Source organism: Callospermophilus lateralis, chromosome 2 (genome assembly GCF_048772815.1).
Source record: "Callospermophilus lateralis isolate mCalLat2 chromosome 2, mCalLat2.hap1, whole genome shotgun sequence".
Taxonomy (NCBI): domain Eukaryota; kingdom Metazoa; phylum Chordata; class Mammalia; order Rodentia; family Sciuridae; genus Callospermophilus; species Callospermophilus lateralis.
Genome location: NC_135306.1, coordinates 194,286,795 through 194,358,883, shown reverse-complemented (window position 1 = coordinate 194,358,883; position 72,089 = coordinate 194,286,795). Strand labels below are relative to the sequence as shown.

The 72,089-nt window shown below is 35.0% G+C and overlaps 5 protein-coding genes and 1 non-coding gene across 7 annotated transcripts; all 6 read left to right on the top strand.

The window, feature by feature from the left end:
- Window positions 1-13,351: 13,351 nt before the first annotated feature.
- On the top strand, window positions 13,352-14,272 carry LOC143391680 (olfactory receptor 4C45-like). Its single transcript, XM_076844440.1, has one exon. The coding sequence runs from the start codon at window positions 13,352-13,354 to the stop codon at window positions 14,270-14,272; it is 921 nt and encodes a 306-aa protein (XP_076700555.1).
- Window positions 14,273-26,990: 12,718 nt separating this feature from the next.
- LOC143391679 (olfactory receptor 4C5-like) lies at window positions 26,991-27,929 on the top strand. Its single transcript, XM_076844439.1, has one exon. The coding sequence runs from the start codon at window positions 26,991-26,993 to the stop codon at window positions 27,927-27,929; it is 939 nt and encodes a 312-aa protein (XP_076700554.1).
- Window positions 27,930-39,641: 11,712 nt separating this feature from the next.
- LOC143391678 (olfactory receptor 4C45-like) lies at window positions 39,642-44,546 on the top strand. 2 transcript variants are annotated; one of them, XM_076844437.1, is made up of 2 exons: window positions 39,642-40,525; window positions 44,525-44,546. In XM_076844437.1, the coding sequence occupies exons 1-2, from the start codon at window positions 39,642-39,644 to the stop codon at window positions 44,544-44,546; spliced, it is 906 nt and encodes a 301-aa protein (XP_076700552.1). The 2 variants fall into 2 exon arrangements, with proteins under 2 accessions (XP_076700552.1, XP_076700551.1); XM_076844436.1 differs by lacking the exon at window positions 44,525-44,546 and having other exon boundaries at window positions 39,642-40,562.
- A 4,161-nt stretch (window positions 44,547-48,707) lies between these two features.
- LOC143391677 (olfactory receptor 4A47-like) lies at window positions 48,708-49,460 on the top strand. The gene has a single exon (XM_076844435.1). It carries the CDS (start codon window positions 48,708-48,710, stop codon window positions 49,458-49,460), a length of 753 nt encoding a protein of 250 aa, XP_076700550.1.
- Window positions 49,461-56,958: 7,498 nt separating this feature from the next.
- On the top strand, window positions 56,959-57,178 carry LOC143393283 (small nucleolar RNA U3). Its single transcript, XR_013090579.2, has one exon. It is a non-coding gene; the product is annotated as a small nucleolar RNA U3 (small nucleolar RNA).
- A 10,286-nt stretch (window positions 57,179-67,464) lies between these two features.
- Window positions 67,465-68,388, top strand: LOC143390341 (olfactory receptor 4A47-like). Its single transcript, XM_076842781.2, has one exon. It carries the CDS (start codon window positions 67,468-67,470, stop codon window positions 68,386-68,388), a length of 921 nt encoding a protein of 306 aa, XP_076698896.2. The 5' UTR covers window positions 67,465-67,467.
- The last annotated feature ends 3,701 nt before the right edge of the window (window positions 68,389-72,089 follow it).

The window sequence follows — 72,089 nt, the reverse complement described above, 5'->3', positions numbered from 1 at the left end:
ACACCAATGGTACAAAATTACAATTACCTTATATTAGACAAAGGTGCCAAAAACATGCATTGGAGAAAAGATAGCCTCTTAAATGGTGCTGGGAAAACTGGAAATCCATATACAATGAAACGAAATTCAACCCCTATATTTAACCATGCACAAAACTCAACTCAAAATGGATCAAGGACTTAAGAATATGACCAGAGACCCTTCACCTAATAGAAGAAAAAGTAGGCCCTAATCTCCATCATGTGGGAGTAGGCCCTGACTTCCTTAATAAGACTCCGAAAGCACAAGAATTAAAACCAAGAATGAATAAATGGGATGGATTCAAGCTAAAATGTTTCTTTTCAGCAAAAGAAACAATCTGTGAGGTGAATAGAGAGCCTACATCTTGGGAGCAAATCTTTATGCCTCACACATCAGATAGAGCACTAATCTCTAGGGTATATAAAAAACTCAAAAAGCTCAACACTGAAAAAAAAAAAACACAAATATCCAATCAACAAATGGGCCAAGAACATGGACAGACACATCTCAGAAGAGGATATTCAATCAAATAACAAATATATAAAAAATGTTTATCATCTCTGGCAATTAGAGAAATGCAAATCAAAACTACTCTAAGATACCATCTTACTCCAGTCAGAATGGCAGCTATTATGAAGACAAACAACAATATTGGTGCAAATTGCTGCTGACAATATGGAAAGCAGTATGGAGATTCCTTGGAAAACTTGAAATGGAACCACCATTTGACCCAGATATCTCTCTCCTAGGTCTATACCCAAAGGACTTAAAAACAGCATACTGCAGGGTCACAGCCACATCAATGTTTATAGCAGCACAATTCACAACAGCTAAACTGTGGAACCAATCTAAATGTCCTTCAGTAGATGAACAGATTAAAAAATGTGGAATATATACACAATGGAATATTTACTCAGCAATAAAAGAGAGTAAAATCATGGCATTTGCAGGTAAATCAAAGCAGTTGGAGAAGATAATGCTAAGTGACGTTAGCCAATCACCGTCCCCCCCCCCCAAAAAAAAAAATGGTGAATGTGTTCTGTGATATAAGGTGACTGACTCTTATTTGGGTAGGGAGAAGGAACATGGGAGGAATTGAAGAACTCTAGATATGGCTGAGGGGTGGGAGGGGGCAAGGGGTTAGCAATGATGAAGGAATGTGATGAACATCATTATCCAAAGTACATGTATGAAGACATGAATTGGTGTGAACATACTTTATGTACACAGAGATATGAAAAAAAATGTTCTATATGTGTAACAAGAATTGTGATGCATCCTGCAGTCATGTAATTAAAAAATAAAACCAACAAAAAAGTTTTAATAAATGATTCAGTCCAATTCTTCTGCATTGAGGTGGGTTTATTCAAATCTTCCTTTATTTTACTTTAGAAAGAAAAGACTGTGTTCCTATAATGCACAAAAGTTTAGTTTTAATAAGTGCTACAAATTCTGGAATATATTGAATCTTTTGAAATTATATACTTTATTCTTCAGATGAATCTCAGAGAAAATATTTTAGAGGACAATGTTGAAATATCATAATTCGGTGGTTTAAAATTCTTAATACAGCGATGAGTGCATGGCAAATACAAAATAATTAAGCTGTCTTAAAAGAAAAAAAGAATTTTTAGTCTGCACCTTGAGCCTCACTCTGTTGAATATTGTGATGGTTTCTAGGTTATATGGCAGACTGTGAACGTTGGCTTGAATCCTCAAGCCCATAAGTACTGGTGCAGAATGTAGGAGGTGAGTCAAAGCTACTCATGTCGAACAGATGTGAGGATAGGAGTCAGCTGAATATATAAATATCAGGATATATTTGTCTTTGATGGAAATGATTTTGCTTTCAACCTTGGGCCACTCAGAATATGTGAAAACAAATTTAAAGAAAAATACAGATTTTGTAAAACATTTGAAAAAGTTTAAGAGTGTAGTTATGGAATTTAGACTCATTGAGCTTTGTGCTAGATTAAAAACAGATTCAGGAAATAATTAATGGAATAGGAGATCAGATTATGGATATTGGATCAAAGGAAATCTAAAAGAGCAGTTGATGAAGGAAATCTGTGAGGATATGCAACAGTATGTTCTTATTAAGAAACATAAGCTGTGTGTGTTTTCTCGAATAAGAAGACAGTAGTCCTGCAGAAAACTAAAGCACATATAATGTCAGCTCATAAGGCATGCAACTTAAAGTGTTCCATGTGCAGTAATCTTCCCTTCATGGTTATTTATATTTTAGGTTTCAGAAAGGAGTTATATAATATAGTTCTGAGAATAATTGGATTAAATTCTAGAAAACTATAGTTGAAACCATTTGAAGAATCACAATACATATAAAAATAACATAATAATCCTTTTTTTCTCCATAACTGTTCTTGCTTCATATTAATTTAGCATGCTTAGATCCCATGGTCTTTTACCATACCTACTTATTTTGTAGGACTCAAGATGTATCTCAGAATGCTGTGTGTTTACTCTGTAGTCCTAATTTAATGGGCAATTTTAACTTCGTTACTAATATTACAAGGTTTTACACAAATACGTGTATAGTATGTACTACAGTTTAGAGTTTATTCACTTACACATCCATGTACCTATTTATTCAATAAATGCTATGGAGTATCTACTAAGTCCTAGTGTTCCACTTTGTTCTTGTTGATTTTATTTTACTGTGAAACAGACAATAACACAATGGTAAATGGTAAGAAAGTAATGATAGGGACAGTTTGAGTTCTTTTCATATTCATATCCATTTAATGTCTTTCTTTTGCCTAATCACTGTGGCTAGAGTTGCTAGGAATACATTGAATAGAAGTGGTGAAAGAGGGAATCCCTATCTTCTTCCAATTTTTAAGGTAAAACTTTCAAGGTTTTTTTTTTTTTTTTCCCCATTTTGAATGATGATGGCCTCCAGTCTAATATGTATAGCTTTTACAATGTTCAGGTATGTTCCTAATATCCATAGTTTTTCTAGTGTTTTGAATGTGAATATATACTGTATTTTGTCAAATGCTTTTTCTACATCTATTGAGATAATCACGTGATTCTTCTTTTTAAGTCTCTTGATGTGATATGTTACATTTATTGATTTCTGTATGTTGAATCATCCTTGCATCTCTGTAATGACCCCAACTTGATCATGCTACACTATCTTTTTAATATGTTTTTGTATGCCGTTAGCCAATATTTTATTAAGAATATTTGCACCTAAGTTCATAAGGGATATAGGTTTGAAATTTTCTTTCTTTGATGTGTCTTTGATTTTGGTATCAGGGTGATACTAGCTTCATAGAAGGAATTTGGAAGGTTACACTTTTTTCCTATTTCATGGAATTATTTGAGGAATAGAAGTGTAACTTCTTCTTTAAAGGTATGGCAGAACTTGGCTGAGAATTCATCTGGTCCTGGGCTTTGCTTGATTGGTAGGCTTTTGATGTCTTCTTCAGTTTCCTTGCTTGAAATCGTTCTGTTTAAATTTTTATGTTCTCCTGATTTAATTTGGGTAGGTCATTTGTCTCTAGAAATTTGTTGATGTCTTCAAGATTTTCTATTTTATTGGACTATAAATTTTCTAAATAGTTTCTGATTGTCATCTGTATTTCACTTGTGTTTGAGGTGATATTTCCTTTTTCATCATGGATTTTAGTAATTTGAGTTTTCTCTTTTTCTCTTGGTTAGCTTGGCTATGGGTTTATGAATTTTGTTTATTTTCTCAGAGAACAAACTTTTATTGATATTTTGAATTGTTTTATTGTTTTAATTTTATTGATATCACTTCCGATTTTAATTTTTTTCCATCTTCTACTGCTTTGGTGTGAATTTGTTATTCTTTTTGTAGGGCTTTGAGGTATAATATTAGGTTATTTATTTGGAGCCTTTCTAATGTTTTAAAGAATGTGATCAGTACAATGAACTTTTCTCTTAGAATTGCCTTCATAGTGTCCCAGAGATTTGATATGTTTTGTTATTATTCTCATTTACCTATAACTATTTTTTTAATCTCATTTATGATATCTTCTGCTATCCATCAGTTATTCATTCCCATGGTACTGGGATTGAACCCAGAGCAATCAACCATGGAGCCATATCTCCAGCACTTTTTATATTTTATTTAGAGACAGGGTCTCCCTAACTTGTTTAGGGCCTCACTAAGTTGCTGAGGCTGGCTTTATACTTGTGATCCTCCTGCCTCAATCTCCCAAGCTGCTAGGATTACAGTGTGTATCACCACACTTGGCTATCCATTGGTCATTCAGTGGTGCATTAATTAGTGCCAAGGTGTTAAAGTAGCTTCTATTTTTTATTGTATCATTGATTTCTAATTTCACCCCACTATGAACTGTTGGGATGTTAGATATTATCTCTATTTTTCTGTATGTGCTAAAAAAATTGCATTGTGGCATAAGATATGGTTTATTTTAGAGAAGGACCCATGTGTTGCTGAGGAGAAAATGTTTGGTAATTGATGGGTGAAATAGTCTAAAAATGTCTGTTAAGTCTAAATTATTAGTTATATTTTTTAGTTCTATAACTTCTTTATTTAGTTTTGTTTGGAGGATCTATCCTATGGTGAGAGAGGTGTGTTAAAGTTACCAGGTATTATTGTGTTGTAGCCAATTTGTTGAAATTAAGAAGGGTTTGTTTGATGTATGTAGATTATCCATTGTTTGCGGCATAAATATTTATTATTGTTATATCTTGTTGGTATAAAATTCCATTAAACACTATGAAATGACCCTTCTGATTAACTATGGCTTGAAATCCACTTTAGAACGCCTTCTTGTTTACGAGATCCATGTGAAGGATATGTTTTTTCCCGTCCTTTTACCTCACATCTGTGAAGGTCTTTGACTATATGGTGACTCTTGTAGACAGCATATTACTGGGTTCTATTTTTCAATCCCATCTGCCTGTCTGTGTTTTTTGAAGGATGAGTTTAGGCCGTTTACATTCAATGTTATGATGGAGATATGATTTTTATTCCCTGTCATTTTGAGTTGTTTCTTTTTTTAAAATTTGAATTAGTTTTTCCTTTGATGGACACTTTTTCCAGTGTATATCCTCTCATTTCTGGCCTTCAATTTTATTTTTCATTTCTTCTTCATGAAATATTTTCTTAAGTATGTTTTGTCGTACAGTCTTCTTAATTGTGAATTCTTTTAACTTTTGTTTATCATAGAAGGTTTTATTTCATCACCAATTCTGAGCTTAACTTTGCTGGGTATAATATTTTTGATTGGCATCCTTTTTCTTTCAGAGCTTAGTATGTATTATTCCAAGATCTTACAGCATCCACTTAAATTCATTTAAATTTTCTTCTTACTGTAGATATTCGAAATTTTCTTACATTTTCATTATCATAAAAATAGATTGTGATGTGAAATATATATGCATATTTTTTGTTATATGTTTATATAGAGTACATTTGTATGAATAAGAAGTAAAGGACCACCAGTTTTGAAGCCCTGATTTTACAGAATTAAGTTTCAGAACATTTTATATCAACCCACATTCATCAGTATAGAATGCTATAACTGTCTTCAATGTTTGCCAATTTGCCTATTAAAAACACTTCATTGTCTTTAAATTGCATTTGTCTTGTGAATTATGAAATGGAAGATTACCCTTTCTGTAATGGTAAATGAATATTTGAATTTGTTAAGAAACAATTGCTATAACAACCCTTGCCCCATTGTTATAAGCATTTTCAATGTGTTCCATATTTTTCTGTGGCAAAATGCATCATTTTTTTTCCTATGACTTATACCATTGTTTTCACTTAAATGCTCTTTCTAATCAGATATTAGATATATGTTGATCTCTTTCTTTTTTCTGTTCTCTACAGATCTTTGGTTTACCTGAAATTTTACTATATGCTATTTTTTTTCACTTTTTGGTGGCAGCATTGAGAAAAATTTGGTTGTGAAAAATGCCTATCTAGTTATTGAAAACCTTTTATGAACTATGCATTATAATCTTATAAATACTCTTGAAAGGTAAGGTTCTTTTGTGATTTAACCCTACTTTCTTTTTATTGAGTTTATGTATGTCCCTACCTTTAGCTTATATTCTAAAAATACCAAAAAACTTTTAAATTCATCAAATCTTCTTGTTTTCTTAGTGTACTTATTTCTGTAGTGAACATTTGTGTGTGTGTGTGTGAATATAGTTTGTGATTTTTCATTTTTTGGTTATATAATTTATTGTCTCTCAAATTTGTAATAAATATTTCCAGAATAAGAAGAATGCTATGTGTTTTCAAATTTGCATTCTTCTATCAAGAATCATACTTGTCATATTATACCAAGTATATAAAGTATTTTTTAAAAGTCTCTTTTTTTCTTCCTTTTTCTAATTTTTTTTTAATTTTATTTATTTATTTACAGCCTAAATGATATTTGACTTACTTGCTGCAAAGGAAACTATTTCCTTTAGTGGGTGCATGACTCAATTCTTTGCAGAACATTTCTTTGGGGGAGATGAGATCATCCTGTTCACAGTGATGGCCTAAGACTGCTATGTGGCCATCTGCAAGCCCCTGCACTATATGATCACAATGAACAGGCATGTATATGTCCTCCTGGTGTCTGTGGCCTGGGCTGGAAGATTCACATGGTCTGCTTCAAACTCTTTTCATGGTCTGTTTGCCCTTCTGTGACCCAAATGTCATTGATCATTTCATCTGTGACCTTTTTTCCCCTCCTGAAACTCTCCTGCACAGACTCTCACATATTTGGCTCTTGGTGGCTGCCAACAGTGGGCTGATGTGCATGCTCATTTTTGTCTTCTCATCATCTCCCCCATTTTCATCCTTTGTTCCCTAAAGACTTACAGCCCCGAAGAATGGAGGAAAGCTCTCTCTACCTGTATCTCCCACATTGCTGTAGTCATCTTCTTCCTTGTATCCTGTGTCTGTGTGCTTTCAGCTCATGGTCACCTTTCCCATTGACAAAGTGGTGGTTGTGTTTTATACTATGGTGACACTCTGGATGGTTCCATTTACCTTTAATCTATACCCTCAGAAACACAGAGGTGAAAAATGCCATGAGGATGCTCTGAGCCCAAAGAATCATCTTTGACAATGATTCAAATGAATAGGGAATATAAAAACAAAATCTACTCACATTTAACATGAAAGATGAGTATTTGATTAAATGATTAATGTTTCCTATTAGAAACACCCTGAAATTTACAAATTAGTCACCAAAAGAAAGTACATTGCTAATTAGCATAAAAATGTTTTCACATAAATTCTATTAGTTTATGTATCTAATATGACAATTTTGAGCAAAGTTTTGAGTACCCTATACAAACCAATAGGCCAAGTAGTTGAAATATTTTAAAAAATGAACCTAACTTTAAAAATTTTGTTGAAAAAAATATATGATTTTAATTATAACTACTGAAATCCAGGTTATCACTGTGAAAGACAGAGGATAACCAGAAATGAATTGGTTTTGAGGAATATGAGTCACTGAGGCAGGATTCACCCAGGAATTACAACTGCTGTGCTGCACAACTTCAGGTGGTTTCATTTACCTTAAAATATTGATCTTTCCAGAATAAACTGTTGTCTCTGCTGAAAGTCATGGAGGGGTATAAAATTCTCCCAAGTGTAATCATAAAGAAATTTTGGACATCATTTCCCAAATAGAAGATATTTCATGAGGAGCTTTCCTACACACCATGTCACCTCCTAAAAACTTCTAAGGGTTGTACTTGTACCTTGGCTAAGAAGGACAAAGTCAGGTGACACACAAGAAAATGATGATATCTGAGTAATCAAGGAAGACACTCAGCACATTCAAATTTGAGTAGAGAATTACAGACAAACAGTATGAAAGTAATTTCAGTTGTACACAAAATATAATTTTAAGAAAGGAGCCTAGATTTATATAAAGAAAGAAGAAAAATATTTAGGTCTAGTCCAGAACACACGTCTTGCAAATCTTCTCAATACCACTCCTATTGTTATAAAAATAAAGCCTAAAGAATCCTTGGCCATCTTACATTTTTTTGCTAAATATATATCATCCTTCTCTCTCTCTCTCTCTCTCTCTCTCTCTCTCTATATATATATATATATATATATATATATATATATATATATACACACACACACACACACACACACACACACACACACACAAGATTATGCTTGCTACTTGACAGGAAAGTAGAAAACAGAACAACATCATTCTTTTAATCATAAGTTTCTTCATGAAGAATTGTATCCAGTTTCTAACAGAAGACAGAAGAATAAGATTTTCTACTCCCTTTGTCATCTCATAAACATCACTTCAATAATGATCCAACATATTATAGCTCTTCAAAGGAGCTTGAGAAACTAGGTGAGAACTTGTAGTTTCTGGCTTAGCACAAAGACAAGAAAAGGCATGTGGAAGGGAATGAAAAACAAACTTTTGCAATACCTGCTTCTCCCTCTCTCCCAACACCAGGCAGCACAGCAGGGAAAGAAATCTGTTTTTCCTGGGGGAAGCAGAGGAAGGTGAGAGCTGGACTTTGCCCTGGAAACAACACCAAGCCTGCCTCACTCAAAACCAGTGCTGACTGCACAGCTGGCCTGCTCTCCAAGCCCTCAGCACCAGCAAGCTGACCCCAGCAGCTTCAGACCTTCAGCTTGTCCCACTTCCAGACCAGTCCACTTAGATTTAGCCTCAGGCCTGTTCCCAGCATCTGTGGACACTGCTGGTGTAGTGGCACTACCTCCTCTACAGAAAATCTTAACTAAGCTTCTCCAGAAATCTTCACCATAATTGACTTTAGGACTATCATCAAAAGAGTATCTACAAAAGAGTTCAATGTAGGTAAACTTCATATCTTCCTGTTGCTCTATTTTACTTGGCCACTGGCTGGAAGACATCAGTACTCCAGGTGTTGAATGCTGCTGTACTAGATTTCCACAAACATTTATCCAGTATAGTGGCTTGTAAAAGTATGTTTGCAAATGCAAAATGTGATTTAAAAAAAAAAAAAAAGACAGATCCTTTAGCAAGGCCTCTGGCTTTTGGCTAGAGCTTCAGAGAGATGTCTACATTTCTAAGATAAGAGCTGGCAGGGGAAGGAAAGAAAGGGGAGAAGAAGCTCTCCCCTTCTCAGGTGTTGTCCTTGAAGAGTTAACTTGCCCAGAACAGTGAAATAAAAAAAGCTACTTTTATGTGTGAACTTCTGCAGAATGTGAACTTCTGAGCTTCTCCCCATACTTGCTGGGTATAAAGTTCTGAAACTACCTGAACTCGGAGTTCAAGGGATTAATTTATTTTAGCAAAAGCTGTACCCTCTGAACCTGGCTGCAGCCAAATAACACTGTTTCCTGTTCTCTTCAGTGCCTTGCCTCGTCTGTCCCTACAACACTGGTGGAAATGGGTCAGCTGCCATGGAAAACAGAAAAAATGATCCTTTAATTGCTTTAAAACTCAAACTACTATTTGATGCACAAACTTCATTTCTGAGCATTTATACAAAAAAATAAAATCAGATTGCAACTTTCTTAAAGTCTAAAATGATTTCAAAATTAAAGACAAGCAAGACATGGTGGTGCACATCTGTGATCTCAACAACTGGGGAGGCTGAGGCAGAAGATCACAGGTTCAAGGCCAGCCTCAGCAACTTAGCCTGGCCCCATGCAATGTAGTGAGAACCTGTCTCAAAATGAAAAGTGAAAAAGGGCTGGGACTGTTGCTCATTGATTAAGTATCCCACAGTTCCTTCTGCAGTGCCCTAAAAGGGCACATGGCAGAGAACCTCCATAAAACAAAATAATCAGCATAAAAATAACATAAGAAATATCTGTAGAATATATGTAGTCAGTGTGTTCATGATTGTAGCATGATTAAAGAGGTTGAAATTTTTTAACATTCTTGTATAAATGAATGGATAAATAAGTTGTGGGCTATACATTCAATGGAATGTTATTAAGTCTTATAAAATATTGAAGCCCTGTCATATGAAACTAGGCAGATGAATCTTGAATACCCCATACAAGATGAAAAAAAAAAAGTTACAGGGGATCAAATACCCCATTATTCCATTAATATAAAGTATCTCAAATATTCAAACTCCAGAAATACAGAGTAGAGCCCTGGTTAACTTAACTAAAACTTCTGAAAAGAACAGTTCAGAGGGTTTCTTGAACAGATATCAAGTTTTAATTATGAAAATTGTTTTTTTTCTATAAAATCGATAATATATTAAAATTTGTACTATAATTTTAGTTTTCTTGGACTTTTGTTACATTTTAAATATTTTTTCATCATTCTTCATAACCTCAGAAGCTGCAAGGGATAAGATAGTGGTGTGGTCTCCATTCCAGAGTTCTCTGTGTGTCTTTATCCACAGTGTTCAAGGGACTGTGACATTCTCAATAGCTACTGTTGGAAACACAGAGCCTGTAAGTCTAAGATTCAGTATTCTCTATTTCAAATAACCATAAAAATGTGTCATCAATGAGATTTTCTTGAAATAAGTTGATATCCCCATAACTATTTTTAAATTATGAATCTTTGGTAGCTGGGAATGCTGCCATCTAAAGTTCATCAGTCAATCACTAATAAAAATGCACAATATCCAGCACACTCAGACACAGTCTTGATCACTGGCAGATCCAACCTTCAGAGCAACCATACATTTGACACCATTCATGTATCAGAGAAAAGTACATTCTCTGGTCTCTGATCTAAGCCTACAACAAACCCATATCCTAGCCCATGCTTTCAAGATCACAATTATAAAAACAAAAACAAAGAAACAAAAAACCTATAAAGAAGTTTGTCAAATTGTATTGCTCAAGTTTCATCCTAAACTATAGCCTGGACATAGTTTTACCCCCACCTTAAGTGACTTTCTAAAACTAGCCACTAATTATGTTTGTGGGCACCAAGTGGGAGTCAGCAGAGGACTTTTGTTGTTGCCTTGGAAAATATTTTGGCAGAGCCAATTATGGATCCTCTGGGTACTTGAGAGGTCAAAGTATTACCAAACCCTGCAATCTGTGGAAGTCAATTTAAACATCTCTCTAGAGTCCACAAGGAGAGAATTATAATGATGGGTCTGTGAGCCAATGACAGCAGCAGAGCCATGACCAATGAGATGGAGAATTACTTGCTTGTGAGATCCCACTCCTGAGCTGAGTGGGTTTCTAGGGCAATAGAAAGGAAAGGAGAACTTGATTTAAGATGCAAGGAATCCCCTCTCCACATTGCTCCTAGGCTGTTACGAAGCCAATGTTTGGTCAAATTGAGAAAACAGTGTCTAATCGCAGGATTCACTTATGTTTTATTGTTGAATATAATGACTTTTCCTGATTTGGATAATTAGGATGTATTCCTTTTGTTTTTACTTTGGATTGAATATAGTTCAAAACACCTGACATTATTTTTTTTTTCTGAAAACTATATATAGAAGATTAATGTATACTTTCATAGGCAATCAAGGAAATGAGCAGAAATTAAATTCTAGAGCTAACAAAGCTTCCTAACTGAAATGGTTTGTTTTCCTGACAAAATACAGACTGACAATGGCACCAAATGAACTAAAATGTCCACATTGGGAAATGGTCTGGAGCAACAATAATTCCAGCCTCAGCTCATACAGTCCATGGAAGGCTGTGTTGCAAACTCCCAGAGGAGAAGAAAACATTGACAGAGAATTCCAAGATCACCAGACCCAGGTCAGTGGAAACTACATCTTTTTCTCTAAAATTTTAAGCAAGTAACTTCATTCAGCCAACTTATTTTCTCTAAAGTTGTTTTGTGAATACATATTTGATTAGAAGTTTGCTATTTGGCTCTGAAAATGAAGCTGGACACAAATTTTCACTGAAAATATCAGTTGAAAACATGATCTGTAATTTTGCTGAAGCCTCTGGTAAAAATGACTAGAGTCACTTTTAAGACAGTGTGATTAACATTTATGTCTAAACAATTACAATAAGTCTGTGGAGTTCTGTTTGTAAGGGCTTAAATTTTCCCCTATTCATAAATTTCACGTTGCCTATTTGAAGTTAGACTTTGTGAATTAAATCTATTAAGAAAAATTAATAATAATTGTATTTAGCATCCACAAGAGCCAAATCAGGGATACAGTTTTGCTGAAAACCAAAAACATTTGTTCACACTTTCATGGAATCTGAGAGGTCTTGAGGTTGACTTCTGTGTCCAGAAAAACTAAAAACTTTTTTTTTTTTTGAAAATTATGTGATTAGAATAGTTTGGGGGAAGAGATTGGAAAAAGAAGTAGAAAAAGGCTAAGAAAAATTAAATATCTTATGTTCTTTTGTAACAACATGGACTTAATTATGAAAACCTACATCTAGTTTATTCAAAATAAGGATTATTTTAAATTTTGGTATATATTCAGTATTTCTACCAATTAGCCATGAAAATTACAAATTCATCTTATCTGACTGAATTTATGCTATGATAATTGTATCTTCTTATTTAATCCAAATATTTATATCTTGTCAATAGCAAACTCATGTCATTTTATCCCATTTGTAAAAAGTGAGGAAATATATCTAATCCAGAGTATAACACTTTAACTGTTAAAAAACCAAAGCAAGGAAAATTTATTTGTAAAATACTGTGAACTTTCAGGGAAACATTGTACCATTTATATTCATACCCAAAGATGTGGGAAGCAGAGAATGAAATGGTGGCATAGAGACAGTCACAACAATGGATAATTCTTGTTGAGCTGTAGTAAAGAAAATTCCTTGGCATTTAGGAGAAGAAAAAAAAAACTTCATATCTAGCTCTATTTTATGTCCAAGTGCATTCATATGATGGAGAAAAAACAGGTCAGAAAACACAGCTGGTTTAGATTCAGAGACCTTTTGCACCTTAGTATAGGATACAGTTGATTTTAATAGAATATTATGTTCATGTATCGATAGATGTCCATGAAGATAAAGAAATGTAATTTCAAAATAATCATTACTGATGATATTTGAATCCTCCCAGGAATGAAAGAAAGCCATCATTGAGATTTTTTAGAGAAAGAAAGAATGTTCAGAAATTAAACACAAGTCAACATTCATAATAATGCCTTGCTTTCTTGTGGTACCTATAATGTATTGTACTATTTGAAATCTAACCTCCTTCTCTTCTGTACAACTACCTGTAAAAGAGGTGAGATACATAAAGACTAACTGCATCCATTGCAGAGGGCTGGTCCAATAAAGCAATGAAGTACTTTAACATGGAATTTGAGCTTTCATCCCTCAGATATATCATGTTTCTTTTCTTTTTTTTTTTTTTTTTCAGACAAACCACATGCCCCAAAACAAGCTACATTGACAGGAAAGATGAGCAATGTAACAGAATTCATCCTGCTGGGCCTGACCCAAAATCCACAACTGCAGAAACTCTTATTCACTGTGCTTCTACTGACCTATTTGATCACACTGGCAGGTAATATGCTCATCTCCATCACCATCTTCATCAGCCCAGCCCTGGGCTCTCCCATGTACTTCTTTCTGTCCTGTTTGTCCATTATAGATGGTTTCTACTCTTCTTCCATAGCACCCAAAATGATCTTTGACTTGATCTCTGAAAAGAACACCATATCCTTTGGTGGCTGCATGACTCAGCTCTTTACTGAACACTTTTTTGCTGCAGCTGAGATCATCCTGTTAATGGCCATGGCCTATGACCGCTACGTGGCCATCTGTAAGCCCTTGCACTACATGACCATCATGAACCGGCAGGTGTGTGGTTTCCTGGTGGGGGCTGCTGGCTTCTTGGGGTTTATTCATGGAGGGATACAGATTTTGTTTATGGCTCAGTTACCATTCTGTGGACCCAATGTCATGGATCACTTTATGTGTGATTTAATTCCTCTCCTGGAGCTGGCCTGCACAGACACCCGCACTTTGGGGCCCCTGATTGCTGCCAACAGTGGGTCACTCTGTTTGATCATCTTCTCCATGCTGGTGGCTTCCTATGTCCTCATCCTGCACTCCCTGAGGTCTCATAGCTCTGAAGGGCGCCGCAAAGCCCTGTCTACCTGTGCCTCTCATGTCACAGTTGTCATCTTATTCTTTGTACCTTGTTCATACCTGTACCTCAGACCTGTGGCCTCCTTCCCTGCTGACAAAGCTGTGACTGTGTTTTGTACCCTAGTGACACCTATGCTAAACCCTTTGATCTACACCTTCAGAAATGAGGAAGTGAAAAAGGTTCTGAAGAAGCTCTGGAATCAAATGATGAGAGCTGATGAAAAATAAGCCCTGGGGGTAGTGCACTAGGCAAGAATATTGAGAGATATTTTATAAAGCTCTATTCCCCTGACTCATCAAAATTGTGATGGTCAATTGTCCTGTGTGCATCAAAATTTTAATTGGCACATAATTGTATATATTCATGGGATATAGTGTGATAGTTCAATACATGTAGCAAATCAAGGTACTTAGAATTTCCACCATTTTAAACATTATTTTTTTTCTAGTGGGAATCTTTAAATTCTTATTTTCTAATTATCAGGAAATATGTAATAAATTGTGAACTACATTCACCCTCTTGTGCTGTAGAACATTAGAAATGATTCTTCTTATGTAACTTGTTACTCATGATCCAAACTTCCACTATTATTCTCTCCACATTCTTCCTCAAGTCTAGTAACCATTATTCTGCTCTCAACTTCTATGAGATCTTATGTTTAAGATTCCACATGAGTGACAACTTATGGATGGTATTTGTCTGTCTTTTTTCCTTTAAATTGTCTCTTCAGTTACACCCATGTTGCCACCATTGCAGGATAATATTTTTTATGACTGAATATTGTTTCATTTTATATACATGTTATAAACTTACATATACATAATTTAATTGGGTATTCATGAATCCAACTTAAATTATATTGATCTTTGTACCTGTGCATTCATAAAATGTGGTTTTCAATAGCTTTGCTATTAATGAACAGATATGGGCAAGTGTTCAGTGTTAAATTGTCAGCCTCATTGTGGTATGACATATACCAACAGCAAAATTTGTGACAAATTTCATGTTCTTCTCTACAGACATAATGAATTTTATTTTAAAAGAGAAACATTGAAAAATCTGTGGAACAGTAGGAAATATCTTCAAAAGTGTATTCATCAAAATCTGTTTTAATCTTCATAAACCTGAAAGGTTCCATTATAGCGATAGAAAACTTTTTGCTTAACACAACCATAAAGTGAGCATGTTCAAAAAGAACTTATTTTGACAATTTCATCTCTACCATTCCTTCTAGTATACAATGATCTATAAATGGATGTGGGGAGAGAATTGGTTGAAGCAAAAGAAATAAAACTAATAAATCTTAGAGGGTTAAAACTGAAAATATATGAACACTGAATTTGAGTTTTAGACATGACCAAAAAAAAATAAAAATAAAAGGAAATCTCTGAAAACAGTTGTTATAGGAAATCACAAGTGTTGTTAAGAACGACTTGTGTCATGGAACTGAATGGTAATGTTCTCAAATCTGGATTGCTGAAAAGAATGCTAATCATGAATGCAATGTAATACTAAAAGCTTCACAAACCATCAGATGCTTCAAAAGTTCTAAAGTTAGAGCTTTAGAGAAAGACGTGTTTTTTTTTGTTTTGTTTTGTTTTGTTTTGTTTTGTTTTGGTGTTACCAGCATTAATTGCCATTATAACTGTAAACCAGTTGCTTCACCTCTCTCCCTCATTCTGAATCAGTAAAAGGGACATTATGTCTTTTCTTAAATAGTGAGAATCACATTACTTACACTGAAACTATATCTCCATTGAAAAATACTAAAACTCGCTCAAATACCGAACAAGCTTCACCAATGTCACCAGGGGACCAGGGATGTTGGGGGGATCAAAGTTCATGATAGGAGTCAAAGGACACCACTAGCATCCGTGACTAGGTATGGTTCAAGGAGGACTAGACTCTTGTCCCAGCCTCACTTCACCTCAACACCTAAACATGTATCTGAATGTCACTCAGTAATGAGTATGGACAGCACAAAAGCGGACTGTCATGCTAACATTTGTGCTTAATGGAGCTGTGTGCAGTTTTCCTGAAAGGAAGGAAGAGTCCATACCCAGCTTCCTATTGTGGGATGACATGTCTGCCTAGTTACAAAAGAGGGAGCTTGTGGGAGTCATTTTGAGATATTTGGATCAATACTGACCTAAGAACTCAATTATGTTTTGAAAGTAGTAAACTAATTTCTCTTTAAAGCATTTTATTTTACTGGATTGAAAACTAAATCATGTTGATTTGTTGTGTACAGCATGATGTCTTCATAATATGGATACATTGTGCAAAGGCTTAATTGAGATAATCAACACATGCATTACCTCACATCAGTATCCTTTTTGAGGTAATAACTCTTAAAATCTAATTAGCTAGATTAGCTTAGATTTTATGTAGCTAAAATCTGTCTTAGGTAGAATTTCAGTATCAATCAGTTTGACTCAAAGCTTTTGTACTTCATTCAACCTCATAGAGATTTCCCTGGATAAAAATACACAGGCCAATCTCCTATGTTTGTTTAAAACTTCTTCCATTTTCTTTGGAATTGTCTTATTGAAATCCTTTAACCTTCACTTGTTCTGACTCACTTATGGGTAGATTGCTTTCACACAGAAATGGCTGAAAATGCTGAGTCTCATTTTGGGATAGGAAGAATATTAGAATAAATTGGACACTATAACTCTATGTGCATATATGATTATATGACTGATGTAACTCTAAATCATGTACAACCATAAGAATGAGAAGTTATACTTCATTTATGTATTTGTCAAAATTCATTCTACTGTCATTTATAGCTAATATGAACACATAAAAAGCATAGCATATCTATTTTCATGTTTATTTTTCTATTTTTGTTATACATCCATGTATAAATATGTTGTGTTTTAAAAAAATAGTATATAAAAATAAAAAGTAAGGGTGGAGACGAAGATGGTGGTGTGGAGGAAGTGTAAAATTTTTGTTTGTTGCTAGCTCAGGATTCAAGCAGCAGAAATACTGCTAACCAGTGGGGGGGGGGTTGAGAGAAAGATGCACCAAAATTTAATATCAGAATCATAGAGACACAGAGATTCAAGCATTTTGAACATAGGAGAGGAAAGGATACCCCAAGAATGCAACCTGTAATTTCACTGTTCCAGTTCACTGCAAAGCAGAGGGGCCACCCAGGCAGAACAAGAGCCAGATTCTGCTAAGAACATTTGGCAAGGGGAACCCATAGCCACAGGGGTGGTCTGAAATTGTTTGACCTAGAGGCACTGCAGCCAGCTGGTGCATGACGGGTGTTCCATGCTTCTCAGCTAGAGAGCTGATGTGGGATGCCATTTTGAAAAGGCTACCCAGTGGCTTTCTGCTTTGGGAGCCTGGGGGTCCTTAACAAGCTTTGATGAAGTGTTGCACTAAGATATCTAGAGTGCTCCACTCAGTGCTCTTCTGAGGTGGGCACAGAAGGCATCGTGCATAGGTTGGACTCAGGCCAGAGGTAGAGAGTGCAGTGAAGCTCTCTTTCCCTTTGGGTTTGACATCTTGTGGCTAATCTCTTGGGGTTAGTCACAGAGAATCTTAAAACTGGAAAATCAGGCACATATGCTCTTAGAATTTGATCTGGGGAAGTTCATAGTTGTGGACAGTGGGTGTGTAATATCAGTGGAGAGTTAATCACTTTGCCCTCAACACAGAGTCCACACAGAGTCCACAGGAATCCTCCCACCATCCAGAGACCCAGTAAGGATTGCATGTTCCAGGGAACCAAGGTGAGAGCAAGCATTCACTCTAGAGAAATACCTCATGACAAATCCAAAACACTGGTCAAAAGTAAGCCCCAGCTGTCTGATCTTCAGCATCGGCCCTGTCCTAGGAGTGAAACTTCCTAGCATGCACAGATAAAGTATGATTTTCACTACATCCCATTGTGTAGTAACTTAATTAACATATTAACTTTGTTATTAACTTTGGTGACAAGGGGATCTGAGGACTGTCACATATAGTTTCAGTTGAAGGCCACTCCAGCTGCAGCTGAGGGAGCAACTCAAAGAAGACAGGGTTAAAAACCTCCAGCCCTTGCTGTCCCGCAGGAGCACACTGTTCCAGAAGAAAGGGAAAGGAAGACAGTAGGGCACAGGCAGTGAGCAGGCATTTCTGCCAATAGTTGGGACCACCTCCGCGGAGACATCTCCTCCCTTTTTCAATTAGAGTATTTTTCTTCTTTTTCTATCTGGTGTGTGTGTGTGTGTGTGTGTGTGTGTGTGTGTGTGTGTTTTCATGTTCTACCTCTCCTGATTGATTCATGAATATACACAAATTCTTTTTTCTTTTTCTCTTTGTCACTTTTCCCCTTCTTTTTCTTTTCTCAACCATGTGTTACTTTGCTTGGCTTTGATGTTTTAGGGGTAGCGTTTCTTGTCTTTTGTTTAGCGGAACTTTTTGTTTTAGCTCTTATTTTTCTATTATTCTTTCACTCTTCCCTTCTCCCTTCAGGAGCCAAGTTCATTTGGTCTGACTCTCTTTAGTTATGTTCTTCCTTTTTGAAATGTTTTAGTGCTCCATCCTTATAGCTACCTCTCTTTTGCTTTATATCTGTTCACCTTTTGAATATTTAAAACTTTTGCCATCCACCCTTTTCCTTTTCTCTTAATGAACTGAAATTCTACTGTCTTTAAGAACATTTTAGTTTATATTACTACAGCTCTTGCTCTTGCTGCTGTTGTGGTTCTTGATGCTGCAGAGGGCATAATCAACATCTGCTATGGATCAAATGCCTGATCTAGTTCTTGGCTCTTTATTGTAGTTGCTGTTGTTAAATGATGATCCCAGCATTCCACTTGTTGAAGTGGTTACTGATGTGTGTGTTTGTGTGTGTGTGAGAAATAGAAACTCCAGTGGTCCATTTTCAGAATATAGCCTAATACCTTCCAATTGCAGCTATTTAAATTAAAGCCCTTCATTTTCCCTACCCCAATGTTGAAATTAGCTGGACACAGATTATAATCCCAAACTCCTCTACTCAGATTGATGGGCCGCACTGCATTAGGGATATAACCAGGCTTACTTCACACACACTGGCTAGCCAAGTTCTGGTGGCACACCTGTCCAGCAAGAGTGTAAGTTTGCCTTGCCCACCCACTTTTGAGCACATGTTAGATTTCTTGGGGACCTTGATCTGTCTAACATATGTCAAAAGAAGCACCACACATTTATTCTAATGTTAAATATTGATTACGACTGCATCTCAGCAAAGTGCTAGCACACCTGTTTTCACACACAAATTGACCCTGCTAAAGCTTCAACAATACTTTAACACATATAATAAGGAAGAGAAAAAGGAAAAAAAAAAAAACAAAACAACAACAATGAGGATGCCTCAAGTAGCCATGACTACAGGAGAACATCTGGTAGTCATGGACGTCTAATCTTACAGAAAAATCAGAGAAATATTCTAAAATAATTATCCAGAAAATCTCATGGGTTACAGTGACCCTACAGACGTGAATTTAATCAACAGTTCTTCAAAGGCAAAGTGAGAGTCACTGGCAGTTGAAACTAACACTCAGATGACACTGAGCCTACATGTTGAAGCTAAGAAACACCAACATGACTTATTACAAAAGAGATACCTACACAGTAATGGACATCTTCATCCAAGAGGAATTCATCTCAACAGATGCACAAACCCAAGACCTCCAAAAACACGAAGAAAAAAAAAAGACAAACAAGTCTGTGACCAAAAGTTATAATTATCCAAAAAAATGAACACACAGATATGAAGGATGATGAAATTTCAAAGAAAGACTTAAAAATCAATTATGGAAATTGTTAGTGGTATGAGAGATGATCTAAGAAGTGAACTATGAAATTAATTAAGACTGCAACTATAGGAGGTAAAAGAAAATTTTAATAAAGAGATGTAGTTTCTGAAAAGAAACCCATCAGAACTCTTGGACATGTTAACCAAAAGTTATAAAATAAAAATTTTACTTCAAAGTGTCACCAACAAGCTAGATTATGTAGAAAGAGAAACTCAGAACTTCTAGATCAGGTATTTGAGCTGGAATATTCAAGCAGTATAGGAAAGAATAAAAGAGCTTCAATAGAGCATACAAGAAACATGGGAAATTAAGAGAACAAAGTTAAAATTCATCAGAATAAAATAGGGCCCAGAAATGCAGGATAGAGGAATTAAGAAGGAAATTTTACAGTGAAGTAATAGCAGAAAAATCCAAACATTAGGTCCAAAAAGGCATCTATATATAGAAGTCATATAGAATCCTGAATAGGTAAGATCAAAAAAGAACCTGCCCAAGACATTGGAATCATTATCAAAATGCCTGACAGTGAAAATAAGGATAGAATATAAAAGCTGCAAGAGGAAAATTGTAGATCACATCATTTAAGCAGACCAAAAAGACCCACTTCAAACTTCTCAACTGAGACTCTAAAAGCTAGAAGGACTCAGAAGAGATAATCCAAGATCTGAAGAAAAATAATTACCAGCCAAGGTTGCTATTTCCAGGAAAGCTATCATTCAGAATCAAAGAAGACATAAAACCTTTCCATGGTAATGATAAATTAAAACATTTCATGTTCATTATACCTATACTTCAGAGAATACTTCAATCCTACACCAAGAAAAACTCAAAAAACACACCCCAGAAATCTTAAATGAATGAAAATCTATAGAAGAGAAAGTAACCAAATGAAAATTAAGAAGAAATTAAATCTGTGGAAAACAACCAAAGGACTAGAAATAGCAAGCATCTTTCCATAATAACTCTGAAGACAAATGGTCTCAACTCTCCAATTAAAAGACATGGGCTGGATTAAAAAACAAGATGCATCTATACATTCTTTACACCACAATCAAGTTGGACTAATCCCAGGGTTGTAAATTTGGCTGAATATACTTAAATCAGGAAGTATAATTCGTTAATAGAATCAAAGACAAAAATCACTAGATCACCTCAATAGATGCCAGAAAAGACTGCCCAAATTTGGCAGATATCATTCCAAAACACTGAAAAAAAGTAGAGTACAAGCTTTCCTCAACAATGTGAAGGCCATATATGAAAAAACAAAGCCAACATCAACCTTAACTGAGAAAAACTGAAAGCATTAGTTCTAAAAACAGACACAAGACAAGGATACCCACTCAAACCACTCCTATTCAATATAGTTCTTGACAATCCAGACAGAGCAATCAGGCAAGGGAAGGGAATTCAAGGGATACAAATAGGAAAAGAAGAAATCAAATTATCTCTCTCCACTAATGACATGATACTGTGTCTAGAAGTCTAACCAAAAAATTCAGCAGAAGACCTGACAAATGAATTCAGCAAAAAAGCAGAATACAAGATGAATATTCATAAATCAATAGCTTTTCTATACTCCAGTAATAAATTTACCAAGAAAGAAATCAAGAAAACTACTATATTCAAAATAATTTCAAGACCAAAAAGTGCAGAGGAATAAATCTAAAAATGTGAAAGACCTCTACAAGGAAAATTATAAAACACTGATAAAGTCCTTAGAAGTTGAATAGGTAGACTTAATATTACCAAAATGACTGTATTACCAAACACAATCTACAGGTTCAATGCAATCCCCATTAAAATACCAATAGCATTCTTCATAGAACTTGAAAAGCAGTATCTGATATTAAATTACATGACAGATTTATAGTAACAAAAAGAGCAAGGTAATGGCTTAAAATGTGATATAAAGACCAATTTAATAAGCTAGACGACCCAAAGACAAATCCATGTGAACCTTGAAAAAGATGACAAAATCACATTTCATGAAAAACGTAGCCATTATAACAAGCAGCATTGGAAAAAAAAAAAAAATGTTTCCAACATGTAGAAGAAAGAAACTAGGTCCCTACTTCCTGAGTGTACAAAACTATGCTCCAAGTGTATCAAAGACTAATGAATCAGATGGGAAATAGTCTATAAGCAAACAAAGGTAAAAGTCTCCAACAGCATGTCTCAGGAACTAAATTCCTTAACAAGACAAAGAATAAATAAGTGGCATGACATTAAATTAAAAGGTTTCTGCAGAACAAAGGAAATCATTAAGAGCATGAAGAGACCCTACAGAATGGGAGGAAATATTTTCTAGCTACCCTTTCAAAAACAGATGAATAATCAGAATATATAAAAAAACAAAGAGTAAAAACTCAATACCAAAAAGAAAAAAATAATATTACATGGGCAAAAGATTTAAAGATACATTTGTCAAAAGAAGAAATAAAAATACCCAACAAATACATGAAAAAATGTTCAGCATCCTTAGCAATCAGACAAATGCTAATCAAAACTATACTGACATTCCAACTCACTCTAAATACAATGGCTTAGCAAGAAAGGAAAAAAAATGCTGACAATAATGTAGATGAAAGGAGAATTGTATGCCATGCTGGTGGGACTGTAAATTTACACAGCCATTTTATGGAAAATTGTGTGCAGATTTCTCAAAAAAAAAAAAAAAAAAAAAACTAAAATAGATCTGTCATACAAATCTAGCTAGAGCACTCCCTGGTATTTATCTAAGAGTGTCAAAGTCAAGACAGCAGAGAGACAGCTGCACACCCATGTGCATCACAGCACTATCCACAATGGCCAAGGTAGGGAATCAGCTTAGATAACCATCAGCAGATGAATGGATTTAAAAGGTGGCATATATACACAATGGAGTATTAATGAATCAGTAAAATGAGTGAAATTATGTCAGTTGCAGGAAAAAAAAGATGGAAGTGAAGATCACTGTGTTAAGAAAATCAAGCCAGACCTAGGAAGACAAGTTTCACATGCCTTTTCATATGTGAAATCTGGTTATGGGGGACAATAAGGAGTAGAACGGAGACGATGAGGAAAGGGAAAGGTGCCAGGGGAGGAATTTAGAGAGGGTTATGGGGAAAGTGACATTAAATAAAAGGGTTTCATGCATGCAGGAAAATGTTACAAATAATCCCTTCTCAGGAACATTCAGAGGCACTCATTAATGTTTTAACAGCAGCCAAAGAACCAAGTCCACATGCTTAGAAAATAAAATGGCCACCAAAGCTCATAATCTTCATCATAATTCTGAGTTTTGACAGTGAAGAACAGTTGCTCTAGCCTACACGTGTCTCTTCTCAGGATATTAATAATAGAATGGCAGCTTTGCACTGACTTCTGTGTCTTCACTTGTTATCTAGTTAATCTCCATTACAACTCTGAAACAAGGATTGTTTGGGCTGTTTCACAGGCTTGGATGGATGGTGCACTCACATTCCCACAGAATGGTCTGTGCCTTGGGTCTCAGGTTCCTTGATCATTTTCTGACCAGAGTCATAGAGATGCTACTAACCCAGCAGAGCTGGCTCTCTTCCCCATACCACCTTTTGGGCCCAGAGCTCATGGAAACAAGAGAGAAAACAGGAAAGACTGATTTGGCTGGCTGCCAACCTGACTGAAGCTGCTCATTCTAATCCTCTGGGAGCTAAAGGCTCAGAGCACCTCCAAGTCCTGCATGTGCATAAGAGCAGTAACTATTTCCCAGAATCTACACATGAATTGTTGATAAGGACAGACTCAGAGGATTCCTGACCCGGGAAGATCACATCAGCCACAGATTGCCAATGCTATTTAGTTCTGAGAGGCCAACCCAGTTGGATGCAGAGTTTCATGAACTGAGGGAGTTATCCTTAAGATAAGCATAGGCTTGCTTGCAATCCCTGACTTCAGGGACCTGCCACTCCAAGGCAGCTTTCCTGTGTTACTGATTTGTAAATGTCTCATATTACATCTCCCATAACTGGTTTGTATGCTTCATTTCAGCTGGACACTTCCGCTGGCCAAGGCATGCTGAGGGGGCTTGGAGCAAGGTTAGCGTTTTTTTGTTTGTTTGTTTTCCAAAACATCATTTTCCATAGAAGCCTAATGGTTTGAAGCTGACTTTAAAAATTTATTTTCTGTTTTGGGCAGTTTTTGCCTCATATTCACAGGATTTTGCAATCCTATGGAACCAAATAAACCCAGTCTTTACATCCAGCTTTATTTAGGAAGCTTCTGTTTTCTGCCATTTTTTCCAAATCACTGAGGAAAAGAAATACTAGGTTTAAGATACAAATTGATGAACCTGCAAAGCAGAAGCCAGTGTGGCTCAGTGAGCATGCTAGCTCCATGCAGAGGGTTCTCTGCAAATCAGATGACCTGTGACAAAATCAACACCCACAAACCCACTCAGAGACCTACATAGGTACAATATGTGACTTCCTTATTCGTATTTTTTTTTTTTGTCAAGGTTACACTAGAGTCTTGGGTTTACAGGTAAGTTAGATTTAACGTATGTATCTGTTGTCACATATTTTTATGAGTAATGACCAATATCCCCAGTCTACTTGGAAAAAAAAAAAAAGGTCACTCAGAATATCATAGATCTAGCTCTGATAATGAAGAGAAAGTTCACTTACTGATGGTAATATATACCATTTGTAGAAAACACAGATGAGAAAATATTTTAAATGACACACAATTGTCCTTTACCATATAATTAGGATAAGCAGTATTTGTCTATAGTTTGATTTTTGAAATACTTTTCTATGGACAAGTATTATTTTTGACAATTTAGATCATAATATATGAGCTATTTTATATTCTGTTTTTCACTCTTATTAAAGTGAATGTTTCCATATTACTAGTTTGTGCAAATAACTGTAATGTCCCCTTGATGTTATAAAATTCTAATTCATTTAAATTTTCCTCTTTATGTAGACATTTGGAGAACATTTGAAAGAACATTTGTTTTTAGTTTTTCATTACCATAAAACATATTGTGCAATAAATTCTATATGCATATTTTTTTCATATGTTTATGAAGAGTAGATTTCTAAGGATAAGGGGTACTGGATAAAAGGACATGACCAATTCTAAAGACTTTGTTTTATAGAGTTAAATTTCAAGAGTATTTTATACCAACACACACTCACCAGCATAAGATGCTATAACTTTCATCAATATTTATAAGTTTGCCAATGAAAAACATATCTTTGTCTTTAAGTTGCATTTCTCTGATGACTTATGAAGCAGAATATTTATTTACGTGTCTGAGTTCCTTGATTAAAATTATTTTATTAATTTTACACTATTTATAATGGTGAAAGGTTGTTTTAATTTTTTAAGAAACAATTTCAGTAATCACCATTGCCACATTGCTACAAGCATTTTCTAATGTGTTCCCTATGTTTCTGTGGCAAATTGCATCATTTTTTCCTGTGACTTATTCCATTATTTTCACATAAAAGCTCCTTCTAACTACATATTAGATATATGTTGATGTATTCCTTTTTCTGTTCTTTACAGATCTTTGGGTTACCTGACATTTTATTACATGATAACTTTTCACTTTGTGTGTGTGTGTGTGTGACAGCATTAAGGAAAATTAAGTTTCATAAAATGCCTATATAGTTATTGAAAACCTTTTATGAACTATGCATTGACATCTTTTAACTATCCTTGAAAGATAAGGCTCTTTTGTAATATGACCCTATTTTCTTTTTATTGAGTTTATGTATGTCAATTTCTTCAGTTTATATTTTTAAAATAGTAAAACATTTTAACTCTATCAAGTCTAATCTTTTTGTTTTGCTTAATGTATGTATTTCTGTAGTGAAACTATTTTCCTAAATATAGTTGATAATTTTTCATCTCTTGAGTACTTCACTTATGTTCTCTCAAATTTGGGACAAATTTTTCCAGAATAACAATAATGCTATGAATTCTTTTATTTTTATTTATTTTTTTATCTTGAATCATACTTATAATATGGTTTAAAGTATTTTCCAATCAAGTATAACAAGTATAAGGAAAGCTATATTTTTAACTTTATGATTTAAAGTTTGAAATGTGATAATGTTATTCTTCAATTCCTTTACATAACTTGATAATTTTCCTATTTTATATGTGAGAAACTTCAGTAGCATTGAGACCAAGAACTGGACACCACATCTTTTGACTAAATCAATGTAATTAAAAAAAAAAAAAAAAAAGTCTATCTGACTCTAACACTCTGTCCATCACATTATGGTGGTTCTGTTTTCTCAGCTTAAACGTGTCTATACTATAAAAAAATCCAGAAAGAACTTTTCATGGTTTCTCCTAACCTGGATTTTCATTTGCAAAATGTCCTGTGACCCAAACATGACAGATGATCAACAGAGAGTGAATTCTGAATTTTCAAGTAAATTTGGACATGCTTGATTGTATCAACTCTGTCTTTTTTAGCCCACAACATGCTTTTTCCAGGGTGTTTTAATTTTCATGATATGTATTCGTAATCATTGAATTGTATCATGAAGCCACAAATAAAACTGGCAGGTGTGTCTTACTATAACTTTAAGCATTCCCTAAATTCATTTGATTCTTTTATGCTAATACTTCATCTCCAATTTAAAATTGAGCACATCTGATGTTTATAGTCACCCTGAAAACAAGTTAAAAATATCAAGACTGACAACATTCTCTGTGGCTTCATCAGTCCCAGTAACTACAGAAGAGAGTCCAGTGTAGATGCCCATGGATTTAAGTCTCTACTCTTCCTGTGTTCCTCTTTTTTTGGTAAAAATATTGTGGCATTTATTAGGAGAGTAGCCATACATGTATAATTATAGGAAAGGCAGTGTCATAAAATCATGCTTATAAATATGAATGAATTGTGTGTGTGTATGTGTGTGTGTGTGTGCTTGTGAAGGTATGCATTCCTACATTTTTGTGTAAGGAAGAAGAGGGCTATGTGTTCATTTTATGACTAATAGTATTGCTTGACTTTGAGTCTTGAGTTTTTCTGCTTGGGAACTACATCAGTGTTGCAAAAAAATTTCCATTTGAAGTTATTTCATTGTTCAAAACTTGCCACAATTTAAATATTTGTACTATTTCACAGATCAATCAATCACACCGATGCCATATTGGATTCATGGAGCAAGTGAACAATGTGACAGAATTCATCCTGCTGGGCCTGACCCAGGACCCACATTTGCAGAAACTCCTATTTGTTGTATTTCTGGTCGTCTACTTTCTCACCCTGCTAGGCAACCTACTCATTGTTGTGACCATCACCACCAGCCCAGCCTTGGGTTCCCCCATGTATTTTTTTCTGTCCTTCTTGTCCTTTGTAGATAGCTGCTGCTCTTCTACCATAACCCCTAAAATGATAGTTGACTTACTTGCTGAAAAGAAAACTATCTCCTTTAGTGGGTGCATGACTCAGCTCTTTGCAGAACATTTCTTTGGGGGAGTTGAGATCATTCTGCTCACAGCGATGGCCTATGACCGCTATGTGGCCATCTGCAAGCCCCTGCACTATATGATCACCATGAACAGGCGAGTATGTGGCCTCCTGGTATCTGTGGCCTGGGCTGGAGGATTTCTTCATGGTCTGATTCAAACTCTTTTCATGGTCTGTTTCCCCTTCTGTGGGCCAAATGTCATTGATCATTTCATCTGTGACCTTTTCCCCCTCCTGAAACTCTCCTGCACAGACTCTTACATGTTTGATCTCTTTGTGGCTGCCAACAGTGGCCTGATGTGCATGCTCATTTTTGCGATTCTCATCACCTCCTATGTCCTCATCCTTTGCTATCTAAAGACTCGCAGCCCTGAAGAACGGAGGAAAGCTCTCTCCACCTGTGCCGCCCACATTGCTGTAGTCATCCTCTTCTTTGTACCTTGTATATTCATGTACTTTCGGCCCATGGTCATCTTTCCCATTGACAAAGTGGTAGCTGTATTTTCTACTATGGTGTCACCCATGTTAAACCCTTTAATCTATACCCTCAGAAACACAGAAGTGAAAAATGCTATTAGGAAGCTCTGGGGCCAAAGAATCATCTTGGGCAACAATTCATATGAATAGAATGAAATATAACCAAGTCCACTTAAAAATAGAAACTCCTTGACATCATGAATTAGTGACCAAAATGACTTTGCTAGACAGCATAAAGTTTTCATTACAGGTGTAAATCCAATAGCTTATGAATGCAATACAACAAGTGTCTACAAAGCTTTCGGTGAATTGCATTACCAACAGGCCAGGTAGTTGCATTATTTCAAGAAAGAGATTTAATAGCTAAATACTTTGTACTGCACAGTATAAATCCCATCCACCAAATTTCAGGTCACTATTCCTGTGAAAAACAGTGAACAATCATAAATGAATTAATTTGGAGAAATGAGAATCATTGAGGCACATTCATAAATTAAGGATATGTTGCATAACTCTAAGGGGCACCAATTACCTTAAAATCTTCCTATTTCCAAAAATTATTTTCTCTAACAAAAGTCATGGAGGGAACTAAAATTCGTCCAGATACAGACCTACTGGACACTTGGACATTATTTCTCAGATAAAAGATACTTTGGAGAAAATTTTTCTACACACTACATTACCTCCCAAATAGCTCTTCTGGGCTGAATTTGTGTTTTAGGTAATAGAGACAAAGGTAGCTCACATGCACACACATGTAAACACACACACACACACACACACACACAGACACACACACAATTGATGATATCTGAATAATCAAGGCAGACTTTCTGCACATTCAAATTTGAGGGAACAAAAGAGAAAAAATATATATATTAAGGTTAAGACCAGAACACAAGTCCTGCAAATCTTATAGACATCACTTCTACTGTCACATAGATTGAATTAAAAAGGGCTCCTTTTCAGAGCCTATGTCTTTTGTTAAGTATACATGTACAATGGAGTTCTACTCAGCCATTAAAAGAAATGACATTTACAGGGGAAAAAAGGGTATAAATGCAAATATTATTCAACTCAGAAACTCAAAGGTCAAATGTTTTCTCTCATATGCAGAATCCAGAGTAAAATAAAAGAAAGGTGGAGGGAAGGATGAGATAACATGAGAATCCAACCAAACACAAATTAATAGATCAGTGAAAGGAAGTAGAGGAAGGAGAATGGAAGAGGGGCAGAGAACAGGAGGGAAAAGGGGAAGGAAAAAGGGGGGATCCTGAACTGAAACTGATTCCCATGCGTGCATGTGTGTCTCAGGATGAAACCAACGACTTTGTATATAGTACATGCAGGTGACTTTCAGCAGGTTAATAAAACATTGATTTCAAATTGGACTTGAGTTTTCCTCAGTTATGGATAACCCATCTGGTGATCATAAAGCATCAGTGTGCAAAGCTTTACTTTCTGTCCACATTCTTTTAAGTAAGATCATTTTGCAGAAGTGACTGATACATGTCCCATACAGATGGAACTAATTAGCAGCCAATTCTTAATTCACAGCTTCATTTTCCCCTCCTGCAGCAAGGCTGAAAGATGAACATTGAGAGGAAAGGGTCATACTGAGTAACCCATGGAGGACAACTGCGTTAGAGAAATTCACAATCTTTCCTGGGTGAAGAAGAAATAAAATTGTATGTGTTAAAGCACTAGGACTTGATTTTGTTATAACAAAAAAATGCATCTAATCCCAACTAAGGCATCAAATAACTTCATCCTTTAAAGACTCATCAGTATTAAGAAAAGAATAGGTTAATATAATATTTGCAGTTATCTCAATCTCCTATAGTGTAGGGTGTATAAGTAGCAATCCTTATAAAACCAAATCCCCAGAGGGACCTTTTGGGTTCAATGTAATTAAATTACACATTTAAAACACAAATTTATATAACTTCTTCATATTCCTATTATCTACAATATAAGGCAAATACTGAAGAAAATTCTACAACTTTATACTATAGCAGTGCCAAGAAAAATTATGACCTCCAATGTGAGCTAGGACTGTAAAGCCTCCAGGGCATATTCCCTCAATAGCTCCTTTTTTTCCTACATGTTTTTCTTAGCTTATACTCCAATTTTCCACCAATTCCCTATGATCTATATTCTACTATATTTCCTTGAATCGCAGAAGATTATGCTTCCTACTTGTCAGGAAAAAAGACAAAACAACATCATTCTTTCAATCTTAAGTTTCTTCATCAACAATTGTATACATTTTCTAACCAAAAGATTAAAAAAATAATACTTTATAGTGCCTGTATCACCTCATAAACATCAACTTGAACAACTATTCAAATATAAGCACCTCAAAGGAGCTTAGGTGAGATTTAGGTGAGAGCTGATAGCTCCTGGACATAGCACAGAAACAAGAAATGACATGTGAAAGGGGATGGGATAGAAACTTTTGCAATACCTGCATCACCCTTCCCCCAACACCTGGCAGTACAGCATGGAGAGATCTGATGTCCCTGGGGGAAACAGAGGGAAGTGAGCACTGAACTGTGCCTTGGACACACACCAAGTCAGTCTCAATCAAAGCCAACACTGACTGCACAGCTGGCCTGATCTCCAAGTCCAAATACCAGCAGGCTGACCCCAGCAGCTTCAGACCTTCAAATTGTCCCACTCACACCAACCCTCATGATTCAGCCTCAGGTCTGTTTTTGGCAGCTGTGGACATTGCTGGTGGAAATGGTGCAGCTGTTTATGGAAAACAGAAAAAAGATCCCTTGACTGCTTAAACATCAAACTAACATAGGATGCACAAACCCAACTTCTGAGTATTTATACAAAAGAATAGAAATCAAATTGCAACTTTCTTAAAGTCCAAAATGATTTCAAAATGAAAGAATGCAAGACATGGTGGTACACACCTGTGATCCCAGTAACCGGGGAGGCTGAGGCAGAAGATCACAGGTTCAAGGCCAGCCTTAGCAACTTAGCCTGGCCCCAAGCTATTTAATGAGACCTTGTCTCAAAATGATAAACAAAAAGGATGGGACTAAGCATTACACAGTTCATACTTCAGTAAGTGTAAGGAGGAAAACAAAACAAAACCTGATAAAACAAAACCTGCATCAAATAAAAGAATTGACACAAAGAAATGTAAGAAATACCTGCACTTAGTGTTTTCATTGCAGGATTAAAGAGATGTAATTTTTTAAGCATTCCTGTATAGAGGAATGGATAAATAAATAGTGGGGTATACATAGAATGGAATTCTCTTCAATCCCACAAAAGAAGAAATCCATCCAAAAGCAACTATACAGATGAACCACGAGTTCAACATTTTAGATGAAAAAAAAATCAAAGGAAAACAAATACCCCATTATTCCACTGATATGAGGTATCTCAAATATTAAAACTCACAAAAATATTGAGTGGTAGTTGCCATAGGCTGGGTGAGCAGAAATTTCAGAGTGTTTATTCAACCAATACCAAGTTTTAATTATGCAAGATCAATAATTTGTAGTGATTTGTTACATAACATTGTGTCTATAGTTAATAGTAGTGCATTGTATACTGAAAATTTGTTAATATGGTAGATCTCAAGATAAAATAAATGCAATAATAAGAAGCAATCAATAAAGGATAAACAAAACATCATGTGTATACAAAATGGAATATCATTCCCTCTTTAAAATAATTATCCATGAGTTGTCTTTCCACAGAGTCTGTTACCTGTGATCAACTGAGGTCTGAAAATACCAAATGCAAATCTTAGAAACAGTTCACTAAGTTTTGAATTGCACAATGTTCAGAGCAGTGTGATTTGTGTTCAGAGCAGTGAGGCCATCTCTCTCTGTCCCACCGGACCGGTGAATTCTCCGTTGGAGCAGTGTGTCTACACCATGTGAGCTACATGCCCACTTGTCACCCAGCAGCAGTCTTAGTTGTCAGAATGACTGTCACAGTTTTGCAGTGTTTGTGTTCAAATAACCCTTACTTCATTAATCATGGTCCCAGGTACAAAAGCAGAGATACTGGTAATTCAGATATGCCAAAAAAATCCATAAAGTGCTTTCTTTAAATGAAAAGACAAAAGATTTGACTTAACAAAAAGAAGAAAAATCATATACTGAGGTTGCTAAGATCCATCATAGAAGCACTATTCATGAAATTGTGAAGAAAGCAAAAGAAACCCAAGTTAATTTGGCTGCTGCACTTCACACAGCAATATTTATGACCACAGAGGGGCTAAGTGCTTAGTGTAAGGGTTTGGAGCTCTCCTGTTTCAGGAATCCATTGGAGGCCTTGGAACATATTCCCTGCAGAAAAAGGAAGATCATTGTCATTTGTTTTCCTTTTCAATTTTAACTAGTTATTTTAAATTGACAGGTTAATTTGTGTATGGTTATCATGTACAACATGATGCATTGAAATCTATCCATTGTGGGATGGTTAAATCTACCTAACTAAGTGGGCTTAATTCACACAGTTGTCATTTCTGTGATGAGAACCTTTAACATCCACACTTGGCATTTTTCAAGAATACAACAAATTGGAATTTACTGTAGTTACCAAGCTGTACAATAAATCTGAATTGTTTTCCTTATCTGACTGTAAATTTGTATCCTTTCACCTGTTTTTCCCCAACACCCACCAGCCCACCTACCCTGGAACCCACCATTCTACATTCTACTTTGTGAGATACATCTTTATAAATTTTACATGTGAACTGATGCAGTATTGTATTTCTGTGCCTGGATTATCTTACTTAGCATGTCATCCTCCAAGTACATCCATGTTGTTGAAAATGACACAGTTTCTGTTTGATTATCAAAGAATGTCCCACTATGTTGATGTACTACATGTACTTCATCCATTCAGCAGTTCACGGACACCTCCGTTGATTCCATATCTTTGCTCTGAAGAAGAGTAATGGAACAAATGTGAGAGTTTAAATGTGTCCTCAACATATCGATTTTATTTCCTTTGGGTATATACTCAGAAGTGGAAATCTGTGATCATATGGTAGTCCTCCTTTTTATTTATTAAGGAAACTCTAAACTACTTTCCATAAGGCTGGTAATTCACATTCCCACCATTGTGCAAATGTTCCCTTTCCTCATATCTTCACCAACACTTGGTATCTTTTGTCTTTTGGGCACAGTTATTCTAACTGGGGTGAGGTGCTTATTATGGTCTGAAAATGCATTTCCATTATGATTAAATGTCCAGAATTTTCTAATATACCTGTTGACCAACTGCATATCTTCTTTTGAGAAAAGATTATTTAGGTTCTTGTTCATATCTTAATTGGTTTATGTAAGCTATTTGAGTTCCTCCATTATTTTGGATAGTAGCACTTCAATTAGATGTAAGTTTTCAAATATTATTTTCCTTTCTTTTGGTTATATTTTTCTCTGTTGATTGAATCCCTTACTCTACATTTGCTTCCATTATATTTATAGTTTAAAGTCTTATATTTAAGTATTTAATTACTTGTGGGTTGAATGTTATATAAGGTATAAAATAAGAACTAAATTTTTTTCTTGGGCAAGTGCATGTCCATTTTTTTCAGTATTATTTATTGATAATCTTCCTTTTCCATTGTGTATTTTTGGCACATTTTGTCAAAAGTTAGTTGAATGTAGAAGTGTGGATTTATTTTTGAGCTCCCTTTTTTGTCCCATTGGTGTATGTATCTGTTTTTATGCCAGTACCATGCTGTTTCAGGTTTCTATCGGTTTGTAGTATGGTTTGGGCTTTTGTTCAAGATTGCTTTGGCTACACATGGCCCACTGTGATTCCTTACAGATTTTAGGGTAGGGTATTAGATGTGTGAAAAAATGTTACTAATATTTTAATAGGGTTGCATTCAGTTTGTAGTTTGCTTTGGATTTACAAAATTAATTAACAAAATTAATTCTTCTAATACATGAACATGGGATGTATTTCTGTTTATTTGTGTCTTCACATTGTTTTGCCAGTGCTTTATAGTTTTCATTGTAGAGCTCTTTCACCTCCTTGATGAAATTTGTTCCTAGGCATATGTGGCTATTGTGACTTTAAAAGTTCTTTTGATTTCTTTTTCAGATAGTTTGATGTTACTGTACAGAAACATTACTGATATCCATATGTTGATTTTGTCCTACGACATTGCTTTTTATGTGTTTTTCAGGGTTTTTCCTATACAAGATTCACCCATCTGTAAACAATGACAGTTTGGCTTCCTCCTATCTAGGCTGGATGCCTTTATTTCTTTTCTTGTTTCCTCTTTTTTTTTTTTTTTTTAAATTTTTGTAGTTGTAGATGGTGGTCAGCATGCCTTTATTTTTTATTTTTTTTTAAAGAGAGAGAAAGGAGAGAGAGAGAGAGAGAGAGAGAGAGAGAGAGAGAGAGAGAGGGAGAATTTTTAAAATTTAATTTTTAGTTTTCGGCGGACATAACATCTTTATTTGTATGTGGTGCTGAGGATCGAACCCAGGCCGCATGCATGCCAGGCAAGCACGCTACTGCTTGAGCCACATCTCCAGCCCCATCTTGTTTCCTCTTTACTACTTTCTCTGAATAGGATTTCCGTATTGCACTGGGAAAAAAAAAAAAAATGGAGAAAGGGGTCTTCATTGTCTTGTTCAAGATCTGAAATGTAAAACTTTGTACTTTTCACCATTGAATATGATGTTAGGTGTTGATTTGGTATATTTTCATTGAGGTACATCCCTTCTATATCTAATTTATTGAAAGTTTGCATCATGAAAGGGACCAGAATTTATAAAAGTTATGTTTTTCTGCATGTATTCAAATTATCTGCATATTTTTTTCCATTTATTCTATTAAGATGGTGTGAATTGGACTGGGATTGTGGCTCAGCAGTAGAGTGCTCGCCTAGCAGGAGCGGGACCCATGTTGGATCCTCAGAATCACATAAAAATAAAGGCATTGTGTTGTGTCTATCTACACCTAAATAAATAAATAAATATTTTTTAAAAAAGTGGTGTGGATTGTTTATTGATTTGCATATGTCAAACCATCTTGTATCCCTGCAATTAACTCATGTGGCCATGATTAATAATTTTTAATGTGTTGTTAGACTTACATTGGTAACAGGTAGTTGATTAATTTATGTCTTTGTTCATCACAGGTATCAACTGTTATTTATTTATTTATTTATTTATTTTTTGGTGGTGTCCTTGTCTGATTTTTGGTATGAGACCAATAGGGCCTCAAAAATTGAGTTTTGAAATGTTCTTTTAAAAATTTTGTAAGTGTTTGAGAAGAATGGGTATTAGTTCTTTTTTAAATGTTTGATAGAAATGAGCCATGAAGTTATTTGATAAAGGAATGTCTCATATTTATCAGAAAAATTTTATAACTAATTGAATCTCAAAACAAGTTAAATTGCCAGAAGCTCCATCACAGATTAACTTTGAAAGCATCTCACTACTTGAAAGAAAACATACACAAAGGTTATAGGGGGTTGCTCAGGAGTAGAGCACTGCCTAATAAGCCCAGGGCTCCAGGTTCAATCCCTAGCAACTTATAAACACACTCACACACACACACACACACACACACACACACACACGTTGAGACATACACAATATTATTCCACCTCTAGGAGGTAGATAGAATGGTCAAATCCACATAGGCATAGAGTAGTATAATGTTTACCAGGGACTTAGGGAAAGGAGCTAATAAAAGTAACTATTTCAATGGAGTTTTATTCAGTCATAAGGAGGATGAAATTATAACATTTGCAGAAAAAAAAATGGATGGACCTGAAGAACATTGTGTTAAGCAAAATAAGTTAAATTCACAAAGTCAAGGGTCATATGCATTCTCTCACATGTAAAAGCCAGAGAAGAGGAAGTACACTAAGAGAAGGGATCTGATAAAAACTAAAGGAGATCTGTTGACTAGAGGAAAAGGACCACAGAAGGAAGGAAGGGAGGAAAGGGGAAATGCTGGGTAAGGATATTGGCCAAATTATATTTTTATATCACCTGCATATACAAAGATGTAATAATGAATCTCATCATTATATAAAACTATAATGTACCAATAAAAATATGAAAAATAAAATAACTATTTAATGAGTAAGGAGTATCTTTGAGAATGTGAAAGTTTTTATAGATCCATGGTGACAAAGGTGGTACAACAATGTGAATGTACTTAATGCCACTGAACTTAAGACTTAAAATGGTCAAATTAGCATTTTATGGTGTGTGTGTTTGTCCACAATATTTTTGTACTGAAGATTGAACCCAGTGATGTTTTATCATTGATAAATGTCCCTGATATTTTTTAATTCTTATTTTGTGACAAGAGTTTACCAGGTGGCTAAGGCTGGGCTGGTTGGTACATGAGATCCATCTACCTTACCCTCCAGAGTCTCTGGGAAAACAGACATTCATAAACATGTCCGGATAAAACCACAGCGTAAAAAAAAAAAAAAAAAAAAAAAAAAATGGGGAGGAGGACTGAAAGTGAGATTGGGGGCAAAAAAAGCAATAAACTGATGAATACTGAGAGCACAGTGTTGATAGCTCCTCTTTCCTTTTCTGTCCTGGATTTCAGGAGTGCCTCACTATGGTTTAAAGGTTAATAGCAAAAAAAAAAAAAAAAAAAAAAAAAAGGTGTTTCCAAGTGAGGATACAGCCATTCCTCATCACCTCAGAAGTTGCAGGAGACAAAATACTGCCATGGTCTATTTCCAGAATGCTCTATCTTTATCCATGGTGTTCAAGTGACTGTGACATTATAAATATTTATTGTTGGAAGCATGGTACCTAAATATCAGTGTTTTCTCTCTTGGAGTGGAAAAAAAAAAAAAAACATGCCCCTGAAGTGACCATGAACCTATATCACATAGGCAACAACCTTAAAAAAAGTTAATACCTGCATGACTTTTTTAAATTTAATTTTAATTTGTTATATATAAAAGCACAATGCATTACAATTCATATTACACATATAAAGCAAAATTTTTCATATCTTTGGTTGTACACAAAATAGAGTCACACCATTTATGTCTTCATACATGTACTTAAATTATGCAATCATTGATAGCTGGGAATCCTGCCATCTGAATCTTTTTCAGTCAGTCCTTAAGAAGAATGAACAATCTACAACACACTCAGACACAGCTTTGACCACTAGCAGTTCCATCGTTTAGAGCAACTGTGCCTTTGACACCATTCATGCTTCAGAGAAAAATCCATTCTCTAGTTTCTAGGCTTACAACCAAACCATTATCTATGCCATGTTCACAAGGTCACAATTAGCAATAAAAAAAATCTATGAACTGTAGCCTGGACATAACTTTAACCTCATCTGAAGTGCCTTTCTAAAACTAGCCACTAATGATGTTTGTGGCACCAAGTGGAAATAAGCAAAGGACTTTTGCTGTTGCCTTGGAAAATATTTCTGTAGAGCCAATTACGGATCCTCTGGGTACAGGAGGGGTCAAACATTAGCAACCCCTGCAGTCTGTGGAAGTCAATTTAAACATTTCTCTACAGTCCATGAGAAAAGGATTATAACAAAGGGTCTGTGAGCAAAGATGATTAACAAGATGGAGATTTGTTTGTGAGCTCCCATTCCTGAGCTGAATGGTTTTCTAGAGTAAAAGAGATAAAAGGAGAACTTGAGTTAGGATGAAAGGAATCTTCTTTCCACATTGTTCCTAAGCTCTAAGGAAGTAAATGTTTGGCCAAATTTATGGAGAAAACAATGTTCAACCAAGTGAATTCCCTTATTTGTTTTGTTATTGAATATAATGACTTTTATTGATTTGGATATTAGGCTGAGTTCCTTTCATTTTTAATTTGAATTGAATATAGTTCAAAATGCCTGAAAATATTTTTTTCTAAAATATTACACATAGAAGATTCATTGATATTTTCACAGAAAACCAAGAAAATGAGTAGGGATGACGTACTAGAGCTATCAAAGTATACCAACTGAAATGGTTTGTTTTTCTAAGTAAATCCTGACTGACAATGAAACCAAATGAACTACAATGGGAGAATGGTTCTACCATTCCAGGGTCCCCCTAGTGAGCTGGTGGAGTCCATTGGAAGCTGTGTTGCATTTGCCCACAGAAGGAGAAAGAAGTGACAGTGCTGTCTCCAGACAGAGGAATTCATAAGCAACAGACCAAGGTCAGTGCAAGCTGAATGTTTTTTTCAAAGTTTTAAGCAGATCAGCTTGATTTAACCAGCTTTTCATCTCTTCTGAAGTTATTTATATAGTTACATACCTGACTAGAAATTTTATTTTGCTTTAAAAATGTATTTGGACACAATTACAAGAAAATATAAATAGAAAACACTGTTGCTATTTTTTTTGCCAAGCATGATCCTGCTAAGAATGACTACAGCCACATTTAAAACATTATAGTTAACATTTATGCCTCACTAAATTAATTGAATTGGTACGCTCATGTTTAAAATGAATTAAAGTTTTCCCCTTTTCATTTTTTCCATGTTTCCACTTTAAAACTAGAATGTGTATATTCAATCTGCAAAGAATAATTAATAACTGTAGTTATCATCCTTGGGACCATGAATAGAAGGAAAACAACTCAGGGACTGAGATTTCCTGAAAACTAGAGATATGTTTCTCATTATTATTGAAGTCAAGCTATCATGCTGACTTCTGGGTCCAGAATTTTTTTAGCAATGTGATTATGGATTTTTGTCAGGTGTTGAGGAATAAAGGAAAGTGAAGTGAGAATAAAATAGTGTGGGGCTGAGGTTCTGGCTCAAGTGGTAGAGGACTCACCTAGCATACATGAGGCACTGAGTTCGATCCTCAGCACCACATAAAAATAAAGATTAAAAAAAAAAGAATAAAATAGCACATGATGTTTTATAACAACATAGATTTACTCTTGCAAATGCATGGCTAGATCATTTAAAAAAGATTTTTTTTGTACATAGTCAAAATTTCTGCCATATAGCAATGAAAACTGCAAGTTCACCTTGCCTTATTGATTTTATAATATAAATGAAAATTTTATTATCTTATATCACCCTAGTATTTGTCTTGTCAATGGAAAATCAGGGTAAGCTCACATCTCATGTAATTTCATTTGAAAAATATATGGAGAATAATGCTACCTGGGATAAAAATTTGCTCAAAGGAGCATTTATTTAAGAAATATGTACAATTAACATATCTACATCCAAAGATGTTTAAAGAAGGATCATGAAAGAAAGTCTGTTGTGGAGGGAGACTCAAGAAGTGCTTGTGAATGAATCATGCTCATTGGGCTGTGATAGAGATTATTGTTTGGCATTCAAAAAAAATACTCCATCTGCAGCTCTACTTCTATCTGTGTGTATGATGGAGAGCAACCACAGGTTGAAAAATACAGCTGGTTTAGTTTCAGAGAGATTTGACACCTTGGTACAGAATATGATTGGCTTTTATTGTGTTCATATGTGCATCCAATTATATCATAGAAAATTATAATTTTGAAAAAATTGTTATTGATGGTATTTGTCCTCACCACAACAATGAAGGAAATCATCTTTGAGGGTTTTTTTTTTTTTTGAAGAAAGAAAGAAGTTCATATGTCAACATTCATAATAGCACCTTGTTTCCTATGGTACCTCTGAAGTATTATCACTATTTTATTCAAATGAACTGGGAGAAATCTAATCTCCTTCCATTCTTTACAACTGCCTGCAACAAAGCTGAGGTAAATAAATTCTAACTCCATCCACTGCAGAGACAGGTCTCACAAGGCAATGGAGTACTTTAACACTAAATTTGATATATTGTCATTCTGAAATATTGTGATTTTTTTTTCAGATAAACTGTATGCCCCAAACAAAGGCTAACTTGACAGGAAAGATGAGCAATGTAACAGAATTCATCCTGCTGGGCCTGACCCAAAATCCACAACTGCAGAGACTCTTATTTACTGTGCTTCTACTGGCCTATTTGATCACACTGGCAGGTAATATGCTCATCTCTGTCACCATCTTCATCAGCCCAGCCCTGGGCTCTCCCATGTACTTCTTTCTGTCCTATTTGTCCATTATAGATGGTTTCTACTCTTCTTCCATAGCACCCAAAATGATCTTTGACTTGATCTCTGAAAAGAACACCATCTCCTTCAGTGGCTGCATGACTCAGCTCTTTACTGAACACTTTTTTGGTGCAGCTGAGATCATCCTGTTAATGGCCATGGCCTATGACCGCTACGTGGCCATCTGTAAGCCCTTGCACTACATGACCATCATGAACCGACAGGTGTGTGGTTTCCTGGTGGGGGCGGCTGGGGTCTTGGGGTTTATTCATGGAGGGATACAGATTTTGTTTATGGCCCAGTTACCATTCTGTGGACCCAATGTCATCGACCACTTTATGTGTGATTTATTGCCTCTCCTGGAGCTGGCCTGCACAGACACCCACAGTTTGGGGCCCCTGATTGCTGCCAACAGTGGGTCACTCTGTTTGATCATCTTCTCCATGCTGGTGGCTTCCTATGTCGTCATCCTGCGCTCCCTGAGGTCTTATAGCTCTGAAGGGCGCCGCAAAGCCCTGTCTACCTGTGCCTCTCATGTCACAGTTGTCATTCTATTCTTTGTACCTTGTTCATACCTGTACCTCAGACCCGTGGTCTCCTTCCCCACTGACAAAGCTGTGACTGTGTTTTGTACCCTAGTGACACCTATGCTAAACCCTTTGATCTACACCTTCAGAAATGAGGAAGTGAAAAAGGTTCTGAAGAAGCTCTGGGATCAAATGATGAAAGCTGATGAAAAATAAGCCCTGTGGGTAGTGCACTAGGCAAGAATATTGAGAGATATTTTATAAAGCTCTATTCTCCTTGACTGATTAAAATCGGGATGGTCAATTATCTTGTCTGCATCAAAACTTTATTTGGCTTATAATTGTATATATTCATGGTGTACAGTGTGATAGTTAAATACATGTACAGTATATATAACAATCAAATCAGTGTACTTAGTATTTCCATCTCCTTAAATGTTATTATTTTTTCACAAGTGCAATATTTAAAATCTTCTTTTCTAATTATGTATAAAATATACAAAATTTTGAACTACTATCACCCTCCTGGGCTGTAGAATTTTATAACTTATTCTTTCTAATATCTGACAAGAACTCAGGGGATTAAAATTTAGCTTGGGCTCATAGTTAGACGTTATGCTCATGGTGAGCCAAATCCAGTTTTCTGGGCCCAACATGTGGCAGGACATCCTAGTGGAAGGCACGGTGGAGAGACACTGCTTAATTCACGGTAGCTAGGAAGCAGAGAGAGCAGGCAGGAAGCGGCCACAGAGAAGACACATCCTTCCAGGGCTTGCCCTGTGACCTACCTCCTCCAGACACACCCCACCCACTTACACTTACCTCTCAGTCCATTCCTCCAAACTAGGATGGAGTGACAGCTTTCATCATCATTTCACCTCTGAACATTCCTGCATTGACACAGCAGCCTTTGGAGAATATGTCATAACTTAATCAGAAAGTACATTTTGCTTCTCATTATTCAACCTTCTTCTGTTCCTCCTCCTCTTCTACATACTTCCTAGACTTTCACGATCACTATTCTACTCACAACTTATCTGGGATCAATGTTTTTAGCTCATGATGGTGAGAACATATAATATTTTCCTTTTTTATTTCCCATACATAATGTCCTCCAGTTCAATTCATGTTGCTACAAGTAACAGAATTTCATTCTTTTTATGACTGAATATTATTCCATTATATATATACACTATTACCTATGATTATTATGTGCATATACTTCATATTTTTTTATCCATCCATTTATTGATGGACACATCAATTTTTATTAGTACATCATACAGGGAGATAGGTTGACACACTTGTCAAGACACATTGGGAACTGTGTCAAGGGACCATGACACTTTAAGAAATTCCTGCATTGCTTCATTTCTTGAAAATAAGAATAAATAAAATCCAATTTCAACTTGGATTATATTCATATCAATGCATTCATAAAATCTATTTTTTTATATTTTGATGAAAAGACATATGAGAGCAAAACTACCAAATATTCACTGTCAGTCTCATTGTGGTGTAGGCACATATCAAGGGCAATATTCTTGATGCCTTTTCTGTTCTTTATTATAGCCGTATGAAGGTTTGTTTTAAAAGAGGAATAGAAACTGTACGTGAAGAGACTGTAGAACAGTAGCAAGTATCTTTAAAAGTACATTCCTCAAAATATACTTTTTTACCTTCCTGAGTTTGAGAGGTTAACAGAAGTTCCACTACAGCAATAGAAAACTTTTCACTTAACAGTCACACAAAAAGCATTTTCACCAAAATCTTTATTTTGACAATTACATCTCTACCATTCCTTCTAGCGAACAATTATGTACAAAAGGAAGTGGGAGCAGAATTGACTGGAGCAAAAGAAATAAAAGTGATAAATGTTCGAGAGTTAAAGCTGAAAATATCTGAACATTGAAGTTGGGTTTTAGACACTAACAAAGGAGAAGAAATCTCTGAAAACAGCTGTTACAGGAAATTACAAGTGTTGTAAGAACAAGTTGTGTCACAGAACTGAATGAAAGCGTTCTCAAATCTAGATCATAGAAAAAAAAATCCTAATTATGAACATAATGAAATACTAAAAGATTTAGAAACCGTCAGATACTTTGAAGTCATCGAGTAAGAGCTTTAGAAGAAGCCATAAGTCATGTGTATGGCATGATATTTTTAAATACATATAAATTATGGAAAGGATAAATTGAGCTAATTAACATAAGTCAAACAAAGAAATAATTTATGCCCACAGTGTAGTTTCCATCTTTCAGGCTAGCTGAGGCTTCACCATGTTTTTAGTTGAAGTCAAGGTTATAACAATAGCCATAATTAAAAATAAAAGGGTCCTGAAATGAATTTGTTGAGACAGAGTGATGGGAATAACGGAGGGCTCGGCCTCAACTAGAAGAATAAGTCAGAGTGAGCACAGATGCTATTAAATACATAGGCACATTAGGAATTTATTGGCTCAGGAGCCCTTATCCTCAGAATTTCTTCATCTTGAAGGAGGGGAGGAAAAACAAATCACCATTTTCTGCCACCAATAAACTGCTATTCTGAACTGTATATGTCTGTTCTTATATTTATTTGTCACTTTTATTATGATACCATATGTACAATTATTATCTCTTTAAAATTAATATATAAAAGAAGTAATGGGCTCCTCTGCTATTCTTTTGACCAAAAAAAAAAAAATTCTTTATAAAGTTTATAGTATTTTCCCAGTCCTTTCTTAGAAAATGGCACTTGTATTTGCAACATCAACATACACACACATATACACACACATGTACACCCAAGGTAACATTAGTGTTGAGTGGTTTCTGTATCCATGAATGCTGACATACTAGGTGCATCATTTTTAAACTCACTTCTTCTATCAGTTTTAAACATTTCAGACAAATCTTCATCAGTAGGTAGAGATGCAAACATTTATTTTGTTTAAGTATTCTATGTTTTATTGTGAACTATTCCATTATGAGTACCCTTGTATGTTTCCATGTGGACATTCATCAGAGTTTCTCTAACTAAACACCTGTAAGTGAACCGAATGGTTTGTTTTTTACCTTGAATAAATATTGTGCAATACCTTTCTGTGGTAAATATGTCACCAGCAGTGCCGAAGTCTGGCTGGGCACAATTCAGGAGCCACTTGTCAAAAGAAACTAACTTTATTTTTAGAACCACTCACTCCAAACAAAACAGCTTCTCAGGAAAAACCCTCAGAGCCCAACTGCCACCACCGGCTCCCCACAAGCCACTCCCCCAACCACCAGCCTCTCCACGTCCCACAATCCTCCTGCTCTTGAGGCTGATTGGCTGGGTCGTGTGGGCGGAGCCAAAAAAGTCCCCCAATGAGCAGCTCCATGGCCTGAAAGGGCAGGGAAACAGCCCAATGAGCATCACCGCAGAGGAGCCAATCAGCTAAATGTTGCTGGGGCCGCTGTGAGCCAATCATCAGCTGGCAGTCTGAAAGTTTGCTGGGGCCCCTTCAGCTGTGGCTCTCAATACAGCAGTATCAGAGAGACTTTTAAACTTGTGACCCTCCTGCCTTAGCCTCTTGAGCTGCTGGGATTACAGGCATGCACCACTTGGCCCAGCTCTCAGGCACATTTTTTAACAATAAATTTATTATTAGAGTAGTTTTGGAGTCAAAGAAATTTAAACACAAAATACCTAGACCTCCTATATAACCTTTGTCCCTGGTAACTCAGTCTCCCCCACTGTTTTAGTCCACTTTCTGCTGCTCTAACTAAATTACAGAGACTGATTAATTCATACCAAATGGAGATTAATTTGCTCATGTCTCTGGCAGCTGGGGAGTCCAAAAGCATGGCACTGGCATCTGGAGGTGGTCTGGGAGTTCAGACCCATAGAGAAGGTGGAAGGGCAGGAGAGAGCAAGGATGAGACGCAAGAAAGGGCTGAGATCACATTATTAGGACCTCACTCCTGTGATAACTAACCCACTCTCAAGATAACATCATTAAACCCCTCTTGAGTATCCCACCTCTCAACAGTGCTACATTGTTGCTATCACATGAAGTGTGGGGTTCACATTTAAACCATAGCTTACACTATCAAATGCCCACACCACTTTGGTTCATTTCACAATTGATTCATCAATAAAAGCATCATCCAAAGTTCCTAGTTTACATTAAGTTTCACTCTTGGTTATTTTAAAGATAGGATTGTTGGTTCTAACAACTAAAAAGTAAGAATTGGTTTCTTTTCACTTTCTTATTCATTTCTAGATTTATTTTTAAAAGTAGAATCAGGCATGCTTAATATTCTATTTTAAAAGCCTGAAAAGTGTATAGTAGTACCCTTTTGTGTATCAGACACTGTATCAGACTGTGTGTCTACTCTTCTAACAGTTTAATAATTAAAAATTAGCTGTACCTCAAAACTAATGAAATTTTTAATTTATCTACAGTTTTTGTCTTTTCTGGAACATCATATATTTGTAATACATATACATTCAGTATATAACCTTTTTAGACTGGCTTCTTTCACAGGGTAATAGGCATTGAGTTTTCTCTGTGATTTTCTATGTCTCAGTAGATCATTTGTGTTTAGTAACAAATAATATTTTATTGTGTGAGGGTCCATGATTTATTATTCAGCTACTGAATGTCATATTTTTTGCTTCTAAGTTCTGACAATTTTGAGCAAGAATGACAGCAACATGTGTGTGCAGGTTTCTGTGTGAGTATAAATTTCTGATTCATTTGGATGAACACCAGGAAGCCTAATGGTTTGACTATATGGAAAAAGCATGTTAGTAAATGAGAAACCATCAACCTATATTCTAAAATGGGCAATATGTTTATCTACTGTGAGATCATCTCCTATACTCTCTCACCAATACCACATGTCTTGATTACATAGCTTTGTAGCAAGTCTTGATTTCAGACAGTGTTCATTGTTCAACTTTATTCTTGCTTTCTGCATGGTGTTACCGGTTTTTTCTCTCAGAATTTATAAAATAAGGTCATAAATATTTGATTGATGAAAAGATAAAGCTGGGAAGAACTGACCTTGACAATGTTGAGACTTTCTATGCATGAACAGGGGAAATTATTTTTCGTTTACTTAGTTCTGTGTTCATCAGAGTATTATAGTTTCTCTCATAGAGATCTTGACACATTTTGTTAGAGCTATACCCAAGCATTTCATTTGGGGAAGTACTAAAATAAGTGCTACTGTGTTCTTAACTTCAACTTTAGCTTGTTCATTGTTGGCATATAGTAAAGTAAGTGTAATTGGCTAATTAATCTTGTATGCTATAGCTTCACTCCAATAATTTTGTTTTAGTCAGCCTTTTCACTGCTATGACCAAAAGACCTGAAAAACAAAATTTTTAGAGGAGAAAAAGTTTGTTTGGTGCTCCCAGTTTCAAAGGTTTCAGTCAATAGATGACCAACTCCATCAGGACCCAAGGTGAGGCAGAACATCATAGTGAAGGGATATGAAGAAGAAAAAAAGCTCAGCACATTGCAATCAGGAAGCAGAAATAGAGCTCAGCTCAGCAAGGACACAATATAAACCATAAAGGCATACCTCAGTGATTAACAATTTCTAACCACGCCCTACCTGTATACAGATACCACTCAGCTAATTCATATCAGTGGATTATTGCACTGATTATAGTAATACTCTCACAACCCAGACATTTTACTTCTAAACACTTTTATATCGGTTCACATATAAGAATCTGGGGGAAACTTCATATCTAAACCATATCACACTTATCAGTTCCAGAGTTTTGTAGAACATTGTAGAATTTTATGCATAGATAATATCATCGGCAAACAAAGACAGTTTGCTTTCTTTCATTAGTACTCATTTTCTTTCTGTTTCTTATTACATTAACTGAGACATACAGTACAAGGTTGAAAAGCACTGGTGGAAGAGAATATCCTCAGTTTGTTCAGATCTTAGCAGGAAAGCTCCTAGCTTCTAAATATTAAGGATGATGTCAGTTTTTGTTGTTTCATATATATTCTTTATTAAATTAAGGAATTTTTTTCTATCCATAGCTTACAGAATGTGTTTATGATGAAGGGGTGTGGTATTTTGTGCTTATGATGAAGGGGTGTGAAATTTTATTAAATGCTTTTCCTGCACATCTTGATGTGATTCTGTGATATTTTTTTTATCCTCTGGTGTGATAGAAGTCACTAATTGATTTTTGAATTTTTAGCCATCTTGGCATAAATGAGATAAATCTTTTGGTCATGATGCCCAGTTCTTTCTATACATTGTTAGACTTAGTTTTTAAATATTTTGGGAATATTTTATGGACTACAAACTAGAAGTCCTCCATACTTTTATTTGAAAAGAGCTTTAAATTAAATCCAAATTTCTTAGAAATATCTGTAATACCACTGCAGGGTTTGATTCTTGCTCATGTTTTAAACTTCACATTGTTCTATTCCCCTTCACATATGACTGTTCATCATCTTGGACTTGCCCAGCTCTATTCTACATTATATCTCCCCACATGTGTCACTGCACCCATAGGAGCAACTTCCCATCCTTTGGAATTCAGTTTAAATACCACCTTTAAAAAGATCCTTATATAATTACCTTGCTCAAAAAGTGTCTCCTTTTTTTGTTTCACAATGACCTGTTGGTTTTCTCATTCATATCAATCACATCTTATAACTAATATTTTAACTTATTACCATGATTATTTTGTGGTCTTATTAAAAGATAATGTTGATGCAGTGAGGACTATATTCTTATTTTTCATTCTGTTTCATTAAGTATTGTATAGCTGTCTAAGATACTATATGAAACAAAATTAATGCTCTGTAATTTTGTAATTTTGTTAAGAATTAAGGATAAGTACATAAATGTTGCTGGATAATAAAGCTTCAGAAATCTTTTTAAAATATACTATCCCATACTATCAGGGAGAAAATAAAAAAATAAGAAATAAAAAAAATAAGAAAAATGGAAAATCAACATGGCTCTGGCACAGCAGAGAAATAAATGATAGGTTATATACATTGGAACAAACTAATGAGTCTGATATTTTATTCTGGATTTCTGCTGCAGTCTGGCTGGGCACAATTCAGGAACCACTTGTCAAAAGAAACGAACTTTATTTTTAGAACACACACACCGAACCCCACAGCTCTTCAGAAATTCCTTCAGAGCCCAACTGCAAACCGGCTTCTCACAAGCCTCTCAACCTCCTCCACTCCTCCTGCTCTTGAGGCTGATTGGCTGGGTCGCGTGGGTGGAGCCAAAAAAAAGTCCCCCAATGAGCAGCTCCATGGTCTGAAAGGGCGGGGAAACATCCCAATGAGCATCACCGCAGAGGGGCCAATCAGTTGGCAGCTAGAAGTTTGCTGGGGCTGCTGTGAGCCAATCATCAGCTGGCAGCTGGAAGTTTGCTGGCAGCTTTCAGAAGTTTGCTGGAGCCCCTTTTACTGTGGCTCTCAACACATACTATACATGTATTTGTGTAAAAACTTGTAATACTACTAACGAAGTTAAAATTGCCCATTAAGTTAGTACTACAGAGTAAACACACAGCATTCTGAAATGTGAACACTGGAATGTGATGCTGGTGAGGGCTCAGCAAGGAAGGAGGAGAGCGGTGGAGATGGCATCTGTCTTAAAGAACAGAATCACTGTGAGCACAATGTTCCTGGAAAAGTGAATGCTAAGATGCTTGGGGGTGACATTTCCAGTGAACCTGATAGCCAAAGAAAGTGGAGGAAGGACATCATTTTCTAAAGTCTCAGCACTAGCATTGATACAGTGACTTGAGTTCCATTGTCTTCTTTTATGATTGATTTTATCTATTCTTCCTGTGAAAAGTACCTTGATTCTTTGCTATTACACCTGTGTGACTTTATACATCACGCATCTTTTCATGGATTTCCCTTTTCATTACCCTTTGTTATCTCCATGTCCTTTAAACTCATCTAAATAATAGCTTCTCAGAGGTGTTACCAAATTCCAGTTGGTTTAGAAATTGTGGCACTGTGAGTCTAATGCAAAGCATCAATAAATATATTTATCAAGACACTTATCAAGTTAGTCTTTAAATGTTGAACAATTGTTATGTTTCAAATCATTAAGGGCAGCAAACTGTGTGTTATTTTACCTGATAATCCAGGTAGATAGAGTGACAAAGGAGATGCCCACATATATATCAGATGAACAAAAATATGATATTCCTGAGGAGTTTTTTCATTGTTTTACAGGTAAACTGCTTTAATATCTGAAGTCAGCAGTGATAACATTATAGATGGAACAGAGGAGCAATGTGTCTTAATTTGTCCTCTTGGGCTTCACAGAGAATCCAAAGGAGCAGAAAGTACTTTTTGTTATATTCTTGTTCTTCTATTTGATGACCCTACTGATAAATCTATTCATTGTTTTGACTGTAACCTTGAGTAAGACTCTGGGCTCACCAATGTACTTCTTTCTTGTTATTTTATCATTTGTGGACATCATTTATTCATCTCTCATTTCCCCCAAATTGATATTGAATTTATACTTAGAGGAACATAATGTATCTTTCAAATTTTGTATGTTTCAGCTCTTTGCAGAACACCTTTTTGGTGGAGCAGAGATCTCTCTTCTGTTGGTGATGGCCTTTGACCGCTATGTGGTCATCTGTAAGCCCTTGCATTACTTTGTTATCATAAGGCCATGGGTGTGTGTGCTGCTGTTGGTAGTCTCCTGGGCTGGAGGGTTTCTGTACTCTGAATTTCAGCTTGGCACTATTAATGGGCTTCCTTTTTGTGGCCCCAATGTCATTGATCACTTTATGTGTGACATGTACCCATTATTGCAACTTGTCTGTATTGACACCTATGTCACTGGCCTCTTAGTGATTGCCAATGGAGGGTTGATGTGCTCAGTTGTGTTTCTGCTCTTACTTGTGTCTTATGCTGTCATCTTCCACTCTCTGAAGAACCTGAGTCAAGAAGGGAGGCAGAAAGCTCTCTCCACCTGTGGCTCCCACATCACAGTGGTTGTCTTCTTCCTTGTTCCCTGTAATTTCACGTTTGCAAGACCAGTGAAGACTTTCCCCATTGACCAATCACTGAGTGTGTTTTACACAGTCATAACCCCCATGTTGAACCCCTTTATCTAAACCCTGAGATGACAAAGGCTATGAAGAAACTCTGGAAAAAAAGTCACATCAGGTAGGAAATTATTGAATTTCTTGCTGCATAGAGAAACAAACATTATGAAGCTGTCTCCTCAGAATACATCAGATTTAAAATTGATGCTGGTTTCCTCCCTAAGACATATGTGGTAAGTATAATTCGAGGATGAATTACAGATTTTTGGCAATGTTAGTCCCTAGTGGATTGTACCATCTGTAATGTCTTGGTTACCACTATACCTGGAAATTTGTAGTACATATACAGTAGAAGTCAATTTTAAAAAGTAACAACTTAAAGAACAAAACTTAAATTACACATTTATTTTTAGTAACTATGTTGTCATTCCTTGTTTTATTTTTACTTTTATATTGATTTTTCTAATATAGTCAGTAAATATTTAAATGCTATGTAAAGTCTCATATTTCATTTCATTAGCATTGCACATACAATTTTATGTGCAATAGTTTTATATTTAAAATAAACACAGAAACCTTAATGATCGTGAACATGAAAATGGAACTCTTATTTATGGTAAATCCAAAAAAAGTTATATCATGCATTTTTCACCAGTATCACCCATGGTAGTTGTCATGGCTGGAAGGTGGGAAAACTGGAGATGTTGGTCCAGTGTCCCCAGATTCATATACAAACTAAGTGATTTCTGGTGTCTGTTATATAGCATGGTAGCTATTTTTCATAATACCATATTGTATACTTGATGTTACTTGAGGGTAGATCTTAAGTGTCCTACTACAAAAAAAGAAAAAAAATGTAGAAAGAAAACTTTAATCATGTAAGTTGATGGATATATCAATTATGTTGATTACAGGGGTCATTTTACAAAGTATACATATATGAAAATATCATATCATACTCCTGAATCATGTATGATTCCTATTTGTCAATCAGACAGAGTAAAGCTAAAAAAATTTAAAAAACAAAAGACAATATTAATGTTACTAAAAATATGATTAATAATCTGTGGTTTACCATTTTTTGCAGTTATTTTTGCCTGTAAATTCTATTCTAATAAAGATTACCAGTAAATTACTGCTTTATCTTTATTAGGTTGTCCATTTCTATTTAATGTCAACTTTAGGATGATTGTACTCATATGGTGGTTCCTTTTCAAATTTATGCATTGCTTCTTTATTATTTCTAGTTATATTTTATATTCTTTTCTCATAATAAGCATTTCTTGTTTCCAAATGATAATATTGCTAATATATTTCTATTGGTGAAGTGGAAGGATGACTCCATCCAGTATGATGTGTAATAATGTGGATGACAGATGAGATACATCATCATCTGTTTTAATTGAAATAAAAAGTCAACACAGTGTGTATTTCCAAACACCTCACTAGAATTATTCTGATGACTCAACAATTTTACCCTCATAAGTACTATTATGATCAGTATTTCATAGACTTTAATTGTCTTAGACTATCATGGTATTTATGAAATCAATTTTGCTAGGATTACTTTGTAATATTCTCTTATTTTGAAGGATTCCTGTGCTTCTTTCAAAAGTTTTTGCATTGAGTGTTATGATGTAAAAGAGTATATATCTGCATGTGCAATGATGTTTTGGAATTTTATACACTGGATTTTATTTAATCACAATTTAAGGATCTGCCTTGCAGAATGTGGTGGTACATTATGGTAATCCCAGCAACTTGGGAGACTGAGGCAGGAAGATCACAAGTTCAAAGCCAGCCTCAGCAACTTAACCAGGCCCTGAGCAACTTATCAAGACCCTGGGTTTAACCCCAATAACAAAATAGAAAAAAAGAATTTGCCTGAATATTTCTTATCCCTGTCACACGTGAGGTTCAAGTGTACACTTAGGTTTAGCACTGTTTACCAGTTCTTTATATATTTTAATTACAATTTTTGTGTTTATATTCTAGAGAGAAACTAAAAAATACACAAAAATTGTGTGTACTTTCTAGAATGTCATATGATTGGAAGCACACAACATATAGCTTTTTTCCAGACTGGCTTCTTTCACTTAGCTATATACTATGAAGGTGTCTGCATCTCTGTTCATGGCTCAGTTTCTCATTTCTTTTTAAGAAATGAATTATATTTTATTTTCTGGATGGACCACAGTGTATTTATCCATTCATGTGTTGAAAAAAATCTTGGATGATTCTATGTTTTGGCAATTATGAAAAAAGATTTTAGAAACATTTGAGTGCCTCTTTCTGTAAGAGCTACTTTTTTGGCTCATTGGGATAAATACCAAGGTGCCCAGTTACTTAACTGTGTAGTGAGTATGCTTAGATTCATTATAAACTTCCAGTTTTCCAGAGTGGCTGATGGTTTTGTCTATACTTTGATCTATTTGTCTACTCTTTCATCAATATTACACTGTCTTGATTTCACAGCTTATACTGTCTTGAATTAGGTATTGTTGATTGTCCACTTTTATTCTTCCCCTCTGTATTGGGTTACATATTCTGAGCCTTTTCCCTCACCATGTGAACCTCAGAATTAACTTGTCAACATCTAATAAATAATGTGATAGGATTTTGATTGGAATTGAATATTCCCATGTTCCCCCTCCCATCCCCACTATTATTCAGCCTCCTTATATGAGAAAAAACACTCAGCATTTGTTTTGATGGGATTGGCTAAGTTCGCTTAGCATTATATTCTCCAACTCCATCCATTTACCTGCAAATGTCATGATTTTATTCTCTTTTATTGCTGAATAATATTTTATTGTGTATATATACTACATTTTAATTATCCATTCATCTACTAAAGGACATCTAGGTTGGTTCTATAGTTTAGCAAATTGTGCTGCTAAAAATATTGATGCAGCTGTGTCCATATAGTATGCTGTTTTTAAGTCCTTTGGGTATAGACCAAGGAGAGGGATAGCTGGGTCAAATGGTGGTTCCACTCCCAGTTTTACAAGAAATCTCCATACTGCTTGCCATATTGGCTACACCAATTTGCAGTCCCACCAACAATGTATTTCCCCACATCCTCACCAATGCTTATATTAGTTCATATTCTTAATAGTTGCCATCCTGATTGGAGTGAGATGATATCTTAGAGTACTTTTGATTTGCATTGCTCTAATTTCAAGAGGTGTATTTGTTGATTGATTGTATATAATATTCTGAGAAGTGTCAGTTCAGTTCCTTAGCCCATTTATTAATTAGATTATATTTTTTTGGTGTTTAGCTTATTGAGTTCTTTATATACCCTAGAGATTAGTGCTCTATCTGATGTATGGGGTAAAAATTTGCTCCCAAAATGTAGGCTCTCTATTCACTTCACTGATTGTTTCTACTGTTGAGAAAAACATTTTTAGTTTGGATCCATCCCATTTATTGATTCTTGATTTTAATTCTCATGCTCTAGCCTCATAGAATGAGTTTAGAAGTGCTCCCTCTTAAGTGCTCCCTATTAAGGAAGTCGAAGCCTAATCCAACATGATGGAGATTTGGGCCTACTTTTTTCTTCTATTAGACACAGTGTCTCTGGTTTAATTCCTAGGTCCTTGATCCACTTGGAGTTGACTTTTGTGCATGGTTAGGAGTTTAATTAAATTCATTTGCTTATGGATATCCAGTTTTCACACCACCATTTGTTGAAGAGGCTATCTTTTCTCGAAGTCATGTTCTTGGCACCTTTGTCTAATATAAAATAACTGTAATTATGTGGGTTAGTCTTTGTGTCCTCTAATTCTGTACCATTGGTCTATCAGTCTGTTTTTATGCCAATACCATGCTGTTTTGTTACTACTGCTCTGTAGTATAGTTTAAGGTCTGGTATAGTGATGCTACCTGCTTTACTCTTCTTGCTAATGATTTCTTGAGCTATTCTGGGTCTCTTATTTCTCCAGATGAATTTTATAACTGCTTTTTCTATTTCTATGAGGAATATCATTGGAATTTTTATTGGAATTATATTAAATTTCTATGAGGAATATCATTGGGATTTTGATTGGAATTATATTAAATTCTGCTTATCCAAGAATAAGGAAGATCTTTCAACTTTTAAGGTTTTCTTTAATTTCTTTCTTTAGTGTTCTGTAGTTTTCATTGTAGAGGTCTTTCATCTTTTCTCTTATGTTTATTGCCAAGGTTTTTTTTTAGGCTATTATATATGGGATATTTTTTGCTCATTTTCCTTTCAGAGGATTTGTCACTGAAATACAGAAATGCCTTTGATTTATGGGTGTTGATTTTGTATCTTGCTAATTTGCTGAATTTATTTACTAGTTCTATAAGTTTTCTGGTGAATTTTTTTGGGTCTTCTATGTAGAGAATCATATCATCAGCAAATAGTTCCAATTTGAGTTTTTCTTTTCCTATCCATATCCCTTTAATTTCTTTTGTCTGTCTCATTGCTCCGGCCAGTGTTTCAAGAACTATGTTAAATAGAAGTGATAAAAGAGGGCATCCCTGTCTTGTTGTAGTTTTTAGAGGGAATGCTTTCAATTTTCTCCATTTAGACTAATCTGGGCCTAGGGCTTAGCATAGATAGTTTTTATGATATTGAGATACGTTCCTTTTACCCTTCATTTCTTCTAGTGTTTTGAACATGAAGGAGTGCTGTATTTTGTCAAATTCTTTCTCTGTGCCTATTGAGATGATCACACATTTCTTATCTTTAAGTGTATTGATGTGATGAATTACGTTTATTGATTTCCAAATGTTGAACCAACTTTACATCCCTGGGATGAATCTCACTTGATTGTGGTGAACAATTTTTAATATGTTTTTGTATTTGATTTGCAAATTTTTATTGAGTATTTTTGCATCTATGTTTATTAGAGATATTGGTCTGGAGTTTTCTTTCTTTGATGTGTCTTTGCCTGGTTTGGGAATCAGAGTGATATTGGCGTCATAGAATTAGTTTAGAAGTGTTCCCTCTTTTTCTGTTTTGTGAAATAATTTGAAGAGTATAGGTATTAGATCTTCTTTATACGTCTTGTAGAACTCGGCTGTGTATCATTCCAGTCCTGGGCTTTTCTTGGTTGATAGGCTTTTGATGGCATCTTCTATTTCATTGCTTATAATTTATGTGTTTAAAATGTGTATATTATTCTAATTCAATTTGGACAAATCATATAATTCTATAATTTGTTGATTCCTTCAATATTTCCTATTCTATTGGATTACAAGTTTTCAAAATAATTTCTAATTATCTTCTATATTTCTATAATGTCTATTATGTTTTTTTTCATCTCATATGACAGTGATTTGAGTTTTCTGTCTCCTTCTCTTTGTTAGTATGGTTATGAGTTTGTCAATTTTATTTATTTTTTCAAAGAATAAACTTTTGGTTTTGTCATTTTTTTCAATTGTTTCTTTTGTTTTAATTTCATTGATTTCAGATCTGTTTTTAATTATTTCCTGTCTTCTACTGCTTTTGGTGTTGATTTGATCTTCTTTTTCTAGGGCTTTGAGATGTAATTTTTAAGTCATTTATTTGTTGACTTTTTCTTCTATTAGGGAATGAATTCCATGCAATGAACTTTCCTCTTAGAACTGCTTTCCTAGTGTCCCAGAAATTTTAATAGGTTTGTATCTGTGTTCTCATTCACCTCTAAGAATTTTTTAATTTCCTCCTTCATGTCTAGTACAACTCATTGTTCATTCAGTATCATAATATTTAGCTTCCAGGTGTTGGAATTTTTTTTTTTATTTTATCATTGATTTTTAATTCATTCTATCATTCCCTGATAGAATACAGGGTAGTATCTCTACATTTTCGTATTTGTTAAGTATTGCTTTGTGGCATAAAATATGGTCTATTTTAGAGAAGGCTCCATGTTCTACTGAGAAGAAAGGGTATTCACTCATTGAAGAATTAAATATTCTATATATGTCAGTTAAGTCTAAGTTATTGATTATATTACTGAGTTCTATAGTTTGTCTTTTCAGCTTTTCTTTGGAAGATATATCCAGTGGTAAAAGAGTTGTGTTAAAGTCACCCAGAATTATTGTGTCGGGGTCAGTTTGATTATTCAACTTGAGAAGAGTTTGAGGAACATAGTTGCTCCATTGTTTGGAGCATATATATTTATAATTGTTATGTCTTGTTGGTATATGGTTCCCTTAAGCAGTATGAAATGTCCTTTTTTATTCCATTTGATTAACTTTAGCTTAAAGTCTACTTTTGATATAAAGATGGAAACCCCTGCTTGCTTCCATAAGCCATTGCCGTGGTCTGGCTGGGCACAATTCACGAGCCACTTATCAAGCAGAAATGAACTTTATTTTTAGAACACACATGCCGCACCACACGAGCTCTTCAGGAATTCCCTCAGAGACCAACTGCCACCACCGGCTTCCGGTGAGCCTCTCAACCCCCACTCCTCCTGCTCTTGAGGCTGATTGGCTGGGTTGCCTGGGCGGAGCCAAAGGAGTCCCCCAATAAGCAGCTCCTTGGTCTGAAAGGGCAGGGAAACAGCCAAATAAGCATCACCACAGAGGAGCCAATCAGCTGGCAGCTGGAAGTTTGCTGGGGCCACAGTGAGCCAATTAGCTAGAAGTTTGCTGGGGCCTCTGTGAGCCAATCAGCTGGAAGTTTGCTGGGGCCCCTTCGGCTGTGGCTCTCAACAGGCCATGTGAGTGATATAATTTTTCCCAAACTTTCATCTTCAGTCTGTGGAGGTCTTTTCTTATGAGATGAATCTCTTGAAGGTAGCATAAGGTTGTGTATTTTTTTAAACCAATCAGCTAGCTAGCCTATATCTTTTTATTGGTGATTTTAGGCCATTAACATTCAGGGTTATTATTGAGAAATGATTTGTATTCCAAACAATTTTTGTTTATATTTGGTATTTAACTTGACTTGGTTTCTCTTTTGATTAAACTTTCCTTTAGTATAATACCTACCTCTGTTGATTTTTATTGTTGTTTTTCATTTCCTCTTCATAGAGCAGGTTTTCTAGCTGTAAATTCTTTTAAATTTTGTTCATCATGTAAGGTTTTTATTTCATCATCGAATCTGAAGCTTATTTTTTCTGGATACAAGATTCTCGGTTGGGTTTCATTTTCTTTCAGAGCTTGATATGTGTTGTTCTAGGATCTTCTAGCTTTCAGGGTCTGAATTGAAAAATCTGCACATAACCTAATTGGTTGTCCCCCAAGTGTTATCTGATTCCTTTCTTTTGTGGCTTTTAATATTCTCTCCCTATTCTGTATGTTAGGCATTTTCATTATAATGTGCCTTGGTGTGGATCTGTTGTGATTTTGTACATTGTACATTTGACATCCTGTAAGCTTTCAAATTTGTTTTTCCAATACATTCTTCATGTTTGAAAATTTTTCTAATATTATTTCACTGAATATTTTGTTCATTCCTTTGGTTTGGAACTCTATGCATTCCCCTATCCTAATAACTCTTAAATGTGATCTTTTTATGCTATCATATATTTCTTGAATCTTTTGCTTATGGCTTCTTACCATTTTCACTGGGTGTTCTATGTTCTTTCCAAGATTATGTATTTTTAAGACTATAATTTTAGGGAGCATTTCTATAGAGCATTTCTATTTATCAGAATTTTCTCTGATCATGTAGAATACCTGAAACCATAAGGAGAAGGCATAATGTTCCCTTCTAGTATGTGGCTGGCTTTTGTTGTTGCTTTGCTGTAAATGCCTATTGGCATTGATGATAGTTCTTATCTCCTCTTTGGAGAGCAAGAAGAAAGGAACACATTCTGCATTGTTTTCATAAAAAAAAAAGAAAAGATTATATATTTTGTCTTCGAAGTGGTCTAATCTGTTGGTGATACTTTCAACTGAACTTTTAATTTGGCTTATTGTTTCTTTCATTTCAAAGATCTCTGTTTGGTTTTTATTTAGAACCTTTACTCCCTATTGAAGTATTCTTTTGCTTTTTACATTTGTTTATGTAGCTGTTTTCTTAAATGATCTTTTGCTGCCTGTGTTTGCTCTCTTACATCATCTCTTAATTCACAGAACTTTTTAATTATGCACATCCTGAACTCTTTCTCTGTCATTTCATCTGCTGTGCTGGCCATGTATTCTAATAACATGGTATCTTGATTTATTTGGGGCACTTTCTTCCCTGTCTTTTCATGTTGCTACTCTGCCTTCCTTTCTAGATCTGTGGATTCAAGGCATTACCTGTTACTCTATAGGCTTATAATGCCCCTGTAGAGTAACAATACCTCCTTTGAGGGGAAGGACAATGTTAACAGATCCCAATATAAACAATTTACAACCTAAAATCAAATAGTTGCAATTAATATATTTACAGTTTGGTTACAAGGTACAGATATAGTGAATTCAATCATTATATATAATATAATCAGTAGGTTTGTAAAAGGGTTTACAGTTTCTGATGGTGGATAAAGAACTGGGGGTTAGGTGTGGGAAAAAGTGCAGAGGAAGTAGGAGGTGAGGATATAGAATTATTATATCTTAGTAAGTGTGAAAGAGAAATCTAAAGAAGAAGGTTAGTACCAGGAGAATAAAGAGGAGGTAATTTTGGATAGACAAGTAAGTGAGAAGACAGTAGAGTACATAAAACAAACACACATATATATTAAAAAAAATTTTTAAATGTTAAAATAGTAAAAATTGGAGGGATAAAAGCATGTATAACAAAACTGTAATGTAGAATTCATTCATCCCTGTCCTCAATATCCTAATTCATGCAACGTTCTTGGTTTCACAAAAGTTGGGGATGTGAGGGCAGGAAAATAGAGAGGGAGAAGAAAAAAAAAATCTTGAAGGAAGAAGCAAGGATCGTTTTTGTTGGATATCAATATCTTTCCTACTTCCCTTCTCCTCCAATAGTTGGGGTCATCTGTTGTTAGCTGGTATCTCTGCCTTCAGGATGGTGAAAGTAATCAGGGAGGGAGGGTTGGTCCTTGGTAGGGGGCATATGGAAGTGGGGTGTGGCACCTGTTGGTCCCCTAAGGGAGACTGCACCATAAGGTTCTCTTCTTGGGCCCACTAGTGGAATGTGAGTGCCTGGTCTCATCTCCTTATCTCACCTGAAGCCCTTCCAGTTCCTAGTCTCTGTGTTAGTCTCTAAACTGCATCACACTCACCCTCTCCCTTACTGATTACTAATCAGGGACCTTTTTCTTTTGGGGCTCTTGTGTGTGGAACTTTGTGGGTGCTGCACACCTGCCCCACTGATACTTGTTTTGTGTTGGGCAGTCACTCTGCCATGTTAGCATCTGCTGGGGAGAGGATAAGTTAGAAACTGGGTACCTGGCCACCAGAATTCCAAACTGGGAGTTGCCCCCACTAAAGATGGTGATGAAAGTGACCCAAGATGGAGGCAGTTGCTTTCATTGATGGGGTGTTTGGTCTGGTGGGTTAGCTGGGTGATGGTGTTGGATAATTAGCTCAGAGACAAGCTCTGTGGTGTGCAGTATGTGGCTGTTGGCTGTCTTTAGAGCCTGTGTGAAGTTCCCAGGTGAAGGCAGGCTACTGCACAAAAGGGACCTTATACATTGCCAGAGTCCTAACATGGAGGTGACTGGGGAGAGCCCCACATTGGTAGGTGGGTGTCCACATGGGATTTGCAGCTGGAGGTCCGGAACGTGGGTAGCTGCTGGATGTCCTGCATGGAAGCTGTGTCCAGGGTTCCTGCTGGGGTGGGTGGCTGAAAGTTCTGCATGGGTTCTGATGCCAATGGTCCCTCTCAGGTACAATGTAGACCTGCATAGACCAGTAGTTGAGAGACCTACTCGGATGCTGAGGCCTAGAGACTTGCACAGGCATGGTGGTTGTGATTCCTGAGTGGGAGCAGTAATATTGCTCACAGAGAAGCAGTATTCTCACTACTTGAGTTCCAGGTCACAGAATGACACATAATGCAGCCTCTCTCTGGCCCGCCATCTTGGATCCCTTGGCAATGCTTTTTGAGTCTTAACTCTCCGTGAACAGTTAGGAACTCTCAATTAACTTGTTTCTTTGTTCATCCAAGCTTTGATATTTTCCTTGTAATAGGTCATGTAGCATATTTTGTTATATATATATATATATATATATATATATGCTTAAATATTCCATTTTGGGAAGTATTAGAGTAAATGGTATTGTGTATTTAATTTCATCATCACTTGTTTGTGGCTGGTATATAGGAAAGTGAATGCTTTTTGCATATTAACCTTGTATCCTGCAGCTTTGCTGTAATCACTTATTCCAGATTTTTGTAGACTTTTGGTTTTTGTTTTTTGGATATTCTTCACAGATTAACATGTTATTTGTAAACATATTAAAATTCGTTTCATAAGTATGCATTTCTTTCTATATGGTGCCTAATTATATTTGCGAACACTGTCAGTACAATGTTGAAAAGCAGTGGTGAGAGGAAGAATCCTTGCCTGATCCTATCTTACAAGAAAGGCTTCTGGTTTCTCTCTGCAGAGGATAGTATCAGTTATAGGCTGCTTTGTAGGTATTTTTTTTTTAAATTTTAGGAAATTTTCTTCTATTCTTCATTTACTGATAGTTCTTTTTAAAAAAAAAAAAAGAAAGAAATATGCTGTTCTTTAAGGGCCTAATGTAATTATTTGAAAAGATGCTTTAAAAAAAAAGAGATAAGTGTTGAATTTTTAAAATGCTTTAACTGAATCTATTGATATAACAATGTAATTTTTCATCTTTATCCTTTGGTTTAATTCATGCCATTAATTGATATTTGAATTCTAAACCAGTCTTATGTATCTAGGCTATATATCAGTTGGTCATGGTGTGTATTATTTTTACATTATCAAATTGAATTGCTAATAGTTTGTTGAAATTTTTTGGAAACTGAAAGTGGAAATCCTCCTTATTCTCATTTAAAAGAACCTTAATAGTTTCAAATTCCTGAGTAAGATCTGTAATGCCCTGAAGGCTTGCTCTTGCACATCTTAGACTTTCCTCTTTTTCATCCACTATGCTTAGTTGTTCCCATTATTATTTTGTGACTATGTTACAAAACATAAACCTGATGCAGTATATCTATAATTTTATTTTCTGTCTCATTTAATCTTATTTCTCCATTTAATATCATAAAATAAGAAATAAATAAATGTTCTAATATTTTCAAAACAATAATGACAAAAGGATAAATAATTAGTTAATGTAACTACATCATAACTCTTGAAAACATATCCCAAATCCCAAGCAAAATGTGAGAGAAAATTGAGTATTAGGTAAATGGAAAAAAATTGGTTTAGAAGTGTGGAAATAAATGATAAATTTATCTTCAGTGAAACAAACTCACTGAACTGATATATTATTTTTGTCAATTATCATTTTTCCAACTTTCCCATGTATCTGAACCTTTTTGTTGCTGTTGTTGCATCTTCTTGACCATAGTAATGTGATTGATCTATTGGCATATTTACAGATATAAACTTGTGGGAATTCCCAGTGAAAGTGATTAAGGAGGACTCAGTCTTGGATCCTTCCAGGGCAGGACTCCATGGTTAACTTGGTTTCATAGTATAAAACCCACAATGATCCTCATCCTCGTCAGGTAAAAAAAAAAAAAAAAAAAAAATGCTGTTCTTTAAGGGCCTATTGTAATTGTTTGAAAAATGCTTCAGTAAGCTTAAATCATTATCTACATGAAGTGCAACAATGCTGTCTCCTAATCTATAGCACAGCACAAGTATTTGTCTATACTAACACTAACAGAGACTCACTACAGAAATAAATAGCAGTTATTAATAAAGTTACTGGAAGAAAGAGAAATGTTCCTTGTAAAAAAAGGTTAGTTGCCTTCTTCCTACATGAACATGTGATTTCTTTGCCTTTTTGAGAAATTATGCTATAATGGAAATTTTTAATTTTTCTATTTTTAATATGGAATTCATTTGAAATTCATCTACACTGCTGGTAATAATTTTCTGCAAATGTTAGAAGATTCTGGAGACAATGAACTGACATAGATGTATTGCTTTAAATATATACTGAAAAAAGACCAATTTTTTTCCTCATGTATGCTGGGTTGAAAAGGGATTTCCATCTACTAATGAAATAAAACATTCTCATTCAAACTGTAGACAAGAATCCAAAAGTAATACTTTTAAAATTGATAGTAAAAACTAGAATTTGCAATTGTTTGAATTTTTTATTACAAAGGAAATTGTATCACTTGAAGTCACAAGAATTAAAATGTTGTGGAAAACTGTGGGTAGATAGTGGCTGGTCAGTTTGTAAATGAGAGTTGTCACGAATAAATTTAAAAATTAAAGAAATGAATTCTGCAACTATGGTCAAGATTTGTGCTTCATTTGGAATAGTAGAGGTGACAAGAGGATTTCTCAATCAGCATCAAAACTCCATCCACTGAATACGTAACCCTGGTGCAGACTCAGCTTTAATGAGAACGTGACACTCTGTGATTACTGGAAGTTTACCTATTTTGGTTGATGTTACAGAAGGTAGGTGCTATGTACACACTAGTTGGTTGAATAAAAAATAAATAAAAGATTGAATGCAGAACATACCTTTTTTCAATATTTCCCTTTATTTTAGAGATTGTGGTAATCACTCTGGTCTCTGAAGTTAGCATCTACTAAATAGCAGATGCAAATACAGTGGTAGAAAATCATTATGAATATTTGAGTGAAAGACTTGAGCAGATGAGCATGGATAATTGTTAAGAGATGAATTGAGGCAGTTAGCAGGAGCATGTAAACTAAAGTCAGGGAAGCCATGATTATAGGTTGAGCATGTGATAAAAATCCTGTAGGAATTTGAACAAGTGAGTGATTTGATCTGAGTAAGATTAAATATATAATTTGTGTTGCTTCCAGAAATTGGCTTCCTGGGGTCCAAGATGAAAATAGGTAGAACTGAAAAGTGCCTTTTGCAGTAGATCAAGGATGTATTTGGTTGCAATGAGAATTATCAGATTTATAATATATCAGAAATGGAGGGTCCTAGTACAAGGCAAGAGAGTTTCTTAAGTGTATGAATAAATAGCATGAAAGGAATAATTGATGGATATCCATTATGTGTCAGAATGTCAGAATAGGGACTAAAAAGTTATCTAGAAGGAAATATCATTTTATTAGATAAAGAAAACCTCGGAAGGAATAGATTCATCATGAAAAATTAAAAATTCACTTTTGTAAATACTAAATGGACATCTAGTTGGAGATGCGAAGTAAATAGTTGCAGATAACTTTTTAAATTAGGGGAGAGACAGTGGTGAGGACAACAAATTTCATCATTCATTGAGCATTTTCAGGTTAGGAAAAGGGAGAATGTTTAAGCAAAGACCCTAAAAGGAAGGTTCAGTAACTTGGTAGGATATTTGATAGTGTGATGGCTATTGGTCACACATTTTGTCACATGAAACAACTTTTTTTATTTAATTTTTTGTTCCTTTCCTCCCTACTTACTTTTTCCTCAAATATATGTTGAGATCTTAACCTCCATTAGCACATAATATGAATTGTGTGTGTGTGTGTGTGTGTGTGTGTGTGTGTAGGATCCTTGCAGAAGTTGACAAGTTAAATTAAGTTCATTAGGGTTGTCCTTGATCTAACAGGATTGATGTTCTATTAAAAGGAAAAATTTGGACGTAGGGAAGTGATACATGAACACAAAACTTGTATCTGTGAATCAAGGAGAAAGGATCTTTGCTTTTCCTCAATGTCTTGCAAAGCAAGTAATACAGCACAGATTTTGAATCTGAATTCATTGCATGCCAAATTCTCAAACAACAGATTCCTTTAAATTAAGTACTTTTTGTTTTGTTCTTGCTTTTCTACATCTTTACCATGGTGGGAAATCTGCTCATTTTCATGAACATAGCCTTCAGTAAGACCCTAGGCTCACCAATGTTAGGAGGTGCAATGATTAGCTCATGAGAGTCTTGATCTAATCAGTGGAATAATCCACTGACATGGAGGAACTGGGAAATAGCTGTAGGCAGGTAGGGTGTGACAGGAAGACATAGGTTTAGTTATAGCAACACAAAAGCTGACTAAAACTGACCTCACCAGGAAAGCTCCTAGACTCTCACTATTAAAGATGATGTCAGTTTTTCTTTGCTTTGAAAATGCTCTTTTTTTGAACTTTGGAAACTTTTCTTCTATCCATAGTTTACAGAATGTCCTTATAGTGAAGGTGTGTAGAATTTTATTAAATATATTTTCTGTAAATATTGATATAATCCTGTGATTTTTTTTATCCTATGGTATGATGGAGTAGATTAATTGATTTTTGAATGTTGAACCAGGCTTGTTTATCTGAAATAATTTCAGTTAGTAGTGATGCGCAATTCTTCTTCCACTTTGTTGTATTTGGTTTGCTAATTATTGAGAATTTTTGCTGAGCTAACAGGAAGTCCTCTTTACTCTCATTTGGAAAGAGCTTTAAAAGTAATCCAAATTCCTTAATAAGATCTATGATGTCACTCCAGACTTTGGTTCTTGCTCATATCTTAAAAACTTCACATTGTTATGTCCTCTCCCTGTCTTCTTCCCTTCAGGTTCGATGACAGCACAGCATCTTGAAATCGCCCAGGTCTCTTCCACATTGCATCATCCCACATGTGTCCGCGTGCCCAGAGGGGCAACTGACTTCTCATCCTTGGACTTTAGTTTAAATATCACATTTAAAAAGGCCTTATCCAATCACTTTATTCAAAATTATGTCACTCACTTTTTTTTTTGTCACAAAAACCTATTATCCAACCAGAGATTGAAGCTCCTATTTTTAGTTACTATTATTTTGTGGCTCTACTAGAAGATGTAAAGCTGATGCAGTTAGGATTATATTCTTATTCTTTTCTTATGTTTTATTAACTATTTTATCATCATCTAATGTCATGTAATTTGAAACCAAATAGTCAAATAGATGCTCCTTAGTTTTGTAGAAAAACAAAGAATAAATAGAATAAGTATATAAATAACTAGTTACTACAGCTGAATAAATCTTTTAAATGTATTTAATCTCAAACTCATAGGGAAAAAAATAAAGATTCTCTAAAGAGAAAATGAAAATTGTTCTGGCACAGAAAAGGAATAAGTGATAAATTCAATCTCATTGAAATAAACTAATGGGGCTGATATTTTATCTTAATTATCTGTGTCATGATGTTTCTGAAACTCTTTTTCCTGGTTATATCCTTGTTACTCTAGTTATGTGTTTTTTGTATTGCATCTTGACACATAAATGTTATTTTAAGAGTATATGGAGATCCCCAGGGAGTGTAATTAAGCAAGGATCAGCTTGGACATGTTCCAGCTTCAGGGATTCATAATTAACGTGTTTACGGTATAATATCTTTAGTGATCTTTGTCCATGCCAGGTGAAAGCAACGTTCTCTTAGTAACAGTTATTTTTTTTAAAAAAAATATGGTTCATTATTCTTAAACATTTGAAAAGGCTCAAGAATACTCTATCCATATATGAAGCACAAGTGTTTGGCATTACCAGGACAAGAGGAAACAGATTAAAAAGATGAATGGTATTTATTAAAGTTACCAGAAAGGACCTAGAAAACTTTTTTTTTAATGCTAGATATGATATTCCTATGTTGAAATTATTTGTTTGCATTTTTAGTTAAGCATCTTAATATGAAAATTTTAATTTAATTCCTTTGAACACTACCACAATCGCTCATTATTTTCACTTGAGAGAAAATGGATAAACATGATTGTGTGACTTTAAATATATTTTCCAAGAATAAGAAAGCTTTTATTTTTCTGTGTTCATGCTGGATGGAAGAGGGACTACTCAATATTTCTGAGTGAGACAAAATTTCCTCCTTCAAATTGTAGACAAACTCCCAAAGGTAAAACTTTATAGTGAGTAGCAGAAATCAGACTTGGAGATTGTGTGAATATTTCATTACACAGGAAATATATCTCTTGAGTATGAAAGAAAATGTGGATAAAAACCTCTAGAGGCTGAAAGTGGCTATTCAGATTGTATAAGATCACCACAAATATATTCAAAAAATGAAAATTTATGTTAGAAGCCATGTTATATCTTCAATACTTTTGCTTCCATCTGGGAAAGTAGAAGGCCCAAGGCAAAAAGCTGATTCCTCATTCAGCATGGACATTTCTTTCCTGTAATGACATGAATCTAGTGTAGACCATGAACTATAATGAGCTAGTGGATACTCAGTGATGGCTGGAAGTTCACCTCATGTGAACAGTGTGACTGGAATAGTATTCTATGAACACTTGTTGGTTGGAAAAATGAAAAGACTGAATGTATCATACACTTTAGTACAATAATCACTGTTACTTCCAAATTTGTGATGTCTGCTTCTGGTCTCTGAGATTAACATCTGTCCAAGAGCAAATGGTAGAGGTGGCAGGCGGCTCTTGCAGTTGACAGGGGATGTAAGGGGATGGAATGAGAATGTTCACATTTAGAAGATGTTATAAATACAAAGCCAAGAGGACTTAATGAATGTATAAATAAGCAATGTAAGAAGAATAAAGGAAGGTTGAACACTGTCAGAATTTGACCTGAAGGGTAAGACAGAAAGAAGTACCCTTTAATTAGCAAAATCTAGAATTTAATCTAGACAAAATCTAGAATTATTGTGAAAAATAAAATATTTACTTTTAAAAATACTAAAAGGATATCTAAGTGAAGATGTCAATGAAATAGTTGCAGATACCAGCTTGAAAACTAGGAGATGTGATACTGTTGAAGATACACAAAGTGTTGTAGGTATTTATAGATTAGGGAAACATGGAATATTCACCAAACACTCCAGATTTTAAGGATTTGGCAAGCTGAGAATGTGGTAATTACTGTTTTTTTCAGTTTCTCATATGAAATTTTTATGGTTTTATTTTGTCCTACCATATAATTTCTATGTTGATGTCCTACCTACTTAAAGTACCACAGCTTTGTTTGGAAATAGGGAGTTTATAAAGGCCATCAGTTATAAAATTGTATTAGGTTGTTTCAATCCCATGTAACTGGTGTTCTATTGGAAGAGAAAATTTGAATGCAGGGAGAATGACACATGAACACAAGCTGGACATCTTCAAGCCAAGGACAGAGCTGGACTTTCCCTCATGGTTTTCTGAGGGATCCACCTCTGCCCATACCTTTATTTTGAATGTCTAGCAGCAGGGCTCTGAGACAACATGTTCATCTTCAAAAAAAACAGTAGCTCTAGCAGATAAAGATAGTTTTGGGTGCCAGGAAGTGGGTGTTACCGCAATAAATGTCTACTATAAAAAAAACCAGCTTTGTGTGACGAATGGATACATGTTGGGAGATGTTTGAGAATCATCATAGAAAGAGCCCAGATGGCCTGGAAGAGTTGGTGGGTAGAAATGTGAACACAGTTAGGTGATGCTGGTGAGGGCTCAGCAAGGAAATAGGAGAGCAGTGGAGATGGGATGTCCTTTGGAGAACAGAGACATCACTGTGAGCACAATGTTCCTGGAAATATGAATGGAAAGATGCTTAGGGGTGACATTTCCAGTGCACCTGAGGGCCAAAGAAAGTGTAGGAAGGGCATCATTTTCTAAAGTCTCAGTACCAATATTGATACAGTGATGGTGGTTTATAGTCTTCCATTAGTAATTGATTTTATCCATTCTTCATATGAAAATTATTAGTATTATTATCAGTATTACACTCTATAACTTTTATACATAATGCAACTTTCCATCCTTCTAATTATTTCACATTTTAAAATACATATGAATAGTAACTTTCTCTGAAACAATTTTTCAAATCTCAACAGGTTTAGAATTGAAGCACTGTGAATCTATAGCATGGAATCAATAAACATTTTATCAGCACATTTTTCAATTTGATCTTTAAAAGTTGAATCACATAGCTACATATCAAATCACTTAGGGAAATAAACCTTGTGTTATTTTACTTGGTAATCCAGATATCTACCACAGGTAGTCTGACACTAGTAGAGCCTTAAAACACACATGGCAGATGAATAAAAGTGCTATGATGTGTCTGAGGATTTTTTCATTGTTTTACAGGTAAACTACTTTATCCTCTGAAATCTGCATCAATGAAAGAACAGATGGAGCATAGAAACAATGTAACTTACTTTGTCCTCTTGGGCCTCACACAAAATCCAAAGGAACAGAAAGTACTTTTTGCTATATTCCTGTTCTTTTACATTTTGACCATGCTGGGGAACCTGCTCATTGTCCTAACTGTAACCTTCAGTAAGACCCTGGACTCCCCATTGTACTTCTTTCTTGCTAACTTATCATTTTTGGATATCATTTATTCATCAATCATTTCCCCAAAATTGATTTCAAATTTGTTCTTAGGAGAAGTTATCATATCTTTCAAGTTTTGCATGTTACAGCTCTTTGCTGAACACCTTCTAGGTGGGTCAGAGATCTGTCTTCTCTTGGTGATGGCTTATGATCGTTATGTGGCCATCTGTAAGCCCTTGCATTATTTGGTTATCATGAAGCCACGGGTGTGTGTTTTGCTGCTGGTAATTTCCTGGGTTGGAGGTTTTCTGCATTCAGTAATTCAGCTTGTCACTATTTATGGGCTCCCATTCTGTGGCCCCAATGTCATTGACCACTTTATGTGCGACATGTACCCCTTATTGCAACTTGTCTGTGTTGACACCTATGTCACTGGCCTCTTAGTGATTGCCAATGGAGGGTTGATGTGCTCAGTTGTGTTTCTGCTCTTACTTGTGTCTTATGCTGTCATCTTCCACTCTCTGAAGAACCTGAGTCAAGAAGGGAGGCGGAAAGCTCTCTCCACCTGTGGCTCCCACATCACTGTGGTTGTCTTCTTCTTTGTCCCCTGTATTTTCATGTATGCAAGACCAGTGAAGACTTTCCCCATTGACAAGTCATTGACTGTGTTTTACACAGTCATAACCCCCATGTTGAACCCCTTTATCTATACCTTGAGAAACTCAGAAATGACAAATGCTATGAAGAAACTTTGGAAAATAAATCACATAAGGTAGGAATCATTGAGTCTCCCACTACAAACAGAAATATTTCCCTATTTAACTGTCTCTTTAGGATACATTATTCATTTCAAACTTAAAATCGATACTGATTTAATAAGGGATTTTTGTTAAGCATAATTAAAGAATAAATTAAAAGTCTGACATATTTCCCCAGTGTATTTTTCATTCTATAGTGTCTTGTTTATCAAGGGACCTAGGAATTTATGGTGCACATATACTATAAAGTCAATAGAAATATCCTATCTATTTATTAATAAAATTTTTATAATATTACAAGGATATTTATTTAATTTTCACTGTATTTTAGTAACTATGTTGTCACTTCTCATTTTTAATTTTTTATACATTTTTTATTAAAGTAATTTAAGTGCTATATGTGTTTTATTTTCATTTTATTTTACTAGCATTACATTAATAATTTTAGTTCAGTAGTTTTATTTTTTAATACAAATATGGATAAATAATAAGTATGAATATTACAATGGAGCCCTTGCAAGATGATAAATCTGAAAACAAGATATGATGAATTCCTCACCAGCATCTCCCAGTCCTGTTACCAGATGCAGGTACTGTGTTTCTATGGTTCTTCAAGTTAAGACAGCTTATCATTTGCACAACCTGGGTCAACTTGGTGGACATTATGCTAAATGATATAAGCTGGACATAGAAGACAAATACTGTGTGTTGTCATTTATATGTGAACACTAAATCTTTACACTTACAGAAACATATAGAAGAATGATGGTTGTCATGGCTGGAAAGTGGGAAACTAGATATGTTGGTCCAAGAGTAGCAAGTTTCATATACAAGTGAAATAATTCTGGAGTTGATAGCATGGTAGCTATTGTGACTTTTGCTGTATTGTATACTTCTGATAATAGGATAGATCTGAAGTGCCCTACCACAAAAAGATTAAAGAAAACTTAAGTCATGTGACATCATGGGTGTGTTAATTATAGTCATCATTTCACAATGTATGCATATATCAAAATATCATGTGGTAAACCCAAAACATGTATGATTCTTATTTGTCAGATATCAGTAGAACTGAAAAAAAATTTAAAAAACAAGTTGATACTACTATTACTGCTAATATATGATTACTATTCTATGTGGTTTACTATTTTTTGCAGTTCTTTTTGACTATAAGTTCTATTTTACTAGAGATTCACAGTTGGATTGTTATGTTTCAAAATTATTAGGTTGTTCATTTTTCTTTGTTTTTATGTCATCAACTTTATAAAGTTATACTTATTGGGTGACTCCTTTTCAAATTTAGGTATTGCTTCTTTCTTCTTTCTTGGTTTTCCTGCTATATTCTTTAGTCATTTTCATAATCATAACATTTCTTTTATTTCAAATTCTAACACTGTTAATGAATTTCTCTTGGTGAGCCCAATGGGCTGCCACATCCATTAAAATGTGAAATAATGGGATACATCACAATTTGTTTTAATTGAAATTATAAAATCTTGTATTGCTGTATGTATATACATGTCTGTATAATCAATGTGATTCTGCAACCTGTACACTCAAAAAAATGAGAGATTATACACCATTTAATTCAGATGTATGATGTGTCAAGGTCATTGTATTGTCATGTTTAACTAATTAAAAAAATCAAAATTGTACATTTTTTCTAAATATTTTTGAGTTATTTAGAAGATTAATAACTTTTACCTTTATATATATTAAAGTGATCAATTTTTATATAGGATTTTATTGTACTAAACTATCTTAGCATTTGTAGACTAAATTATTTTACATACATTGTTTTCTAATATCAAAGGATTCTTATGGTTCTTTTCAAAGGTTTTTTGCATTGATTTTTATAATTTAAGATAGTGTATGTACATCTATTTATTCAACACTATTTTGGAATATTATATACCATAATTTTGATCATATTTCAAAAATTTACCCCAATTTTCTGATTCCTGTCACACTTAATGTTCAAGTACAACATTTAAGGTTAGCACTGTTGACTCACTTTTCCATATATTATACTTTTATTTTTTATTACTTGTTTCTCTCTAGAGTATAATCTACTGATTAATCCTTGGCACCTATAATTGTGCTGCCCACAGTAAATAATTATTGAAAGAGTGCTGTATAGAGATTCTTCTATCATTTAAAATAATTTATATTCTTTTTTAAAAAATATTTATTTTTTAGTTCTTTTTTAGGTGGATACAGTATCTTTATTTTACTTTGATGTGGTGCTGAGAATTGAACCCAGTGCCTCACTCATGCTAGGTGACCGTGCTACCACTTGAGCCACATTCCTAGCCCTAAAATAATTTATATTCTGAGACAACTTAAGTAGCATTCAGATGATATTCTCTTTGAAGTTTATGAATAACAATCACACTCAGCATTTATAAAATGCTTTTCCTTTTCAGGGCTTGGTCTATGCATCTTATGTGGGTTTCTTTATGTAACATTCCAAGTATTAATTCCTCCAATAACATTATGAGGTGGGTACTCTTGTTAGACCCATTTTACAGTTCCACAAGCAAGGGCTCATGGTGGTTGAAAATCCTGTGAAAGGTTATGATCATAGAATGTTTAGACCAAATATAAGAAGTCTGGTCTGTGCACAGGTGTGGCAAGTTTTGTAATCTGGTAATGACAAAGCCTTCAGTCCTATTTTCATATATTGAGTAAGCATCCATTGATTCTTTTATTTTTTGTGGTGTTTTAGTTCTGTATTTTTCATATATAGTTGTTTGTTTAAAAATATCTTAAGTTTGACATATTTTTAAACTCAGATAAAAGTTGGAAGACATCCTGGGACACTTCTCCCAGATTCCCCAAGTATTGAAATTACTTCACATTCACTTGTTATTTTCTTTACTATATTTTTGTATCAGTAAAAAATATATATATACAAATATCATTATATATGTACATATATCATTATAGACATAGCAATATTATTTTTATTGTTCATTTCTCTTGGTCATTTATTTTATTTTTTCTTAAAAGCTGATGAGTCAATTACAGATATGATGACCCTTTTTTCTTAAAATACTAAGCCTTTCTAAAAATAAAGACAATTATTGAATCACCACATCACAGTGCAAAATTAAGAGACAATACTATTATACAATCCATACAGTTTATTGCCACTTCACCAACTGTCCCTCTTTGTGGCAAAAGAGATTACAAGGTCACACATTGCATTGTTTTGATTTTTTTTATTTTTATGTATTCTGATTAGTTATACATGACAGTAGAATGCATTTTGACACATTATACACACATGGAATATAATTTCTTGTTCTTCTGATTATACATAATGTAGAATCCCACCTTTCGTGCTATCATATATGTACATATCCAGTTCATTCTACTAACCCTCACACCCCACCTCCTCTTCTCCCTTTGCTCCCCTCTGCATAGTCCAAAATACAGCTCTTATTCCCCAACCCTCACTCTGCCACTGAGCTACAAACCCAGCCCCTGTATTCTTGATAATTGCCATTCTGACTATAGTGAGATGAAATCCTAGAGTAGTTTTGATTTTCATTTCTCTAATTGCAAGAGATCTCTAGTATTTTTTTCATAAATTTGTTGATCAATTGTATTTCTTCTTCTGTGAAGTGTCTGTTCAGTTTCTTAGCCCATTTATTGATTGTGGTTTATTTCTTTGATGTTGAGTTTTTTGAGTTTTTGTACATATGCTGGAGATT

Coding starts and splice junctions, on each gene's coding strand:
- LOC143390341 (XM_076842781.2), top strand. CDS start 67,468: ATGGAGCATAGAAACAATGTAACTTACTTTGTCCTCTTGGGCCTCACA.
- LOC143391679 (XM_076844439.1), top strand. CDS start 26,991: ATGGAGCAAGTGAACAATGTGACAGAATTCATCCTGCTGGGCCTGACC.
- LOC143391680 (XM_076844440.1), top strand. CDS start 13,352: ATGAGCAATGTAACAGAATTCATCCTGCTGGGCCTGACCCAAAATCCA.
- LOC143391677 (XM_076844435.1), top strand. CDS start 48,708: ATGACCCTACTGATAAATCTATTCATTGTTTTGACTGTAACCTTGAGT.
- LOC143391678 (XM_076844436.1), top strand. CDS start 39,642: ATGAGCAATGTAACAGAATTCATCCTGCTGGGCCTGACCCAAAATCCA.